The sequence below is a fragment of the Gossypium raimondii genome, chromosome 3, assembly GCF_025698545.1.
Source record: "Gossypium raimondii isolate GPD5lz chromosome 3, ASM2569854v1, whole genome shotgun sequence".
NCBI classification, from domain to species: Eukaryota; Viridiplantae; Streptophyta; class Magnoliopsida; order Malvales; family Malvaceae; genus Gossypium; species Gossypium raimondii.
In genome coordinates, this window is record NC_068567.1 from 30,884,043 (window position 1) to 30,956,131 (window position 72,089).

Consider the following 72,089-nt stretch of genomic DNA (forward strand, 5'->3'; position numbering starts at 1 on the left):
ATGAACCTATGAAAAGGTATGAAACGATAATGATGTATGAATGTATATCTATGTTTATGGAAAGTATGAATTCAATGGCATGATGTTCATGTGAATTTACCTTACCATGTGATAATTCAATTGAATTATGTGTTAATGCACTAACAATTGTTGTTAATGATTCTTAGGCTTGTGCTCAGCTATTGGTTGGATTGTATCATGTTTAATTTTAAAGTCATGCATTGAAATGGTAAGTTATGTTCATGTTATACGAACTTACTATGCATTATATGCTTACGCAGTTTTCTTTCCTATGTTTTATAGATTATCAAAAGCTCGATCAGTTTGGAAGATTGTCGGAGACCTATCACACTATCCAGTGATTATATCGGTAGTTTTAATGTTTTGGCCAAGGTTATAATGACATGTATAGGTGGACTTATTTTTAATGGCTAGTTGATATTTATGGCATGTAAATGTTGCTTTGAATTTGTGGTACTTTTTGTACTTCTGATACCTTGTAGTTGAGTGTTAACGTGGTCAAGTTGATGCATGATTTTATGACCAAAATGGTAAGTGATGGTATGTTTTCAATGTGGTCAATTATGGTATGTTTTGATATGGAATTGAGCTAGATGTGTATAGATGAGTTATGGCCAATTATGCATAAGTTTAGGTATACTTGCTTGATTGTGATTGAGGTGACTATATGGCATATTGGTTAGATGGATTAATGACATATTGATTTGGCCTTATTATGCATGTTTTGGTATGCTTTAGTGCTTTGATTATATGTGTATATTACTTGCAGGTACATGTTTGAAATGGGTGAAGGAAATGGCTTGATGTTGGCCAATTTCTTGCCCACACAGCCTAAGACACGTCTATGTGTCTCAGCCACGTGTGACACACGGCCATGTAAGGATGTGAGGCCATTACGAGTGTTACACAGCTTGGCACACGAATGTGTGGCTTGGCTATGTGACCAAGTCATAGAGTTACATGGGCATGGACATGGGCTGGGACACGACCGTGTGTTACTATTTCAATTGTTACACGGCCTGGCCACACGGGCGTGTGACCCCTGTAGTTTAAAATTTATAACTTTTTCCACAATGTTTCAAATGTTTCCAACATAGTCCTGATTTGTTTCTAAAGTATTTCTAAGGCCTTGAGGGTTCGATTAAGGGAAAATATGCATGTCTATGATTGGATTATGCTATGTTTATATCTATGTTTTGAAAGGTATGTTTTCATGTTACGATTCTACGGTAATGCTTCGTAACCTTATTTCAACGATAGATACGGGTTAGGGGGTTACATTAAGTGGTAAGTGCATCATATTATAGGCATGAGAGAGCTTTGTTTTGATTCCAAGCAACCCTATTCACCTCCTGCAATTATCCAAAAGAAAAAACAGAGAGAAAGAACAAAGAAAATGGTAGAGCAAAAGAATATGATATCTTAGTGAAGGAAAACAAGTACACTTATCTATAATATGCATAACATGCTACCTCATTCTCTTTCAGAAAGAAAAACTCTTTCAGAACTCATCTCCCATGTATAAATATGGCTCAACTTACTTACTGGTATTTAACTAGTGTCATACGTTTCAGAACTTGCATTCTTAATGGCCTACAGTTTTTGAGAGAAATATTATTAAATACCTTATGATCAGAGTTATCCAACTTGAATATTTAGTTGATTTATAACCATGTTACTTAAAATATAACCAGCATAATATTCTAAACGAATCAAGCGTACTATACTTTTGGTGAATACTCTTTCTATACTTACTCTTAATCTTTTCACACAAACTTCTCCTTGATTCAAGGTAGAATATCATAAAATCAAATTCTTACTAATATCATAAAATCAAATTCTTACTTACTCTTATGGCACCCACACATATCTGTAAAAATAATCATTTGGGCGGACAGCACTACACTAGACAGACTTTTTACAACTATACGTCAAAATTTTGGACCCACCAGATCCAAAGTGTTATAGTTTCCACTTCCTTTATAAGGTTTCCCAATATTTGCTCTCGTGGTGATAAATATTTAAAGTTGGAGATTAAGTAGAAATGTCTTGAAGGAAATTGAAATCTACCTAACTTAGATCTAGTGACTAGCAGCCACTTGTGTATGAAGTACTAGGTTAGACCTTAACTCGGGCAGGGCCTTAGTTAAGTTTTTTGTGGTGTCTTCTTGATATTTTCTAAAATCTCCCTCACTGGATTAGACCATACAACTCAACCTTGTGGCGTTGCTCCTAAGCCCTAAGTTGCTCCTTTAGAGAGGATTCTCTCTCCTTCAGTGATCTAATCTCCCTTTCCAAGTGAGTACACGTAGTTTGTGTATCTTTGTACTTAGCCTCTCAGGCAAAAGCACAGGAGTCTAGTTGCTTGATCTTGTTTTGATAAATTTGATTGGTTCCACGTACTTGGGCTAAAATCTATTTGCCAGTTTTCACTGCCTCCTCTAAACTCGAAACCTTAGCACTATGAAGGTCACTAGTTTCTTGGAAGAGCCAACTCCAAAGTCCATACTTCCACTAGTTCTAGCAGACGCCCTCTTCTCAGTTGTTTGTACTGCTTCTAGGCAACTTGAAAATCCACTAGTTGGCAGTGTGCACAAACATTTTCTTGAGGAAGGGACCAACAAGTGGGAAAGCCAAATCCATTCTCTTGTTTGCAAATGACTCTTATGAATTTATCCTTCCTTAAATGTAGGTTCAAAATATTTATCTGAATTATAGGCTCGCAACCTGGTCTTACACTGAAATGAGCATTTCCAGCAGAAGTCCCTTGCCTTTTTATCTTCAATTGGTAAAACTTTTGGAATGCGCCCAGCAGTGGAGGCTCATTATGCATGTAACAATCTATGAAGTAAGCCATTAAGGTCCACCATGACAAGGCTAATAGTTGTCCAAATGCGATGCCATATTCATTCAACACTACACAAAAGAAAGGATGAAGTGGTCGATGAAAGTCAGCCTCCAATAATATTAAGGGAAAGACGAAGCATAGGGTACTATCGCTTAAGCAACACCTCTGTGGCCGTCTGAAATCGTAAGCAAAGTTTGAGTAAAGAATACCCCGAGTTCCTGAGTGGTACTATATTCGTACATAGGAGTCTTCACATGCAGTGGAGTATCACCGAGACCTTAGGGACCAAATGAGTCTGGACTTTTGGGGTTAACGTTTTAGTTAACTTGGCCTCGGCCCCTCCCTTTGGTAGTTTTTCTAACTACTTTGAGTGAATGAAATAAAAAAAATAGCAAAGATTACATTTGAGCAAGATGAGAACTGAAGACGATGAGAGCAGAAAGTTTAAGCAAAAAATAAATTAGAGTTCTGATTGATTCAGCAAAGTGTTTTGAAAGGGGTGTTGAGTTTCAGTTTTATAAAGAAATAAATGTGTGCAAGAAGTTTAATTCATGGTAACAGTTCAGGTTCCCTAATATAAATTTGACATCTGTCAAAGCGTAAGTTATATAATGCTTGAAATTACGAGAGTGGCCGCCAAGTTCTGAGTTCGCTAGTTTAAGAAGGCTGATGGCATTCTTCCAATAGGGGAATCTCCAAAGTGTATGTCTCTGAAAAGAAGTTACTATGGGTATAAGAATCAATCCGCTAATTACTGTTATGCGCCTGGGGGGAACATATAGTTATACGCCGTTGTAGTGGAATTCTTCCAAGTTGGGAAAATTTCGAGGACAAAATTTTGTTAAGGGGGAAATTGCCACACCCCAAATCTGACAAAGCTGAGAATAAGGCATAAAATTGTAAATTTATCTACTTGTAGTGTAATCTACCAATTTTCATTCCTCGATCAGATTAGAGTCTGGCGTAATGTATACGTCGTAAAAGTGATTAAGAAGTTTGTCTCAATATATTCTAATGTTTAAGAAAATATCATGATAAGCAAAGAGTAAGCATGGTGAGAGTTTTCGCCAAAAGTATGATACGCATAGATCTTTTCACCCGATAACTCCTATAACATCCCAAAGTAGGGCCCAGAAGTTTCAAGGGTATTTTAGGAATTTTAGCTCTAAAGTGCTCAAAATTACGTAGCATGGTAAACCATAATCATATTCGACTATGGCATCTTAGCAGTTGAATCAATTTTCAAAAATAAGTTTTAAAAGTCTTTTAATTTAGGTTTAGGGACTGATTTGAAAAATGGGCAAAATTGGGAATTTTTAAGAGGCAATTATCCCAGATTTTAAATTTTCAACCTATTTCTTACCCCAATAGTAGATTCACCTTAATTTGTTCCTCTCCTCTCTCTTACTGTCGTCCCTTGTTCTCCCAATATTAAACCGCTCGACTTTGATTTTCAAACTATAAGCTTTTGATTTCTCTCAACACCCAAGCCTTAAACATCCATAGAATCTCTTTAAAACACCCAAAACTCCATTGATTTCACCATTGTCAAGCTTTTGGGTTTTCTCGAGTTTACGGAAAAAGTTTGATTTTTCATCAATCAAAGGCAATGTTTTGATTCCTTATGAGTTTTTCATGATATCTAGTCCTTAAAACAGAACTATTAGCCCTCTAATTGCATGTTTCAGATAAAAGCTTAATATTAGGTCGTTAATGGTGTATTTTGGGATTTTTGAGTTAAAAAGTGATTTTAAAGTGTCTTTCAATTAGATTTAATCTGATTAAGAGGTTTCTAAACTTTCTTTGAAGTTTCATTAAAGAATTCTTCAGTTTTAAATGGATTTTCAAAAAGTAGCCATAAACATGTAAAAAAAAGTTAACATTAGGAGTTGAGTATTTTATTATAGTTTAAAGGTTGGGAAATAGTCGTAGGTGAATTATAAGATGAACGAAATTGGTTTTAGGTGAAAAGACTGAGTATAGACCAAGATATTTGAATTTAAAGTTTGTCATGTTAATGGTTTTGAGTTACATGAGAGCTTAGCTTAAGCTTGTGTTTTGGTTGGTTTAAGTGTGCCTTTGGTTTTTATTTGATTGTGTTTATTGTATGATTGTTGTGTGTGAAGCCTCGGACTCATTAGAACCTACTAAAGTTAAGGAAGAGTTAGTTGAGCTTTCGGCTTTTCAGCCAAAGCATAAAGTGCTGAATGTTTGGAATTATTTCTCGTATACACGAGTCATATGTTATTTGGGAATTTAGTAGTAGCCTAAACCCCTACTCTAAATTTCGAGTGTAAGCTTTTTTACATCTATATTAATTTTGTAATTTATATTCTTATATGACTATGAGATTGTGCATAGTAATGAAATGCTCAAACATGTGATATATGGATATGGTAATTGTTGTGAAAAGTGCAAATAGTTACATGATAAATATATGTTATATGACAGTGTAGTGTTTTACAAAAAAAATACAATTATGCAGTGATAGTGTATGAATAACTGGTAAGTGATATGTGCTTGTTTTCGGATATTTTGGCCTTATGATCTTGGAACTGTTGGATATAGTTGACATGCCATAGGGCTATGAGTACTCACACATACGTATAGTGATTTTGAGCGTAGAGGCCCTGGGACATGTTTAGAGGGATAAGAGAATGTAAGCTAAGCTCCATTCAACGGGACATGTGAGGGGAAAGAAAGAGAGTGTTAAACATATGCTTCACTTTTGGGACATGTTTGACTCTATGTGTAATTTGGTGTGATTAGAGATACATGTATCCGATGTGTGATGGTAGAGCTCACTATATGTTTCATAACTCAAGTGTCAATCTATCATATTATATGTGACTGTGTGAATCATGTTTTATGCTTAAATGAATATGTGATATGAGATATGTGCTTGAATGAGTATACAAATGCTATGTAAATGGACTACTAGATAATGCATGAATATGACAATAGACATAAAAATAAAGTGCTCGTGCTATATGGTTGTTGTGGATACATGATGACATGTTTGCGTTGTAGTTATTCTAATAATTCACTGTTAAGCTCGCCCACTCTTTTCAACATATGCAAAGTAGTGACATTATGGTGTGGCGGTGCGATTTTTCTGAGGGAGTGATCCAAGGAAGGCTCGTTAGTATCGTGTAGATGTTATTTATTCATTTACATTCTAGGGAAAAAGGCAATGCGGTGTTTGGACTATTTGTCAATTTTGCTTTTGTTTTTTTTAGTGGTTTATGAGTTTATATATTTGCTTAGGTTTATAAATATTGATGACGGCATGATGATACTTGCTCGGACACGCTATTGGTATTTTGAACTATTGATTAAGTCGTTTGGATGGTTATTTGTCTTAGTAGTTGACGCATGATGGTTAGAAACATATTTGGAATGGATATATACATTTGTATGTTGTATTTTTATGTTCAGAGGCAGAGGTATCGATATTCGGGTTTTTAAAAATGATACCTCTATGCTTTAAAACGTGCAGGAAGTCAGAATAGAGATTTGGTATCGATACCCTGGCTCGAGTATCAATACTCGAGGTAGATTTATCGATACTTTAAGAAAGGTATTGATAATTTTCGACGTTTTGAATTTTGGTGAGAAACAGAATGAAAGTTTGGTATCAATTTTCCATGTGGTATCGATACCATGTTAGGAAAATATCGATACCCTAAGGTCAGTATTAATACCTACGTGATTAACTTGGAAATGTGGCTATGAGAACCCAACACATGTCTTACTCATGTTAAGAGATCGAATGTAATATGTTTAACATGTTTTAATGATGACTAATACATGTATGTCTTAAAACCTGTGCGAATGTCGTGAATGACATGTGTCGGCTTAAAAATAATAAACATTGTAGTGTAAAAGTAGTGAGACGATGGTGTGGCATCTTTATATTCGGGCCCGGCGATCGGGCTGAGTATAGGGTGTTACAAGTCTCACCAAGTTTACTCTTCGCTTATCCTGATCTTTTCTTAAACATTAGAATATCCTGAGACAACATCCTTGTTCACTTTTATGTCGTATACATTACGCTAGAATCTAATCCACCTGAGGACTGAAAATTGGCAGATTACACTACACCAAACAGATAGCTTCACAATTCTACGCCTAATTCTCAAATCCATCAAACTTAGGGAATGACATCAAATCTCAAGATTTGTTTGTCAAGTCTTGAGACCTCAAGATTTCTAACGGTTATTATTTAGCCAAGTCTTTATATTTGTCCTCCAAGTATCGAGACTTAACCCTGCATAGTTCATTAAATGTTAGAGATTAATTATTCTAATGGCTAAAATCTCCAACAGCTCCAAGCGTTCAAAAATTAATTATAAGGTATAAATTCAAATCAAGAATACTTGAAGACTTAAGAGTACAATATCCAAACATAAAAATCAAAAGAAAAATCTTTAAATCTTTATTCTTTAATTTCACTTCTAAATATTCTTTAGTAATTTAGTGTCAAATATTTTATCATTAGCAAATCTTTATATTTAGAGCTCATACTTATAAATATCCACCTTCATTGATGTTATCATTGTTCTATATTCATCTTATCACCAAGTACTTTAACAAATTATATAACACTTTTAACCCCCATATTTGACAAGGTCCAAAAAGTTGTACTTCATGTGCTCTTCTCACCGAGAGCATGAATTCTAAGAAAAAATTATATCCCACAAATCTTAATGCGAGATAACCTTGCAAAAAATTACATATTCTAAGAATTAAGTTTGAAATAAAATATTTTAATAAAAATTCCATGCTCAAACGGCATTTCTTTCATAATCTTGATATTAGGGGTGAGCATTCGATCGAATTGAATTGAATCAAAAAATTTCGAGTTAATCGAGTTTTCGAATCTCATTTTATCATCCTAACTTTATTTGAAATTTTATCGAATCGAATCAAGTGAGATAGAAATCGAATCAAATTATTTGTTCGAGTTAAGTTTAAAAATAAAATAAAATTATTGTTGTTTATTTTTATGTAATTTTTCAAAAATAATTTTCTTTAAAGTTTTTAAACATAATCATACAACAAAAATTGAAGTAAATAAGTGAATAAATAAAAGTAACACAACATCAACCCAAATAAACAACATGATTCCAAATAAATAAATAAAATAATACAAAAGATTATAATAAAAAACATAAGTAAAAGTCCAAGTAAATAGCATGAGTCAAAATAAACAACATTATAATAAAAAAACAAAACATAAGAAAAGTCCAAAATACAATAGAAACCTACACCAAAAGAACACAACAAAAGTCAAAAGAAGTAAGAGAGACAGAAATAAGGTATTCAAATGCCCAAACATCAAAAGAACAATGAGATTAATGAAAAATTGTCTATAGTCACAATCATCAAATGCAAGTTTAACAAATAGTTCCATCCTAAACATAAGAAAATCCTAATATGAAATCGATGCTTCAACCTAGTTCACAAGTCGGAAGAACACAGATCCATAAAGTTAGACCACAAATACAATTTTGAAAGTTCATGCTACAATATGTAGGACAACTAAGGATTATTAGATACCGTTAAGTTGACCAGTTGAACTATATTGTGAGAAAAACAAGGAATAGGGATTTAACCGTGTAACATTTTGTCCTTTCAAGATGTTAGGAAGCCATCGACTTGAATCATAGAAAAAGATGGCTCTTTCACATTCCATATACCTAGCCTCCCTTTACAAGATCTGAATCCAAATCCTCCAAGTTGAAGTCCCAAGTTCTAAAAATTATAGTGTTCCTTTATTTACTTGAAATAAGGTTCACCTACATGTTGGAGACACAAGGTGAGGGTGTTTTTATCTTTGAATCTTGTACCTTTCATCCTGTTATTTCCACCTAATTTCATCTTTCTAAGTTTGTTGAATCCTTTATGAAACATATCAACAAAGATGCATGCTAAGGTTACATTAAAGGTAGCTATTTTATGAATTATGAAGTTACAATTAATATGCTTCTTCCATTAGGATTTAAATACCGGTGGGAGTGTAATAGTATTGAATTTAAAACAGTTAAACATTCCATCAAGAAATTCTATGTTAAACAGTTACAACTAATATGTAAGCCTTTTAAGTAATTAGTTAAAGGCAAATGTGTATCTTGTATCACGTAAAAAGAACACAATACAATTATGAAGACCAAAAAGCAAAAAAAGAGAAAAGGAATAAATCAAATTTGGATACAATTAAACAAATATGCAAGGACAGACAGTGAGACACATAAACATATTGCTTACTTGTACAAGTGAAGGCTTATATCGCAGCTTCAGCTTTGGGAAAGGCATGCCCGTTAAACGCAGGAGATGTCCGAACTAGTATATCTCAAAATCTGCATCTTCTTTTAACCATTCAACATATGCAAAAGAATGTTTTGAGGGCCCACTATACTGCAAAATGAAGGGTACAGAAGAAATTATTAGTGGCAAAACATGAACTACTCCTCCAAGGAATCGATAGGCATTATGCATCGCAAACCAAGCTATGCAACTTTCTAGCACCGCCATCAATATCAATCATTTACTTGCATTCAAGAAATACTCGCCTTGTTTTTCCAAACAACATACGACTTGAGTACTTTAAAAGGAAAGGAGGAATGGGAGGGAAAGAAGAGAACAAAAAAGACCAAACTACACTATCTTCTACAATTAATCAATATGCTGGAAGGAACTAAGCACCAAGAGAGTGCTGAATGAAGATAGGAAAAATATGCTTGTAGCATTTGCAACCTAATATTTCATTTTCGTTAGCAAAAAAAAGGGATAAAAAACACCCTTTTGTTTAGTCGAGCCAGAAAAATCAAATGAGCAGAAAAACAATGTCGATTCATCACCAAATTATGGAGTGGTAGAATATGACAGTAATGACAATGCTCAAATCGCCTTGAATAATGGAATGTAACTATTTGTTCAATTATTAATTAATAAAAACGCAAGGGCGTGACAAAGTACACATGCGTTAATCCCTTGTTCGTTTATATAGATTCGCCATGTATGTCCAAACCACGAAAATAAAATTGAAAAATAAATAAATGAAACGCTCGGTAGAGCGGAAGAAAGGAGTTTGCTTATCGACGATTTGAGTTTGGATTTGGTCCTCAAAGCTTGGATTTGATTTGGTTTATGTACCGAAAACTATATCTGAGTTTCGAAAGAAGTTTCAAGATCAAAATGGGTTTCAAAGGTTATCCAAGATTACGGATTATCTTCAAAGATTGGAAGATGAGATGAAGAAAATTGATGGATCAGTGTAAGGAGGAAGAAATACAGTGTAAAGAAATACAGTGTGAGGAAAGGAATAAAAGTTAACATAACTTTGAAATTCAAAGGTAGAAGACGTGGAACGGTAGAAGCACTGCTCTAACCTCTGATTCTGGAATTGGGTGGAGCCGTGTGGAGGACCGGAGGTGGATCGGTGGAGGTGGATTGGGAAAAAAAGGGAAGAGGAAGAGGGCACGGGCTGCTTAGGGAATTTAGAAGTTACTTTTGTTTTAGATGTAGTGTATTTTAAAAATAAAATATATATTTTTTAAAAATAAAAAAATATGGTTTATATTCGAATTATTCGAATTCGAAAATTTAACTAGACTCGAACTCGAAATTCGAAAGAAAAAATTGAATTGATTTCATTAACTCAATTCTTTTAACTTGAAATTCGAATTTTTTTTTAATTTTTTCGAATCGAATCGAATTTTGCTAACCCCTACTTGAGATGATTAAATTGTGACCGTAAATATTCGATTGTATCAGGAAATCAAAATTTGCAAAATTAAATTCATAATTTAGAATATTTATGGATAATATAATTTTATTGTATATTATATTATTTTAAGAAAAAAGATAAAAAATAAAATAAAAGTAATGTGACTAAGCATATATGAGAAACACGCAGCAAGCATGTTAAATAAATTCATTTGATAATTGAGAGATCCAACATCAAAGTAACAAACTAAAAAATCGACTATAACAAAGATAAAATCCAAACATGAAGGGCACATGACACCACCACCTCAATTCTCACCAACAATACGTGATAACGATGCATATTATTTCTGAGTGTTGTTGAATGGCAGTAAAATCAAAGCCGAATCATTGGACACCCTTCTCTTCTCTCTGTATACATAATTCCTTATTTGTCAAGGTTTCTCACATTAATTAATTCACTGTACCACAGTTAGAAGCAGATAAATGATGCTGTCTTCCTACTACCATCTGCATAAGCTAACTTGCATTCATTCTCCAACAATCAATCACTGCAAAATCTCTAATCCATCTTGCCCCCACCCTGCTGCAGCCACCTCCAGCGAACTCAACCTCAAGGTTGAGCAATCCTTCTATTTTACCCGAAAACCAAAAATCAGAAACATACACCCATCAAGGTCGAGGTCATTACAGCTACACTTTGTTCCCATCTAATACCCTTCAAAATTCTCGCTCAATCTCAAAATTTTCAGCACTTAGCTCCTTGAGCTCTCAACTTTCCCAACTTTCCAAGTATCCAAAGGCTAAACCTCAGCACCAGCTCATTATCGATTTACATTGCACTCGCTTAGATATTGATCTTCATGGTTCAGAAACTTCTTCCAGTATTCCTTGTATTTTGGAATTCCCAGATCAAGCCAAGGTTTCATATTTCCATTATAGTGCAAAACTGCAGCTTTCTTGATGCCTTCTATATCAAGTCCATAGTCATGACCAAGGCCCGATAAAACCCACACCCTGTCAAGGGCATATATTTGGTCCTGAAAAGTAAGCAAAGTCGCAAGCAAAGCCGATCCCTCTTTCATGCTGACCTGCTGTTCATGAACAAAATGAAGTCAATACCAGCAGAAATTATTAACATTTTAAGCTCCAACCATTTCAAAACAAACTGTTCATTAACTGATAAATACCTCATTTCTACATTCTAGTGGAGTGAAAAACTGTTGTCAAAGATGCTGCACTAAAATATACAAACATTATATTTTAAACGGGTTTAAGTTGGAGGTTGATTACAGACCATGTAATGTAATTAGTGTCATTTTTATTCAGCGTTTTGCACATTAATCAAACTGATAAGAGATATTATCCAACTTAAGAATTGACGCACCTCTTTCACCAACTTCCAGTAAGTTTCAGAGATGTCTAGGTCTCTCCACCTGGCGAGATCAATTACATTCAATCCTGACATCCAAGAACAGGAATGTTTTTGGAAGCTGTGGTCACCCAAATAACTTTGCAGTTGATCCATTTTTACCGAGCAAATTTCTATAGCACCAGTCACTTTCCCTCCCATGTTGAGGCTCCATAGTGCTGACAAGTCTTGCTGAACAACAACATCATCATCCAAAACCACAACTTTCTCCAAGTTTTTGAATATCTCAGGAAGAAGATAATGAGAATGAGAAAAAATGGATACATATTGTGTTCTATTATGTATTGCTGGTGCACTATCATTGCTAGGAAAGGAAACTCGAAACTCCACAGGTAATGTCAGGTGAGATAGAGTTGCTTTACCATAGGAATCTGAATCTTCAATGTTCAACACCTGAACAACAGCATCCCTAAAAGTATTCCGGAGGAACCAATGTTTCATTGCATAGTAATTCTGCCAATCAGTCAGCACATGAAAAACCTGGTTTACAGTGTCCTGAAATATGCAGGATAACCAGTCAGTGTCACTAGTTGAATATAGGTATAAAACAATGAAATGAGGTCAAAGAATAACTAAAACATACTCTTGCATGCACAACAGTTGAGTTTATTACAACTGAAGAAGCGATAACATTATTGGAGAATATAACATAATGTTGCAATGTGGGATCAGAATATTTCTCAGAGAGCTCCTTATCAAACAAATGGTCTCTGAAATATTCCACAGTTAGTCTCATAGACAGGCAGTGCAGGCTCTTGGGCATTGTCTGGACAGCAAGTTGGTAGAGAAAGGCACTCTGCTTCATGTGAAAGTTAGCTTCATCCTCAGTCAAGTCAAATATTTGTCTCAATTTCTTGTCAACGTTATTACAATCCAAAGAGACTGATTTGGCTCTTGCTATCACAGCTTCCATCCTTCGTGATTTCTTCTGAATCCTGATGCAAACCAGTAACAAACACTTTCATGCTTATGAAAGAAAAATGAATATTGTCGCTGGCTATAAGAAAAGAGGAATACTGTGACACTATTCATCTGACCATTGCCAAAATGACAGAATTATATATATATGTATCAAAAAAATTGCTTGACCAAAGCAGATAGCACTACCCACCAAGTTGTTGAACCCACCCTGTGATATCTTTAGGATCTAGAATAAGTTAAATTACACTGACAGAGAGTTCAACTTAGTACTGTTTGTCAGAGCAGCTTGACTTAGATAAGGTTATATCAAGTGATCAGGAACACTTAGAGAGCTATTTAAAAACCATACAGGCAAATGACATTGTTCTACCAGATGCAGCACAAAAACACTTCAGGTGAAAGATAAACATCTAATACAGCATGGAGGGAAAATACATGAACAGATTAGAGTGCAAAAGGAAAAATCATCCATATCATATCTGTTTCAATTTGTATGTTCAGTTTTACTTATTTTAGGATGTTTTAAATACTGTCCACTTTCCCTAACTCGAATAAGTTTTTCCAATGTTTCCTTCACAGAAATGTAAACTTATGGTGGTCCCTCTAGCTTTTATGACATGTGAAGGATAAATTTTGAAAAATAATGGCCAAAATACCCCATTACTAAAGGAGTGTGCCATAGTGGACATTCAATTTGAAACAGAGGGAGTACAAATTCTATACATAAACTAGCATTTCTAGTTCCTAAACAAATCAGTATCCTCATTTCTAGTTCCATAACTTACTCTGGAGGAAGATCAGCATCTGTAGTACTTTCACTAAGGACACGCTCCACTTCTTGAATATTTTGTTTCAATTCACCAGACAACTTGCTCTGTGCTGGGATTTTTGCAATACTAGGAAAATATGCCCTGGCAACGAAAAGCTGATCCTTCAATTTCTTCACCATGGAATCTTGCATTTCTTCCCTATTTTCTTCACGCCAAATGCAATAGCTCCCATATTTCAAATCACAAAACCCCTCACTTTCATCAACATCAGATTTCATTTTTGCTTTACCATTAATTCTACTAATCTGTGAGAGAAAGAAAATTATCTTGAGATGATATATTATAGACACTACAAAGCTATATTAAATAGCTAGAACAAACTTTTCAGCAATATGCATACATTTTTACTGGTAAACGGTTGCATCACAACTTGAGGTGGAATTGGAATGCCTGTAGACATTTGAAAGAAAAGGGGAAAAAAAGGTGGGTTCAAACCTAAATCTAATTAAAGGGCATGGAACATTTATCTGGGACACAGTTTAAAAATATGAGTTCAACCATACCTTTCTTCTGCTCAGTTCTAGGTGTAGCATTGATACTGCTGGTTTCATTTTTAGCTTCATTTACAAACCCTTTAAGAACATCCTTTAAAAGAAGAAGAAAAATAGGTCAAATGCAAACATGTATAAGACCTAGGCTACTAGCATCTTTCAATTTCTCCAAAATATGAGGGAGAGAGAGAGAGAGAGAGAGAGAGAGAGGCAGGAAAGAAAAGAATAAAAAGAAGGGGAAGAGAAGGTTGGTGTTTTAACCCTCAAAAGCTAGCATACTAGAAGCAATGTACAGAACCTACCCTGAGGCCTAAGCTATAGTTCAAGCATAAGCAAGGCCGATCTAAAATCGTAGAAGTACATCTCCATCTTTAGTCATTCCTTTCATGGTTGTCAATACTATTGGTACTGACCAGTATGCCTAGTTTTTCCCCAAACCAGCATAGGTAATTTTTCGCTTCATTCTAGGTTCTAGCTTAGATTCCAGTTTATAACAGAGCACAGCATCTCTACCAGCAAGTGTCAGGCATTTTTTGTAGAACAGATTATCTTGCTTGGTAACTGCGTAGCTTAATGAGCTAGCACAAGAACCACCCCTATATGCATAAGACCTGATGTTTCAAACTTTTGAGTGGAGTAATTATAGACATGGCTATTTTAAATATTCTATTTTAAATATAAAAAATAAAAAAAACAGCAATTTTTCCGATTTTGCCAGGGTCAAAACTAACATGTTAAAACAGCTTAGAATATGAGTAAAGGCAGCCGTCCAACCCAATATCTGTTCATTCTCATGTCTAATAGACATGCAAATGTGAATGTCAACTTTTTGGCAACATAAGTATATTTAATCTCCAAAGATGTCTGCTTTAAGGAATTTTCTGACATAGCCAGAAGATAAGTAGACAAGCTCAGATTGCTATCCAAGGACCATTTATATGATAGGATCTATATATCTTTTTTACTTCATATATTTTGGATAGAAACACGTATTAAAATTCTTTCTTTAGGCAATAACAGTTATCAAAACATAAAATAGAGCCAATACTTAGTTTTAAATACGAAAGGCTCTTCATATAATTTTGATCCCGTGAAATTTCTATTCCTTGAGACTTTGAAAAAAGTAAGATTGATCATAAGAGATGAAGTTGCAACATATTAATACATAATACAAGCTCTCGAAATATTAGAGAATTTTCTCTGAAACAGTTGATGGCAGTATACCATTTTTCACCCTCATTAACTCCTTTTCTTATTTTATTTTCCTAAATAGAAAACCAAACATATTTTTATCCTATTTTGAAATATGACTGAGTGGTTTAACTTCTTACACAGTTAAAGATTAGTTCATTTTATATTTTGGAACACTACCAAAATACCAATCAAGAGGTAAAAGAGAGTTCTTATCCTACCAAGTCACGTCTGTCTCTAATCACCTAAACAATAAATTTCCTTTATTTTCCAGTCTTGCTTGTCTTAATATTATTCAAATGTTACTCTTCGTTATGAGACATATCTCATTGACCAGAGTGTAAAAATACTTATGTCAATTCTTGAGCATATCATCTACAAGCTCAGCGAAGAAAGAAGTTTGTCTGAGGATAGATGAACTTTAAAACTAGGTGAGTTTAGTTGTACACTGCATTGGTTGTCTTATTTCTCAGTAATCGGTGAGACTTATTTTTGAGTGCTTCAGCCAAACAAAGCATACAAAAATTTCCCGCAAATAACTCTATATCCAATGTAAAACCCAAAAAGAAACCAAAAGCGTATCAGAATCTGACTCCCAGATAAGATGACTAGACGTGTGAAATGGATCCATTCAATTCTATTAAAAGACCCCACGTTACACTTTAGAAGTTATCTCGCATAACTGACATGAGGATATAGCTGGCCGATCATCCATTTGTAATTGTTGCAAATGATTAAGCATTATCAACACAAATTATAAATTCAGGGCAAGTAGAGAGAAGGCAAAAGAAAAAAGAAAAACACATCATATTCCCGGGAGGGGGGAGATAGAGGAGCACCATAAAAACCAACCTTTGGTAGAGTAGGCCCTAATTTTCTCACGAGATTATCTATATGGCTTGAGCGATCCCCCTGTCAGAAAGTTTAAAGCATGAATTGTTTTTGACGTTTCCTTCTTCTTCTTCTTTTTTTTAATAAAGCATTGTTGCATTTGAGAATCAAGAAAGTGATTTAAGCAGCATAATGATGTAAACCATGAAACATTTCGCAACCAAAATTAATGAGACCAGAAATGGAAGGTTTTTGTTCATTAGAGATCATAATCTGAAAGATCATATAGCCAAGAATGTAATAGAAAAGAAAGTGCATGAAGACAAACGGAGTGATTGTGAATGGCAGTAAATGGAATGGACAAGATAAAATGCTTACCGAAGGTGAAGGGCGTTGAAGAGGAATATGTCCTGCAAAAGAAACCAAATAAAATGAGAAGTGGTAAATGTGCACGGATGAATAATTTTGTTTCGGTAAAAGAGCATATATGAGTGGGTAGCATCAGAGATCTGGTTCATTTGCTAATAAACAAACAAGCGAGCGTTAGAGTAGAAACGTAGAGTAAGAAAAGGAGCCAAAAAAATAAACAATAAGAAAAGCCTGAGCGAATTCCAGATCTAAGACTCTGATTCCGATCGGATAAAATGAGGGCAAGCGCTGCAGATGCCCTAACCAAAAACAGATCTAATTGTAAGTTGATAAAGGCACCTGCAGAGTGAAAGCCACTGTGTAGGCCAAGCAAAAATCCAAGGGGAACAAGCATTGAGAGGACCACAAGAAAGAGGACAGCAATGGCCAGACCTCTCCATCGGCGCTTCGCGGGAGCAACTCCACCACCACCACCACTCCCACCTTTCATTCCCCCCCCCCCTACTCCGCCCTCTTTTCCCTCACGTTTAACACTATCACTTTGATCACACTAAAAATTCAGAGCAAATGCGTGTAAATAATGCAGGAAAATGGAAGCTCTTTTCTTCTATTCTTTTGTTTAGTCTTGTTTCCTCCCTCTCTCTCTCTCTCTCTCTCTCTCTCTCTCTCTCTCTCAAGTCTCAGCAGCCAGCCAGCCAGCCGCGAATTGAAACCGCCTTCTTCTTGTTTTCCCGTATCTCTGGCACTACGGTTGCACACCTCACCTCAACTCACCTCAACTCACCTCACCTTACCTCATCTCATTATTTTCTCGGAGAGAATTCACAAAAAAGTACTGCATGTACAAAAACTTTTTTTTTTCGAAAAAATAAATTCACCTTTTAATTAGAATTATTGATTAGGTCATATTCTGCCATGTGTTCTATGCTTTAATCAAATTTAGAATTATTCCTGGTTATTGTAAAATAAAGTTTGTGTTATTTTGGTTATTAATATAATTGTGTAAATTAATCATTATCGTTATGTAATGATTAGACTTTTGTCGATGTCGAAAAATATAGTGTCGGGATCTCATTCCCACAAATTGAGTCTATAAAGATAAAATAAGAATATTTACAGAGTTAGCATGACTGAAAAAATCACTAATTAAAGTTTAGGGACTAAATTGTAAAAGTTCAATAGTTACTAAGTTTTAATTTAAAAAATACTTGAGGACTTAGCTTGTGACTGCCTATAAATGTATTATCATTTATAGTAAAAAATAGCACACCAAAAATATATAGAATTGAATCGGCAATGTCCGCAAGTATACAGGTCAAATTGTACTATAGTATAGGTGTACAACAGAACACAGGAAGTTTTCCGAGCATCGTACCTGATACAAACTCGCCCAAGGGATCAGCCGACTTCAATCGAGTTCCAATCAAGCTTCCTAGCGAACTGATCACTCGAGCTCGATCTAAGCATTTTCAAGGAATAATTTCGGCTTTAGCTGTACGAATTTGGGAGAAAGCTACAAAGGGGCTGGACAACTCATCAAGAAGCATCTTCAAATTATTGGAAGCTAAATTCGAATCAGCTAGCTAACTTAGCTAGCTAGACTTAGACATCTTAATTACTTTAGCTCATTTAGTTATGTTTAGTTTACTACAGCTTGATTAGATCTATTAAATCTGTCTTAGTCCATTACGTATTTAATTGTGTGTTTAATTTGCTTTTAATTTGTCTTAGCAGGATTTTAAGGTATACAGCTGGACAAATTCATGCACAATGCCAATTCAATGAAGCTCATTCAATGTGGCACATGAACCTGAATATGCATGAACGTTGGGAGCTGATCATTAGCTGAACATACATGTATCTTCTAGGTTCATCGAAGCTAGTTAATGTGGAAGCATGTATTCGTCTATGCATGTATGGAGAGCACTATTCCTTCAGCTGAACATACATGTATCAAGCTAATACATTGTAGCTAATTAATGAAGGATTCATGCACCCGATTGTGCATGTACCTTGGGCTGCTTGGTGCATTTCTTCAACCAAATTATTCATGAACTCTTGCCAAAGATTATGAGTTGGTCAACTACCTTTTCAAGTGTTCATTCGATTCTTGTTGTTCACACCTACAGAACTGAATGTTCACACTTCAAGACCATTCGGCTGCCCACAAGTTCATTCATCAACAAACTTCCATTCGGTGCACCTACAAACATCAACTCTATTCACCGAATCAAGCTACATTCAACTTATCTATCAAGCCATGAATCAAGACCGATCAGCACTTCCATTTCACCAAGTACGTTGTTTTCAGCTGGACATTTAACTTAGCATAATTATTTGCCTTTATTATTTGTCTTTTCGGCTTGGACATAATTCAGCCTATAAATAGTTTCTTTTGTAAACTTTGGATACAACTTTTGACATATGAAATATAACTTTGTGAGTTATTCATTCTCGATTTTCTTTGGGATTCAACTTGACTTATCTAGCTAAGCTAGTGGAGTCAACCTTGTTTCTTTCTTGAACTTATCACTCTTCCGAGTATGGAGTTCAATATTATATCGTTGGTTCCTATCTTGCTAGATAGTGGGTCACGGTCCTAACTAGCTACTCATATTTTTTCACCTTAAAACTTATAAGATTCGGGTCCTTAATTGCTATTAAGGGTTCTTTCTTGTTTTAAGTTCTTTTATCCACCTTTTCCATCAAATTATCTTTATTTTATCCGCTGCCTATTTAAACTATCTTCTTAAATTTACCCTTTTGTTAAACTAAAACGAGAACTACTTAATTTTTGATCGAGCAACAAACGACTCAATTACATCTCATAAGTGAGTTCGTATCTGTACCCAAGGGAGGATGGAATAAATCTGTAAAAATCTCTTTATAATAATAAGTTTAAATAGTAATAATTAAATCATATATTACAATAAATCATAAAAGGGATTAATAAGAGAAATTAAATAACTAAAATAAATAAAGAAGAAAATAAACAAATGACTTAAATCGATAAAACCAATAAGGAAGATTAACTCATTTCAAGGTTTGTAATTAACTTCATATTAAGGTTTTCGGGTGAATTAGTTACCGATTAACTAATTATTACCTACCGACATCTAACTAATTAATCGATTGGTTGATACTCACTTATCTTCCGAACTCACTTTCTCAACCAGGATAACTACGATTTACTCGGTTAGACTTATCTCCCGATCTCATCTAGCCTATGATTACTTCCTAGGGATTTCAAGCCTATGGTTTAGAAACGTGTAATCTGTATTAACTAATCCTCTCAAGAAACCCTAATCTTTTGTTAACCACATCCTTATCCACTTGTTAATTTTCCCTAAGAGATTTAGTCACTCATATTATTATTCATAATTTTGATCTCAATTAAATAAAACATGTAAAGAACATGATTAAATTGAAAGAGAAAAGAGATTAGAATAATCCTAGAATCGATGTCGAGTAGATCACGAAGTAACGAATCCCTCGATTGGAATAATCAACTATCGTCGTTCACAAAGAAGAAATAAACTAAAATACATTAGTAATCTAAAAGAACTCTTGGATCAAAATCAATTCCAAGAGGAAAAACAAAGATTTTAGAAAAGTCGAAACAGAACTAAATCTAATCATACTCCTAAACTATTAGGGTTTTTGAATGCGTCTAAAAGGACTTAGTTACATCAAACCACTAAGGCCTTATTTATTAGGTCTTCGGCACATCCTAGGTTTTTGTATAAAGTTGATTGTGCAGACGAAAATATGTTGGAAAATCATGTTTGGAAAACACAATGAAAAATAAATTTAGGGAAAAACTAAAATTAAAAAAAATCCAAAACAAGAACTTGGTTGTGATATTTAAAGTAATAAACACTTAATCAAAATTGTACATTTTCGATTCATCTAGGATGAATGCTTTGACCGAGTGGTCATCTCTATTATCCTCAAGCTCACGTCTGCCGAGTGTCGGCTCGCTTCGAATCAGAAAACTTTTCACAAAATTACCAGTAGGGTAATTTCACAATTTCTCTAAACTTTTGGGTCAATTTGTAAATAAAAAATATCTTTAGAATTTTTTTGAAATAATCTCTTGAGAAAATTTTCTCTCTACACATTTCTCTTAATTTCAAGTGTGTGTAAAATAATGATCCAATTAAATTTAATATTAAGCCTTATTAAATTAATAGAATATTTATCTACAAGATAATCATTAAATTTAATTTAATATTACGACAATCACTTTAATATTAAATTAATAAAATACAATTAAGATAAATATCAAATTAAATTTAATATTAAATCTATTAAAATAATATTATTTTTAGAATACTTAATCTAAAATCAATTTTTTTGGTAGAGTCCTAATAGGAGTGTAACTCTTCCATTGCTCAACCACCAAAGACCCAAATCCCTCGTCCATTTGTCGACCACCTAAATGTCGTCGTCGCAGCTGTCGGCACCCCAAGCTGATTTGGTTGTTGTTGGTTTGGTCCGGGCTAGTGACGGCTCAACCGATCCGGTCTAGCCATCAATTAGACCGCAACCCGATTTCACATACAAAGCTTGGTTCGACTAGTTTTTAAGTCTTAGTCTCGATTTTGGGCCGAGCCTAATTTACTATCTCAGGTCCAATTTTCAAGTTCAATTACCCATTGAGCTAATTGTTTGGCTTGAAGATTAATTTCCAAAAATATCATATTAATTTTAATTAATTTGATTAATTTGATTTTACTTTATCAAAATTAATTTTTCCAAAAATCACTTAGATTTTTCAAATTAATTTTTTAAGAAAATTATTTAATCAAATTCTCTAGTTGAACAATTTTTATGACCGCCCAATTTAATTTCACACTGAACAAATCAACTCAATTAAATTATTTCCAAAGTCGTAGAATTTTCTTCTAATTCAAATGCAGTCCGATCGAGATTTTGTTGAGCTAGCAGAGGGACCAATCAAACATATACAATTAGGTTCTAGTAACTGCAATTATGTCTAGAAGCATCATTGTAACAGCCCGTTTTCAGTGAAATTGGAACAGTGGTTTCGGGACCACAAATTCGAGTCCTAAAGAAAATTTATTTTAATATTATTTTATGGTCTACCGTATGATAGGAATATCGTATAAAAAATTCGTTAAGAATTTTTTTACCAATTACATGTTTAAGTGATGAAAGGACCAAATTGCATAAAAATACAAAAGTTAAGTTCTAGTACCTATAGGTACCAAATAGCTATGGAATTCAAAATTGGAGGTTCTTATATGGAAAATAGACCATTAAGAGAAGTTAGTAGATAAGTATGATGATTCATCAATGGAAAATTAAATAAAGAAAATGACTAAATTGGAAAGATGAAATAATAAAAGATGATATTTCAATTAAATAAGAAATATCATCATTTTATATCATCTTTCCCAAATAAAAAAACATGGAAACCCTAGCTAGAAGAGCTTGAAGATAACAAGCTTATTTGACTCAATTAGGTAAGTATTCTTGTCCCGTTTTTAATAATTTTCATGTTTTCGAGATCGTAATAGCTTAATCTAGATATCTCGGGGATTAATTTGCAAATTTATCAAAGTACTAGGGTTTTTCCAGTGATGAATATAGTTGAATTATGAAGTTTTATGGTAGAAAATAAAAAGTTGTTGATAGATAAACAACTTTTGTAAAGGGAATTTTAATGAAATCATGATTTAGGGTGAAAAGATGTAAAATTTTGGAAAAATTCAATTTTGTGAAATACATAGGTTGTTATTATTACATGTAAACATCGGCTAGGCTTGGAATAAGGATTAAATTGCATGAATTTTATTTTCTGAGCCTATGGATGAAATTGTAATTAATCAAAAGTATAGGGGCAAAATAGTAATTTTTCCTAAGATGTGAATTGGATTAAATTGAATATGAATTGTATTAAATTGATATTAAATTCATTAATATAGATCCAGATAGACCAAATACGGAGTTAGATCGAGGAAAAGAAAAAGTGTCGGATTAGTAGATTTTGCGTACACGAACAATTGTCGAGGTAAGTTCGTGTAATTAAATTGTACATTTATATGTTTTAAATTGAATGTTATGTATTTGAAATGTATAAGTGTCATGTATATGAAAGTAATCACATATCCGACAATGTTCGACAAATATTAAGTCCCGTTTGAATAAATGAAATTCGATGGATATAGGGTTTCTGAATTGGTTGCGGTCCTTCATGTGTTGCGAACACACCACAGCTCGAAAGAGTGTCCCATTATTAGCTCTCATGAGCTTCCCGTTATATGGTTCTTGCGAGCTTCCCATTAATAGCTCTTTGGAGCATCCCGATTGGTTGTGATCCTGCATGTGTTGTGGACACACCGTAGCGCTTATGAGTGTCCCGATATATGGCTCTTCGAAGCTTCCTGGTTAAAGGCTCTTTCATGAGCTTTCTGATTAATGGCTCTCCAGAGCTTCCTGATATTGGCTCACTTGAACTTCCCATTTATGGCTCGAAAGAGCTTCCCGTTTATATGCTCACATGAGAATTCCCGAATATGAATTGACAGATTATAGTTGTGTGTACTTTATGTGTGCTACCCGCATATCCATCGCTATGTCAAATGGTTCAACAGGCAAAGTTCTGATATAAGTTAAGATGAATTATAAATGAATTACTACCTGTATATACCTAAAAACACATGGAAATTTGATATTTGATGAGCTCATCCTTGATTCTTGATATTCACATGAAATACATGACTAACATGCTTGATGAGGTTATGTGTGTTTAGGCTAATTGCCAAATTACTTTGGATGAATTTTGCATGCTTACCTTAAATGTAAATGAGTGGTAAGTTATTTTTTCGTTATACGAACTTACTATACATTAAATGCTTACTCTATTTTATTTCCTATGTTTTATAGTAATTCGGAAGCTCGTTGGGTTCGAAGCTTGGCAGAGATATCTCACACTATCCTTCGGCTCATTTCGGTATATGTAACAAACTAAATTTTGGTTATAATGACATGTATAGGTTGAATTAGGCCATTGATGACATGTTTGTGTGTTGGTTGTAACTAGCCATTGGAATGGCTTGTGAAAGATATCTTTTGGTAAGTGTAAAAGAGTCTATATTTGGTTGATGTGTGTTTGAAATGAATGAATGATGGAAATCATATGGATATATTGATGAATGGTTGAAATGACATATTTAATACAAAGATGTATTATAAGTATTAGGTTAATTTGATAAAAATAAAGACTTGGTCATATGTATTGATATGTCATGCATGATACTTGATATTGGATTGATTTGGATGTATTGTACTGGCTTGTGAATGTATTAAAGTGTGAATATAGGTGGAAGACAAATTGGGTGAGAAATAAGGCTTGAAAATGGCCTATTTCGTCCACACGGGCAGAGACACGGGCGTGTGTCTCAGCCGTATGTGACACACAACCTAGCACATTGGCGTGTGACTTGGCCATGTGTCCCCTGCATCTTTAAATTTTGCAAAACAGAATGCTCGAAATGTTCACATGGCCTAGCACACGAGCGTGTGGCTTGGTCGTGTGACCTTTGCACCTTATTTATTACAAGTCAACATGTTCACATGACTTAGCACAAGGGCGTGTGGCTTGGCCGTGTGACCCAAGTCAGAGAGCACCCTAAATTGGACACGGGTTGGGACATGGCCGTGTGCCTACTTCGAATACCCACATGGCCTGAGACACGGGCGTGTCTTTTGACTGTGAGAGCCACACGGCTTGGCCACACGGGCATGTGTCCCCTACACCAAGGTAAAATTTTGAAGTTTTGCGAAAAATTCTCTGAATACCCGATTTAGTCCCGACTTGTTTCTAATGCATGTTTTGGGCCTCGAGGGCTCATATAAAGGACTTATGAATAATTTCTGACATGAATGTTAAATAATATGAAATGTCTGTGTTTGATCTGTATATTCTGGTAATGCTTTATAACCTTGTTTCGGCGACAGATATGGGTTAAGGGTGTTACAATTGTTCCGATAATTCATAAATACTTAATCATTGAGTCAGTCCACAAGAAGTACCATGATTGAAAACTCCTTATCGTATACTCTTTACGAAAGCAATTCATCCAACTACTTTATCCAATGACCTCGTCATGTGTGTGTTACTCTCATATGATATCATTGATTCTTTTTAGTTAAATTCGTTCACTCAATACAATCCTATTTTATCTCATTGCCACCATTGTGTCTTCTTAATGATTAATATGATCACTGTCAACAAATGACTGTGATAAATTGCCCATTCGAGAACAAGCAACTTGTAGTCACGTTCCATATTTATCAATCCACACAATGTCAATGAGAGGATATCACTGACTCTTTAATTGAGCTATGAATTCCACTATTGCTAATAAAGCCATGCTATACACAAGTCATGTACCCAAAATATCAGTTATCAGTGTAACAGTCTGATTTCAGTGGTGTCAAAAATAGTGATTTTAGGAACATAAATCTGACGAGTAAGTCCGTAATAATTAGTATTTAAATCATATGATTTAATTATAATTTTATACTGAATATTGATTTGAAGAATTTTAGCTAATCGAATAAAAAGTTAAGTATAAGTGGTTGTCTCGAAAGTCAAGTGGTTTCAAAAAATGAGGTATTGGAACCTTGTTTCTGTAAACCGAGCTCGTAAATATTTTTATTAAATATTTATGGAGTTATTGTTTTAGTATGTGAAGGTTTGGTTAAAAAATTTTAATGTTTGGATAGTTAAATAATTAAAAAGAACTAAATTGTAAAAGATGTAAAACCTATTTGCTATTAAATTTTAATGATTAAATGACTTAATTAACATGATTGGAAGGATTTAAATGTCAATTTAGCCATATTTGTTTAATGGATCGGTTAGGACTTGTTTTTAAGTTGTATTTTATGTTAATTTTATAATTAATAAAATATTATAATAAGATTAAAGTAATAAAGTATGTCATCTTCTTCAATTATTTCTTCCACAAGTCGAAACCATAATAAACTAAAAGAAACCATAGCTTTTCTTCAAGCTTGACGTTTGGCCATTGCATGTAAGTCTTCGGGTTATCGGTTTTTCGTAAATTTTATATTTTTGATATTGTTGTAGCTTAATCTAGTTAATCCAGGGACTATTTTGTGAAACTGTTAAAAGTTTTAGATTATGTCATTGATGAGTTTGAGGTGTTTTTGAAGTTTGATGTTAGATTACTAAGTTTGGTAGTGAAATAGGTCAATTTTGTAAAGTGATTTTAGTTAATTTTAGTGAAATGACTGAAATGTTAAAATATTAAAATTGACATGAAATTATTGTGAATTTTGAATAATTATGGGCTGTATTGGTTTAAAATAAAATTCAGTTAGCATGAAAATGGGTGAAATTGTGATAATTTGAAAGTTTGAGATTTAGGGACTAAATTGAAAGAAATGTAAAATTTTAGGAAAATTTGTAAATATGAAAATTTAAGGGCATATACATAGAAATAAGTTTGATGATATATTTGAGTTTGATATATTAAATTTAATCATTATATAGATCAAGAATTGAATCGTATAGTCTTTAACTGGGAACGAAGATAATTGTAGATTTGTCCCTACTAGTCAACCGAAAGCAAAATCTAGGTAAGTTCATAGTATAAAAATATGCATGTGTATTTATTTATAGCTTGTATTAGTATATATGTGGTTAATTGTATTTAATGTGAAATTTTGTTATTGAGTTGTAAATATTGAAATATTGCAAGTAAGTACAAGTGAGAAATAAACATTTAATAGTTGATGAATATTATGAATAAGTGATATGGAAATGAATATATTGGAAATTACAGAAAGTGCTTGGAAATTATGGAAGTGCCTTTGATTGATTAATTTATTAATGTTATGAATTTAATTATAATGCCCAGTTGAACGTAGTAAACAGTTAGGATACGAATGGCATGCCAATAGGGTTAGTATGCGCGCTTGTACAAGATTGCACTTCGATGCCTCTGTTAGCATCTTGATACTCTCTAGTGTGATTTGGGAAACCCAAGTATCCGAGTCAAATTGCTATAGTTCAACGGGCCATGAAATTATATGAATGTGGAATAAGTTAATTGTTAAATTGAGTCTATACTTATTGACATATGGTATGGACATGTTTGATTTGCCATTGGTATGTGGTTTGGTATTTGGAAGCATTATTGTTGATTGAATAACATATGCATGTTGGTGATATCTTAGGTGAATTGCTTAATGTATATGCATAAAATTGTGGTGTCAATGAGGGCACATTGGTTAGACACATAAGTTGTATGATTTTGGTATGTTTTAGGTTGTTATATGTGATTTTGAATACATGATTGTGGTTGGAAATGGTATGGCTTAGTGTCTAAGTAATGGTCGTTGTTTTGGCTTGAAAATGAAGTCATTTTGTAGCACACGACCATGTGCCACACACAGCCTTCTCACATAGCCACGTGCCTTATTAATTTTAGGTGCAGGATTGTTCACATGGCCTCAGAGAGTTACACGGCTTGGTGACACGACCATGTGACCTTATTTCGAATATATACACGGTTTGGTATATGACCAGCGACACAACCATGTGACCCTAAGAGACACAGGCATAGTTTGTTACACGTTTTGGTCACACGACCATGTCCTTGAGCCACATGGCCTGGGCTTTGTCACACGGCCTGGCCATAAAGCCATGTGATCTCTGTTTTCAAAATTTTTCATGTTTTCTATTTTGATTCATATTGATCCCTAGTTGTTTCCAAAGTCATTTTTAGGTTTCGTATGCTCGATATAAGACTTGTAAATGTATGTATATTATTCATGATGTTAGATTTTGATTTTGATTTTGTAATTTATTAAATGAATGGTTTCAAAGATGTTAATTGTTCTGGTATGTACCGTAATACTCCATAACCCTAATTTAGCGACGGGGATGAGTTAGGGGTGTTACAATTGGCTCAATCATCTTTAAAGCATAAGACTCCACTTATATCAAAGCACATGAGTTACATACGCATTTCTAGTGACTAACTCAAGATTTAGGTAAATCATACCATGAACGTCACAACTGAATTAATTCACAAATGGATTCATAATTAATTCATCTTGGGTCTAATCCAATGTATCATTCTGCCAATGAATACATCTGTCTCTACTTGTGGGGTCAACTACTCCGATAGCCAATACTAGTCATCTCCCCAATAGAAATTGTAGATGACATAATAATCCTTCTAAGTATTTGAATAAAATGCTCACTTTGATTCTTTTACGGGATTACTGACTTGTTTAGATTATCTACTAAAGTAAGTTGTTTTTCTCGTAATGTAAACGTTCTTACAATGCCACTCATCACCAGTTTGAACTTAGACAATCAATGAACTAATAATTGCTTGTCACAATTTCGTTATGCATGAAAAATATGAAAGATAGAAATACAAAAGACATAATAGAGAAATGTGAAAATTATTTATTCATCATTTAAATACATAGAAAACACATACATGTTTACTACAATATGGTCACATTTCCCAACAATTGCCCACTTGCCTTGGTTAAGTAAATGTGTCATGTTTCGCATTCCCATATCCTCGACATGTTTGATAAAACTCTTAGTTACAAGAGTATTAGTAAATGGATCCGCAAGGTTATCTTCAGAAGCTACTTTCACCACATCTATAATTCCTTCAGTTATTGCCTCTCGTATTAAGTGCTACTTCTGATCAATGTGTTTCATTCTCTTGTGACTTCTCATTTCCTTCGTATTAGCTATTGCAGCACTATTATCACAATACAGTGTTATAGCTTTTTCCATACTAGGAATGATTTCAAGATATTTAAGAACTTTCAAAGCCATATTGCTTTTTTCGTTGCCTCAAAAGTAGCCACATACACAGCCTCCAAAGTAGAGTTAGCAGTGCAAGTTTGTTTTACACTTCTCCATAGTATGGCTTCACGACTTAGGGCGAAAACATTTCCCAATGTTTTTAGCCACAATGCATTCATTGTGTCTTTGACCACCATCGCTCCATCTCATTATCATGGACTCCTTTTTGGAAAAAATACATTTATGTCCTATGTTTGTTTCCAGCTCACAAGAATTCAATAAATAAAAAATAATTCTACGTGGAGATGATAGTCCATGGTTTATTTCTTAAGAACCATAACCTTGGCAAAAACTAATAATTATATAACAAATATATAATATTGCATTCATTCACATACATTTCCCTAAACATGCAAATAATTACAAGAATGACACATCTTATCAAATATTAATCAAACAAGATGAAGAGAGAAATTCGGTCTCAGTTTACACCATAAACATAACACAACCTGGCGCTGATAGCAATTGTTGGAAAAATCCTAGATTGAAAATAGTTTTCTTACACAACAGAAAATTAAAATTTTGAAAACTGACCCGGTTTATGAAATTTATAGCAATAAACCTTAACCAAATTTGTACTTGTGTTTTCATCTTAGTGGACGTTCTTTGTTCTTGACTTTCAACCAAACGATCTTCTCTGCTATTCTCGTACCACAAACTTCTTCGAGTGTGGGCTCAAACCAATTGAATCGAAGCACAACACTAGAAAAAGTTTCTCTCCTTTTAGGGTGAAAACAAAAATTCTCTCTTCTTAATAAAAACCAGTAGAATTGTTATTTTGGAAAAATATATGTAATAGTTATGAATAAATTTTCTCTATTTTTCATTAGAATAACAATCTCTCAAAGCTATGTTAATAGCTCTACCGGTGCCATCTATTTATAGGAAGAGAAGGTAGAACCCTTGTTGAGTTGTAGTGGTTTATTTCAAATAGAAAAACAATATCCTACTTAGAGTTGGACTAGGGTTGATGGCACACCCTAGTATTCCTACTAGGGTTGCCGCCCCCTTCATGTCCATGAGAGGTTTTTGAGTCTCTCTCATATCGGGTCCAATTACGAGTACTTCCTATGTAACATATCGATTTTAGGCCTAGTTGAAATAGTGGTTTCGAGACCACAAATCCGATGAGGAAAAATTTATTTTTCCTATATTTTTATGGCCTACAATTTCACGAAATGGTTTCGTGAAAATTTCGTTCAAAAATTTCGACGTTTGGGCACTCAATTTAGTCAAAAGGACTAAATTGTAAACAGTGCATAAGTTGAGTTCTACATGTTAGAGGTGCCCAATTGTTATGAAATTTTAAATTGGAGGTCATTATATGGTAATTAGACCATTGGTTAAGTTATGGACAAAAATAGACATGAGATAAGTGAAATAGAAAATTTTTAAGTTAGGGGCATTTTGTAATTTGGTAATTAAAATGAATTAAAAGGGAAAAAGATGGTAAATTGTGCTCATCTTCTTCATTTGGCCGAAATTAGCAAAGGGGGAAGCCATACTTAGGGTTTTCAAGCTTCCAAGCTCCATAGTAAGTGATTCTAAGCCCCGTTTTTAATGTTCTTTACGTTTTTGAAGCCCCGGTAACTTGATTTAGCTTATTCTAGCAATAATTTAACCTAGGGTTCATATTTGGAAAAATACCAATAGGTGAAGTATGTTTATTTTGATGTTTTATGGTAGAATATGAAGCTAGGAATTATGTTAGACAACTTTTGCTAAGCGATTTTAAGTGAAAACGAGTAAAATAATATAATCGGTAAAAATACCTAATGTTCATAAGTAAGCGTTAGAATGAGAATTTGATGTTACCATAGAAGGGAAAAATGTTCAGCATGTTATAAAACATAAGAATAAGAGATGAAGTTTAATTTCCGAGATTTGGGGCAAAAGTGTAAATATGCAAAAGTTTAAGGGCAAAATTGTAATTTTTCCAAAATTGAGTCAAGGACTTTTTGATGAATGTGAGTATTAAATAAGCTAAATTTTCTATTATAGATCAAGAAGAATGAAATTCAGAGCTAGACCGGGGAAAGAAAAATATTGAGGACTAAAGTGTTAGATTTGATCACATTTTTGTACCGAGGTAAGTTTACGGTAAATAAATACAATATTTCAATAATTATTATTAATGCTGCTATTTTCCAGCAATTATCTATTTATTTTATGAAATTATTTAATGTTGACTCAAGTATGAGACGATAGAGAATTAGTATTAAAAAGTCCCTTTGAAACATTAGGAATGTATCGGATACAAATGTCATGACATTTGGGTAAAGAGATCCCATGTAAGACCATGTCTGGGACTTGGCATTGGCATCATTGAGGTTATGAGAGGTCCCATGTAAGACGATGTCTTGAACATGGCGTTGGCACCGAGATGAGAGGTCTCCCATAAGACCATGTCTGGGACATGGCATGGGCACTAATATGAGAAACCCCATGTAAGACCATATCTAGGATATGGCATTGGTAGTACAGGAAACATCCCATGTAAGACCATGTCTGGGACATGGCTTTGGCATGTTATTATCAGATATGAGACCCAAGTATCCTTATTATTCCAATGTGGCTCAACGGGCTAGAAAACAGATTATGTTCTATAGAAGTTCAAGTAAAAGTATAATTAGCAACTTCAGGTGAGTTACAAGAGTTAAGAATATGTTATGATATCAGTGAGAACCAATATTTCAGCAAGAGAAGATTAAGTTGTAATCTTAAGTTATCTAAATAGGTAAGTAAATAAAAAAGTAAATGAGAGTAAGTAAAGAGGAAACTTTAGAACATGATACTTGCATATCATTATTTGTGTTAAATGTTGTTATTTATTTACTTGTAAACTTACTAAGATTTATGCTTACTTCTTTTATTTCTTTTTCTTTCATATAATATTATCAAGCATAGTCGGGATCTTGAAGATGTCGGAGAGCGTTCACACTATCAACCACCACAAACTCGGTATTTTAAGACGATAAATGTTTCAAGCTATGGCATGTATAGGGACTTAGTCATTTCGATTGTATATTCTTAAATTATGACCAAAAGATGATATGTAAATATTTGATGATGAATAGTTATTAAAATGGCTAAGTATGAAGGTGTTTGTTGTTATAAAAGTCTAGGTGATAAATTATGCATAGAAATCATGAAAAAGTAAAAATTGGTAGTGAATCAGTTTTGAGATAGCAGTAGTGACGTGATTTTGAAAAATCACCAAGGATAGTAGAAAATTAATTAGAGGGTGGATGAGATATAGAATTAAAGCTTATTGAGTATATTTTCATAGAAAAATAACAGTGTAGAAAAAGGAATTATGTATTCTGAGATATTTGCGTTTTAGTTAGACAAGGTCAAAGTGGTTTTTGGAATCCCCTATTCTGACTTTGGAAAATCAATAAAAATTGTAAAAAAATAGTTATGAGTTGTAATTTATATGTCTAGATTCCTTATTGAGATATTTTTTTGTAGAAACAAGTGCGAACACCATATGAAGTCTGTACAATGAGATAATTAAATTTTAGTGATGAGAGGACAGGATAGTCGATCAGTGAAATAGGGGAGATTTTAACTAATAAACTGTACTAATTTTCTGAACCAAAAAATTCTAAACATTTTATGGTAAGATAATATATGAGTCTAGTTTCAGGGAAAATTTACAGATCTAAATTTTTAGTTTCGTAGCTCGAGTTATAATTAATTTAGTAACTGCTACGCAGGTGGACAGCTTTGTTGTGAATAGTGAAATTAATTTCAAAAGTAAAATTTTATGCCCCGAGCTTTAAAGTTAAGTCAAGTAACGCCTCATGCTCGACTCCATCATCGGTCTTGGGTAAGGGGTGTTACATCCTTGGTCTTTTTGACCCAATACTCTGTAATGTAATCCAATCTGACTCAACTATTCTATTTCCCAAAATATACTTTTATATTTATATATATAAAAAATTTCTCATCCCTATTTTCCCCCTAACAAATTTTTTGATATTTTTATATTTGGTAAAATTTTAACGATTTTGCTTCTGGTAAAATTTTAAGAAAATATGTTCAATATTTCACAACTCAAAATGTTTTTGGGAAATGTGTCCATATTGTAGTAAACATGTAACTATTTTATATTTATTTGAATGATGAATATATAAATAAAGTTAATTTCGCATTTCACTATTATGTCTTTTGTATTTATGTCTTTTATATTTTGCATACATAAAGAAATTATGAAAAGAAAATATTAGCTCATTGATTGTCTAAAGTTCAAACTGAAGATAAGTGGCATTGTAAAGAACGTTTACATTGCGAGAAAGACAACTTACTTCAGTAGATAATCTAAATGATTCCGTAATCCCGTAAAAGAATCAAAGTGAAAATTTGATTCAAATACTAAAAATGATTTGTATCACCCCTAACCCTTATCCTTCTCCAGAATAGGGTTATAGAGCATTACCGGAGTTTACAAATTAATTTTCAAACATTTCATTTCATCAAGCATTCATATTTATAACCAATCAAAATCAAAACATTTATGAGCTAACATTAACCAATTTAACTTATACAAGTCATTATAACCAGAATCAAATCATCCAAAATTACCAATAGAACCAATGGATAATGTGATATATCTCCAACAAGCTCACAACCCAATCGAGCTTCCAATAATCATTTCAAAACATGTAATATACCTATTGCCAATAATAATTCAATTCTAGTAATAAAACACACATATATATAATATTCATTACCAAATAGCATTCACTTCTATTAAAATTATACAAAATATAGTTCATACGAACTTACCAGGCTAAATTGCAGAAATAGCAAAATTCAGGGACATTTTGGAAAAATTCTATTTTCTCGAATTTCCACCCAATCTTGATCTAAATTAATATTTCATTCAATTTACTAAATTAAATAATAAAAATTCATTTCATGCAATTTGCTCACTTTTGACATTTTTACAAATTTACCCTTAAAGTTTCACATTTGTTCAATTTAGTCCCTGAACCTAAAACATGTAAATTGGTCATTTTTAATGAAAACTCATGTTAGATATATTTTTCTCCTCCTCCTCCTCTCCATTCCACATCCTTAGTGTATATAACATGCTTATATGTAACATTATCTATAATTTCACCATTTATTTATATATTCATTCAAAGTTGTCCACTTGAGTCATAGTCACTAAATTATTTATATCTTGAGCTACAGAACTCCAAATTGAGATATGTTAGTTTTCCCTAAAACTAGACTCACATATATTCTTACCATAAAATTTTCAGAATTTTTGGTTTAGCCAATAGGTACAGTTTATTCTTTAAAATCACCTTTGTTCTACTGTCTAACAGTTCCGACCCTTCTTCACTAAAACTTAATTATCTCCTTGTAAAAAATTTGGTTAATATTATAGTTTATTTATATTGAAAATATACTCTTTAAGGATTTTAAACATATAAATTATAACCCATAATTATTTTTGTACAATTTTTTTATGATTTTCCAAAGTTAGAACAGGGGAACCCAAAATCATTATGACCTTGTCTCACAAAATCTATTATATCTCATGCTTTAAAATTCCATTACTTACACCGTTTCTTTTATGAGAAACTAGACTCAGTAATATTTAATTCCATATTTTGTTCATCCTCTAATTTCATTTTTAAAATTTATGGTGATTTTTCAAAGTTAACCTACTGCTGCTTTGTCCAAAACTGCTTTTAGTGCAAAATGTTAATTACTAAGTTTATAACTTCCTTATTCCCTTTCTTTATAATATTTCCCATCACTTTCACTTATTTCTCTTCACTAATATATCAAGAAAATAATACTTTATATACGAAAACTCTACTATAACATCTTTTCCATGCTATTTCAATAATATCAAACTTAAAATATATTGAAATCTCAATGTTCTTACCTTGTCCAATTGATTTCAATCTTTAACTTAATTTTCTCTCTTCTCCAGCTTCAATTTCTTGAATCCAACTTGATATTCTAGCTCCCCATAGTTTCCTTGTTATCTTTCTCTCTTGATGGATATGGAAATTCTTTTGATTTCTAGGTGAAAATGATAAGTTTTTGGAGGAAGGACCAAATTGTAAAGAAAGCAAAACTTTCCTTCTTTCTCTCTTCTCCTCACGTTGGATGCATGGAAGATGATGGGTTGGTTGCTTTTCATCTTTCTTTCCACATATATATATATACTAAATAAATTAATAATAAAATAATAAAATATCATTTAAAAATCAAATTAAAATATTAATAAACTAATAATTAATTAATTAATTAATTAATCTAAAATATCACCAACATCATCATTGCCTTCTAGATTTCTCTCTCTTCTAATTGACCATTTTCTTTCAAAATTTCATCCTTGAGTCATCACTTAATTTGGTAAAATTACGATTTAGTCCCTCAAAAATTTTCACCTTTTCAATTTGGTCCTAATTCATCCATTTTCCTTGGTTTCTAGATTATTCTACCCTTAAAATATTTTCACTATTGGTCCTTCAACTTTTTCATATTTACACTTTAACCCTTTAAATTTTGAGTATTTACTCTTAGGCCACAAAACTTTTCTCACTTTTGCGATTTACTCTTTTCTTGAATTAATATGTCATAATATACTTCTCAATGTTGACATAACTCAAAATTACCCTTTTTATCACTTTATTTCCTTATTTTACTATATCAGGAATATTATCTTACTTTCTTACTGTAGTAATTTTTTTAGGTATTACAGGATTATTATGTCGTCTACAATTCTAGTTAGGGAGATGGCTAGTCTTGGCTATCAGAGCAGTTGACTCCATGAGTAGAGATATAGATTTATTCATTGGTAGAATGATACATTGGATTGGATCCATGATAAATTAATTCCGAATCCATTGTAAATTAATTCACTTGTGACGTTCATGGTGTAATTTACCTAAATCCTGAGTTAGTCACTAAGAATGCGTATGCAACTCTTGTTTTTTTTTTATATAAGTGGAGGTTTACGCTTTAAAGATGATCGAGCCCATAGTCGGTATGTTGGGTACATGGGTTGTGTATGGCATGGTTTCACTAGCAACAGTAAAATTCATAGCTCAATTAAAGAGTTAATGATTATCTTCTCATTGGCATTGTGTGGATTGATAAATATGGAACATGGCCACAGGAGAACAAGAAATTTATCACAGTCATTTGTTGACAGTGATCATATTAATCATTAAGAAGATACAATGTTGACAAGGAGATAAAATAGGATTGTATTGAGTGAATAGATTTAACTCAAAGGAATCAAGGATATCATATGAGGATAACACACACATGACGAGGTCATTGGACAAAGCAATTGGATGAATTACTTTCGTAAAGAGTATACAATAATGAGATTTCAATTAAAGTACTTCTTGTAGACTGACTCCATGATTAAGTAATTGCGAATTACCGGAACGACACTTCTAGACATAATTGCAATCACTAGAGCCTAATTGTATATATGCGATTGGTCCCTCTGCTAGCTCAATAAAAGCTCAATTGGACTACATTTGAATCAGAAGAAAATTCTACGACTTTGAGAATAATTTAATTAAGTTGATTTATTCAATTTGGAATTAAATTAGGTGGTTGTGAGAATTGTTCAACTAGAGAATTTGATTAAGAATTTTCTTGAAAAATTAATTTGAAAAATCTAACTGATTTTTGGAAAAAATTATTTTTGATAAAGTAAAATTAAATTAATTAGATTAACTAAAATTAATATGATATTTTTGGAAGTTAATTTTCAAGTCAGACAATTGGCCTAATGGGTAATTGAACTTGAAAATTAGACCTAAGATTGTAAATTAAGCTCAGAAGCCCAAAATCGAGACCAAGGCCCAAGAATTGGTCGAACCAAGCCCGGTATGTGAAACTGGGCCGATGGTCTAACCGGTGGCTAGATCAGACCTGTTAGGTAGTAATTGACCCAAACTGAACCGGCTTGGGGTGTCGTAAGAGTGTCGCACCTGCATCACCGGACACAGTAGTGCCGGCAGATGCAACGACGGTGTCCCGATCGCCGACGGCGGTTGGTCATTAGTAGTTGTGTAGTGGTAGAGTTACATTCCTACTGAAATTCTACAAGAGAATTTGATTTCAGATTAACTATTCCAAAATAATATTATTTTAATAATTTAATATTAAATTTAATTTAATACTTATCTTAATAGTAGTTTATTAATTTAATATTAAATTGAATTTAATGTTTATCTTATAGATAAAAATTTTATTATTTTAATAAGATTTAATATTAAATTTAATCTAATATTTATATTGATAAATACTATATTAATTTAATATTAAAGTGATTAAGTTTAATCATAGTTGAACTCTCTAAACTCTCCTATATAAAGAGAGCTTTCGATCATTATTTTTACACACTTGAATTCAAGAGAAAGTTGTAGAGAGAAATTTCTCTAAAAAGATTATTCTAGAAAATTTCTAGAGATATTTTTTTGATTTACAACTTGACCCAAAAGTTTAGAGAAATTGTAAAATTACCCTATTGGTAATTTTTGTGAATTTTTTTTATTCGAAGCGAGCCACACTTGGAAGACGTAAGCTTGAGGATAGCGGAGAAGACTGCTCGGTCAAAGCGCTCATCCTAGAAGAATCGAAAAGGTACAATTTTGATTAATTGTTCATTACTTTAGATATCAACACCAAGATCTTCTTTTGGAAAAATTTTTAAAACTCTGGTTTTTCCCAAAATTTATTTTCTATTGCGTTTTCCAAACCCGTTTTTTCCAACAATGTTCACTATGACTGAATGATTTATTTTCACAACTCAACTTATTCTTCCAAAATTTTTTAAGTAATCCATATAGGATTGCAAATGGATAATTTCTATTTTCATTTCCATTTCCATTTTTGGAAACCTACATTCATTTCCAAATGAATCTATTTCTCCATTTCGGAGAAAACCATAATCATTCCTGAATGTTTTTCATTTCTCTTTTCCTATTCATTTTGTTCATATCTATTCAAGCATGCAATTCATTTCCGTTCATATCGTGATTGAGCTCTCCCCAATGACATACCATTACAAAAACAACTAGTCATTGCTCGTCCAATAAACTTGTCATAAGTGTATTACCCTCATAGGATATCATTATTCTCTTTGAGATAATATCTGTTCTCCCAATATGATTCGATTTTATCTCATGGTAATCATTACAACTTCCTTCATGAAAAGTCAATTACTATCAAATAGTGATCGAGTCATCCATCACAAAGACGAATGATCCATGATCCATGATTACTTTTCATCAACCATATAATGTCAATGAGAGGATATCATTTACCCATGTTTTGGGCTATGAATTCCATTCTTGTGAATGACGCTACAGACTTCAGAAGTCGTACACCCAATGCACCAACTTTCGACCCCTTATCTATTTGAGCTCAAGCTTTGACTTACATCAAAGTGTACGAGTCACGCATACATAACCAGCCAGTAACATCCCAAAATAGGGCCTAAGAGTTTGGGGCCTGGTGAGCTGGGGTTGCCAATAGGTCTAGAAAGCTAGGGTCGCCAATGGACTTAGTGAACTAAGATCGCCAATGGGCCTGGCGAGCTGCGGTCGTTGTTTTGGGTCGAAAGTCAAAAGTAGAGTAGCCAAAGGGTAATTATACCAAAATTAGGAAGTCAACTTATTTCCCTATTCACAACACCATTCATGCGTGTAACTCTTTCCTACTTCTACTATGACTAGGGCACCCTAAGAACATCAAAACACTTAATGCCTATAAATTAAACTCTTTACATTGAAATTTCATTTTCTTTTAAAATGGAAAAAACTCTCTCAAATTCTTTCATTGATTATCTCGTTGTCAAGTTTATAAGAAAATAAGAACCCAAAACTTAGCTCTTAGGTTTATTTCTCTATTGTGGTTAAGTTTAGAAGTAATTAAGAAGGGTTTGCAACAAAAGAAACTAGGTTCGCCAAAAGATTAGGATGTGTGAATCTAGGTTCTCTTGTGTTTATATATGAGTTTTAATGTGCTTTGTCTATTAGTAACTGTGTATATTTGTGAAATTGTGAACCTAATAGAACCATCTACAAGCAAAGATAAAGAAAAAGTAAAGCTTGTTTAAAAGCTTTCAGCAAATTGGTGAGTGTTCAGGGATCGCAACATGTATGTGTGAACAATAATGTTAATTAGGAGCTTTAGATTTTATCCTAAATTTCGAGAGTAATCTTTGTCTATAACTCTATTTTGTGATTATGTTTAAATATGTGTTTTTATGAACTGTGATATGTGAGCTCTATATTGCGAGCTAATTGTGAACAATGTTTATGAGCTACTCATGACTTTTAAGCTTTATGTTTAAGTAAATGTTTTGCCATTATAATATTTTAAAATTGTTGGATATAATGGAATGCCATAGGATTGTAAGTACTCACCTTTATGTTTTGTGATTTGGGTGAGAGGCCCTGGGACAGGTTCGAAGAGATATGGGAATGTCAAGTTAAGCTCCATTCAATTGGATATATTGGTGCATTTGGAGAGTGCTTAGCTTTATGCTACACTTATGAGACATGTTAAGACTCTTTGAGTCAAAGTGAGGAGCTGTAGGAGATTCACTTATCCAAAAGAAAAGTACATGTGAATAAGATTGTGTTTTCAAAAATATTATGTTTTACTGTTTTAAGCTAACTAATAGTGAGTAATTGCAAACTACACTTCGCATAAGTATGGTGAACCCAGTTCGCAGTTTAGTGACCTTGCCAAAGCTTTTGTTTAACTTATATTTTGGGCACTTTGTGTTTTTCTTTCTTGTATATTCTTTAAGTTCGCAAGAGCTCACACACACCTTTCTAAACAATGTACATAGTTAGATTGCACGGTATGTAATGGCGAGGCGACGATCTAGACGTTTCGCAATTTAGTGACCTTGCCAAAGCTTTTGTTTAACTTATATTTTGGGCACTTTGTGTTTTTCTTTCTTGTATATTCTTTAAGTTCGCAAGAGCTCACACACACCTTTCTAAACAATGCACATAGTTAGATTGCACGGTATGTAATGGCGAGGCGAGCGATCTAGACGAAGAATAAACACTTGAAAGGTAGCACAAATGAACTCTAGACATAAAGGCAATGTAGGATTCATCTTAGGCTTATAAATATATTTCTATCAGTTGATTTCACCGGTTGCTCTAGGGCTTAGTTTTTCTTAATGTAACATCCCTAACCTATCTCCGTTACTTGATTAGGATTATGGAGCATTACTGTACCAAGCAGAATAATTAACTTCAAATGTATCAATAATGTCATTTAATATTAATTACATAAAACTTATTACAAACATAGAAAACATACACAGTTGAACTTAAATTGAGCCTTCGTGGCCCTAAGAACAGTGCAGGATCAATATGGGACTATTTAAAACAATGCAGAAAATTTGGGAAAAAATTAAAAAGTTTGAAACAGGGTTCACACGGCCATGTGACATAGCCCAGACCGTATGATATTCGAACAATGGGACACACGACCGTGTCCCAGCCTGTGTCTTAAATAGTGTAACTCACTAACTTGGGTCACACGACCTTGTCGTAGGTCGTGTGCCAGACCGTGTAACTCACTAACTTGATACACACGGCGTTTGTTTCTCAATTCTTTAACTTCTCGAGCTACAATTCTAATTGGTTCCTCACTGTATGACATATTTGGCTAAATTTCTACATCAACAGGTGAAATCACGTTCAAGGGATGGATCGATACTGCTATAACATCGATAGATGAAACACGTTGTGAAATTTCTCTAGTTCAGACAGTAAAGCTAAACGGTAAGCTACTAGCCCAATTCTATCGATGATCTCATACAACTCGATGAATCATGGACTAAGTTTCCCTTTTCAGCCAAAATGAAGAATTTTTCTCCAAGGCAATACTTTTAAGAACACTTGATACGAGTCACAAAGGCCCAACTCAAGCTCAAGAACATGATGGGCTCAAATTACCACAAGGCCCAATAACGAGGTCAAAGGCCAGACAAATGCGTATGAAACTACATGGAACCATTCAAGACTTCATTAGCAAAGCCTTAGATGCGTACACAAAGGAAAAAGAAAATCAAGATTCAATTTCTTGTTTTCAAGAAAATCAAGAAACCGAATCTTGGTCCAATTTTGCTGTTTTGAGCGATTCAAGAATCAAGAAAATCAAGATTTCAAATCTTAGAAATCTTGGTCCAAGAAACTGAATCTTGCAGCTAAGGCGCATTGGATCTCAGTTATGAGCATCAACGAACCAATTTCGGGAGAGAACGGATTACAAGCCCAAGTTCTTGAAGATACGACCCAATAAGATGTTCCAAGCCCAACCAAGAAGTTTAAATTAGACTTAGTTGAAAATCAGGCCAAATTGTCAAAGTGGCCCAATTTGTAAAATTTTAATTCTTTAAATACTTAGTTTTAATTTTTAAACTTTATGAATAAATTTCTATGTAAGAATTTAGTCCAAGAGGTCCATTTAAAGGCCTTGGACGAAATTCCCTTGAAATGCAACAATTAGGGTTTTTTTTTAGTTTTCCTAGTAGGGATAGGAAAGTAGTTAGGAGGCCTATATATATGGCTTGGCTGGCCACCCTTATGGATGATATATTGAATTCAGATTTTTTTTGTGGAGTGAAAACTCTCTTTGAGTTTCTCCAAGAATTCTCTCTTGAGTTTTCTTTAGAAGTATTTTTAACAATATTTTTGATTATGGGTGTCATCTTCAACCTTCTTCTTGCCGTGTTTTTACATTGGAGGGAAGATTAGAGCCGTTTGAAGGGAGTTGTGAAATCTTTCTTGATTTCAAGGCTTCTTAGGACTTTATCCATCTTTTTTGCTATTTGTTCTTTTCTAATTATTTTTGTTTGTGTCGAATTGTTAATTAACTTGGTTTAATTGTTCTTGTTGCGTTTCCAGTCATTCCAAGCTTCAAGGATCTATTTTGTAACATTCTTTGGCATCAAGAAACGTTCTTTCTTCATCATTTCTTGCCACCCAAGTATCATTCTATTTCAATTTGGTTTTCTTGGTCTTTTAAGTTTAATTTTCTATTTTCTGTTTTCGTTTCAGATCTAAGTGTCGATAGTTATCGTAAGACTTTTCCCGTGACTTGGCAACTCGACCTTGGTCCACGCGCAACCTCCTATCAACACTTTGTCACAAATTTGAAATTCAATGTATTTTCTCTTTAAATCGACATATGATTTCTGACGATCAGAAGTAGCTTTTAAATTTTCTCGTATTACTCTAAACTTTTCTTCAGTTTCCCAAATCAAATCAACACCAAAAAGCTTTTTCTCGCTTAATTCAGTCCAGTATAATGGAGTTCTACATTTTCAACCATACAGGGCTTCATACGATGCCATTTTAATACTCGCCTAATAACTATTATTATATGGAAACTCAACCAACGAAAGAAATTTCTCCTAGCTACCTTTAAACTCTAAAACGCAATAACAGAGCATGTCCTCGAGTGTCTGAATCACTCGCTCAAACTGACCATCGGTTTGTGGATGGAATGTTGTACTAAAATGTAGTCGAGTACCAAAAGCTTTATGCAATATAATCCAAAATCTAGAAGTAAATCGTGGATCTTTGTCTGAAATAATAGACATCGGCACACCATGCAGTCTAACAATCTCAGAAACGTATAATTTTGCCAGCTTTTCAAGTGAATAATTCGTACGTACTGGAATGAAATGTGCAGATTTAGTCAAATAATCAACAATAACCCAAATAAGATCTTTCTTCCGCGGAGACAAGGGTGACCCTGATACGAAATCCATAATAACCCGTTCCCATTTCCATTCTGGAATTATAACAGGCTATAGCAGTCTAGAAGGTACTTGATGCTCGACTTTGACTTGTTGACAAATTAAACATTTAAATACAAATTCTAAAATCTCACGTTTCATACCGGGCCACTAATACATTTGTTTCAAATCATCGACATTTTGTTACTACTATGGTGTATCGAATAATTACTGCTGTGAGCTTTCTGTAAAATCTTCTGTATAATATCAGAATTTCTCAAAACGCAAATTATATTTTGGAAATATAAACTACCATCAGAACTAATATGAAATTCTGAATCAGATGTCTTTTCAATCTATTATCGTTTAGCAATCAAATCGGAATCACTTTTTGGAGCTTCACAAATCTGTTGTAGAATGTCTGTTTAGCTTTTAACTCAGCTAAAATGGAACCATCATCAATCAAAATCAATCGAGTATTCAAAGCTCGCAACGTAAATAAAGACTTTCTACTTAAAGTGTCAGCAACAACATTACCTTTTCCCATATTACTGTTGTTTATGGGTGGCCTCCCTCTCGTAGTCGTGTTACTCGACCGTGTGTTCTGAGCTTTCTCTCTATCAGACCTTTCAGGATGTCTCGAAGAAAATATCATCTATTGCATTGATGACATTCAGGCTTACTATTGTAAACACTCCCCACACTCGTTACTGAGGTAGGCTGGGGTCTCAAACTCAATTGTTGTTTCCCTTTATCTCTTCCCAAAAATTTAGATGGAGCTGACGTACGACTATGAAATTCTTTTGATTTCTTCGATGGAGATGAAAATGATTTTCGTATTGGTCATTTACCTATGTCACGAGCCTCAAAATATGTCTTTCTTTTATCTTTACTAAGATCTTCAACCTTATGCGCTCAATCCACCAATACTATAAATTCTTTCTATTCCAGAATCCCCACCAACAATTTGTCGTCTTCGTTTAAACTATCTTCAAACCGAGTGCACATAACAACTTTTGTTGGTATACATTCGTAAGCATACTTGCTAAGTTGTATGAATTCTCTTTCATATTCTACTACTAATCTACGACCTTGCTTCAACTCTGAAAACTTTTTTCTTTTCTACTAAAGATATCTCTAACTAATGTATTTCTTTTTAAATTCAGTTTGAAAGAAATCTCAATTCACACAATTTTTTGGTACCATCGCTATTAAAGTATTCCACCACTGATACGCTGAGTCTTTAAGCAACGATAGTGCACATTTCAAACTATCAGAAAGAGAGCAGGACAGTTCGTCGAAAACTCTAATAATATTCTCCAACTAGAACTCAGCTTTTTATGGATCATCATCTGCAGTACCACGAAACTCTTTTGCCCCATACTTATTAATTTTGTCAACTTGAGGTCTATTTACACGTACATGTTCTAAACCTTGAGGAATAGAGGGAATGATTGGGGTATAAGAGGAGGTGGAGGTCGTTGAGCCATTGGGTTTGTTTTAAGAAACTTAGAAAACCATTCAGACAACTTATGGAAGGAGGCTTATTTTGCCTCATTTCCCCGACCCTCAAATATGAGCCCACTACAAGTTGCTCCTTGAACGGAGGCTTGCATATTACTTTCGATCTCATCAGAATTAGCTCGATTGGATGACATCTATTATCTATATGAAAACATAATTCAATTAAGTCAAGAGATATCACACTATCATAGGTTATAAAATGGCATGTATTCTATACTCTATACCAGCTACATTCAATCCAACAATTGACTAAACCGTAGCTCTGATTCCACTAAATGTAACACCTCTAACCCTTCTCCTCACCAGATTAGGATTATGGAGCATTATCGTACTAATTAGAACAAGTAGCTTCAAACATATCAATAATTTCATTTAATATTAATTATTTAAAACCCATTACAAACATAACAAACATACACATTTGAACTTAAATGGAGCCTTTGTGGCCCTAAGAAAAGTTCAAGATCAATCTGGGACTAATTTAAAAAAATGCAAAAAATTTGGGAAAAAGTTAAAAATTTTGAAACAGGGTTCACACGGCCATGTGACATAGCCCAAACCATGTGGTATTCAAACAATGGGACACATGACCGTGTCCCAGCGTCTTCAACTGTGTAACTCACTGACTTGGGTCACATGGCAGTGTCGTAGGCCGTGTGCCAAACCATGTAACTCACTGACTTTATACACATAGTCGTGTCTTAGACTGTGTGATACCTACACCTGAAATAAATAGTGACACACGATAGTGTGACAACCTGTGTCCCAGGCCGTGTGCTCCATAATTAACCCGTAAGACAAGCCATTTTAAGACCAAACCTTGCCCAACAAACTACTTCATTTGTGCATACATTATATAAACCTAAACACATTTCAAACACATATAATCATACCAATTCAATCAACCTAGTTCTCCTAACCAATATGCCATTCTAAGGCACCTCATTTATATCATAACGACATCAATCAAAATAAAGCTATAATGCCACATCTCAAACACAAAACATAGGTATAGCTACCTAATGACAACAATTTTCAATCTATTCACCTTTCATAATAAACATACCAAAATCACTATAACCATATGGCTTTTAACATTTACAAGCCAAATATGATATATGAACATATAAAGTCTTATAAGAATTAATGAGAACATAACAAAACTGTACATGACAATAAACGCCATACATGCCATTATAACCATAACTAGGATAACCAAAATCTACCAAGTGATTTTTAAATAGTGTGATAGAACTTCGACAAGCTTCCAACCGATTGAGTTTTCGATAATGTACGAAACAAAGGAAAAATGACTACGTAAGCGACTCATGCTTAGTAGGCTCATAAAAGAGAAACTTAAACTTACCATTTCACCACATTTAAACATTCAAACATGCTTAGTAGTTCATATAAACACTTGATATTCCTATTTAATATAATCCACACCATTAGTATAAGATTTAACCATATAACATCATAAAACAAAAAAAAAACCATGAAGTGAATTGCATCCATTTACCTTGCTCATATGAATATTCAATAGTCTTTTCATCCATGGTACATATTTGTTAGAGTATGCCCAAAGATCAATCATGAGATGGTTGTAATAACATACTTGATTTATCATGTTTATTAATATAAGGCGTTACCATTATTATTTCAGCTTCTTTTACGTGTATAAATAAACTGTTTTATAATACTATTCGAGAATAATATGATTATTCTTAAAGGTCCTTAGTTAAGTATTATTGTTGGATAGGACAAAATAATGAATTAAGACTAACATGTAGTTGATTGACGATAAAGAGTTGTCATTGATATGGAATATCAAAATCGATGCATGAATATGTGTGTTAGAGAACAACATATTGGACTGACCTGTTATGAGTATGTTTCTTGGATTATTATGTAATTGTCACAACATTACTCATAGTGATTAATATGTATATGATCCTCAGACTTCAGATCATCATAATCCCAACATCGTGAGTTGTATATTTTGATACGATCAAACGTATAATCGTGAATCGGTTGTTCTATAAAGGCTGATGTTGGATATACCACGATCTATGTAGAGGGATAAGGTTGATCGATATAGGATAAGTCCCTCCTACATAATGGGAATAATATCTTAGGCCACTTGATTGTGTGACACTAGAAATGCATGGCCATGGTCAAATAAGCTGATATGAGATGTCATACTTATTTGTATATCATAGTCTACTTAAGATATCAAGGAACACGGAATGGACTATGCAAGTGTGACTATTCCATGACTTGTGTCCAATCTAGAGATAAAGGACTTAAGGATTATTGCATGAAAGGTTAATCATAAAAAAACATTATGTCAAATCATGATTTCTTGTGACTTAGGTAGCAATGATGCATTGCTAGTTCCCACTCATTGTTTGTAACATTGGAATCGTTCTAGTATTACTGCTAACATTACAAGAACCTACAGGGTCACACCCTATAGTTGAAATGAACAGAATAAAACATAGTTGGTATTGTGTTTGGTTGTCGCTTGAATTAAATTAATTATAGAATTAATTTAATTGGGTAATCAAATATCAAACACATTATGTACAAGGTTGTTGTACGCATAATGAGAACATGAATTTGGTTAGTATATAAATTCAAATAAATATATAGTTTACCGAAATCATTATTATAATTAATGTAATTATAATTTTCGATTTAAAACATTGTTATATTTATTTAATTTCTAGAAACCCTAAAAAAATAGATATAAAAATCCCATTTTTTCTTTTCTTAGGGTCTAGCAGCCGTCAAAGCAAACGTCTTTTCCAAAAAAAAATAGTTTTGGGGATTCCTTCCGTTCATTATCAACTGGGTGGATTATGTAGAGACCGGAGTCACGATAGATTGTGGCTTGGTTCGATAGTAGATCAGATTACTCGTTGCTGAGGCATTGCTGTCTACTCAGAATAAAGATTCAGTAATTTCAAAACCTTTATTTCACTCTGATTCGTTCCTCACACATGGATCCACTGTTAGGATCGCCAAATGTTTTATTTTTTCGCTGTGTCGTAAGGGTGCAGACATTCCAACAATATTAACTTTCTTATCTTATGAACATAAATATTTATGATATTGCATACAAGCTTTTTCATTTCCTTTTTCTTGCCCATTGAACTGTTTAGAATTACATTGGATACTCAGGAACGCTCACACATAGTGTGCCTTTTTATATAACTGTAACTTTCCTTTTCCATAGTGCTCACACGAGCTGTGGGTCAGAATGTTAGCTACACGATGCTACTCACATGAGCTATAAAGAATCCGTAACAAATGCAGGACCTCAGCAATCGGTAGGGCATTCAAAACCAACACCCAAAACATGAAATCACTAATTACATGTCATTTGTATCCTAAGAATTCTTAAGGTTCAAACGAGATTAATTAACCGTCAACATTCCGAAATGCTATCACATCATTGAGTCAAATTAAATCTAATATATTAAAATCAATAAATTCAATTCAAAACATCAAATGGAAAATTTTAATCTCAATACGAACAAACCTCGATCACTATGGTTGTTACAGCTAAATTGACAGCTAATCCGAGACTTTTGCCTTTCCCTGAATCAAGTCCAATTGATTCTTTTCTTAATCTAAATAATAATTTAACTCAATTATTATAATTCCAACATTCTAACAAGTATTTTTATGCAATTAAACCCTTCTATCATCAAATTATAAATATACCCCCAATACTTTAACTTTCTTACAATCTAGTCCCTAAACTCTTAACTTGCAAATCCACCATTTTTCTAACTAAAGCATGCTAGCCGATATTACTAAGGGTCTTAAACAACCTATATTTACTAAAATTTCACATTAGCCTGAAGGGATTTTATACTTTTAATAAATTAATCCATAACCCTAATTTCACTCAAAATTATTCAACAAAATATGTTCATTTAACAACTAACTTTAATTATCTATCAATTAACTTCACAAATTCATCAATTTCATTCCTAGCATATCACTCAACCTTTAACAGTTTTGCAAATTAACCCTCGGGCTAAGTAGTTTAAGCTAAAATGAGCTCAAAAACATAAAAATTACTAAAAACAGGACTTGAAAACCTACCATGCATGAGCAAAACCACAACTAAAAGTTTCCTCTTTCTTAACAATGGTGTTCGGCCAAGAAAGAAAAGAAAAGTGATGAAGATGATGTTTGATTCATTTTTTATTAACTTTTAAATTAATTTATTTAATTACTAATCGAACATTTAAAATCTATTAAAATCACACAAAAACATCTCAATCACAATCCACTATCTTAATATATGTTTTAATTATCATCTAAGTCCCCTAGATTAAAATTTCATAGCTATTTAACCCTTTTAGCTAATAGAATTCAACTTTTTCATCATTTACAAATTAGTCATTTTTACCTAATTAACCATCTAAACTTTGAAATTTCTTAACAAAAATTTAATACTACCTTAAATTAACCCTATAAACATTAAAAAATAATAAAATAATAACTCACTTTTTGGAGTCGTGGTCTCAAAATCACTGTTTTTGACACCACTGAAAATGGGCTGTTACACTTAATGTTTTCTTTATGTTTATTTGCAAACTAATAAAACTAAATATATATACCTAAATATGAAAGTATATTAATATAGTTGAAATCTGGTTTGATAATTTCTCTATCTACAAGTTGATACTTATGTATTTAAAATCTAACAGAGTGTTCGCCATATGTAAAAGCATGAAATTATCAAAATTGACTAACTTATGCAGAGTTCGCCGAAGTTGTTGTGAAGTGATAGGGGTGCCAAACTATGCTAAGTGTGAACCCCAATGATTGGTGAACTGCTACCTACGAACCCTTAATAATTATTAACACACGGAATAGGAGAGACCTTACGAAACGTGTTCGCATGGGGGTAGTTCGCAAAGACTTAGAGTGTGAACCCCAATGTTAGATAATTGAGTTGTTGTGTTCCGTGGGGTATATTGTTTTTCAAAACATAGAGTTCACATTTTCTTAAATCCTTTCATCAAATATTTATGTATTCAATGAAATAGTAGTTCAGTTCTTGCAAGCAGTGTAGGTTCGCATGATTCTGCTGTTGTGTACCATGAAGCAATCAAAGTGAGTTTGTGAGTTTGTGTTTTCTTAAATCTAAATATGTTTTATGTTTTAGCTTATGGTGTGTTGGAGGCTAGGTTGGGTTTAAAAGGAGAGTCACTTGATGGCTAATGTGGCGTTCTGTAGCTCAAGTCCGATGATTGGACTGGGTATAAGGTGTTACATTTTGTTGGTATCAAAGCTAGCTAGGTTTGTTGGTTAATTTGTTAGGTTCACCAGAAATGTAAATTATTTTAAGTAATAAGTATGATTGTTTGATGTTGGGGTAGGATTGGAAAAAAATACATTGCCTTGATTCAACTATTTTTTTTTGTAAGATTATACTTCGAATCATTTTCCATTACTTACCTACCTAGTGATTGTGCTCACAGATATGCCTGGCGAGCTGTGCTTGCAGATTTGTTTTGGTGAACTATGTTCACAGATGTGTTTTGATGAACTATGTTCACAGATGTGTTTTTGTGAACTACGTTCACAAATGTGTTTGTTAAGCTTAGGATGCATAATAGTACATGCTTATTTTTCTTGCTTTAACTTGTGTCTTATGTACGTTTAGAGTTAGTAAAAAGCCTCCCAAAAGAGTAAATGTGAGTGTGAATCGTGTTAATGGAGCTGCGGACCCTCCAAAGGGTGATAAGCATCACTTGTATGACCTTGCAAAGTAAATAATCTAGATGAGAGTGTCAAACTGTTGGTACAAGCCATAACCGGGGCTTTCCAACATGTTGTTGGTAAAAATGCTTCTCCAGTCAATCGATGATTACAATTAGAGCGTCTGCAAGCTCTAGGTGGTAAGGAATTCAGTGGTTTCAGGGGAGCAAATCTTACTAAGGTATAATATTGGCTTAAGGATCTTGAAAATATCCTTGAGCAAATAGCTTGTACTGAGGAAGAAAAGTTTGGACTTACTGTTTCTTTACTTACTCGCGAAGCCTATCACTGGTTTAACACTGTGAAGTGGGAAACTACTGCGAACCGATTGACTTGGGACTTCTTCCTAGAAACATTTAAGAAGAAGTTCAAGGGCGAGCAATACATGGAAGCTCACAAGCATGGATTTATTGACCTAGTGCAAGGTGAAATGTCTATAGCTGAGTACGAGGCACAATTTGCATGCCTAAGCCAGTACACAACTAAGATGGTCTCTCTGGAAAGGGATCGTTGCAAAAGATTTTGCTTTGTATTGCATCACGACATCCAACTCTATTCGGTAGCACATGACAGGAAAAACTTCGATGAGTTGGTGGAAAAAGCTAAGACTATCGAGGAAGTTAAAACAGTGGCTCCGCGAACTGTAACGGGGTCAGGGAAAAAATGTCTGGACAATTTAGATGAACGTCCAAGATGAATCGTGAATTGCATAACTTAGCTAGAAATGACAGACACAATTACCAATTAGACCATTCTCAACACTTAGGATGAAAAATATTTTCGCACAAACTGTTAAGTTGGCCACTCTGTGAACACTACGAACGCAGGCATCCTGGTGAATATCATAAGTTGACAAAAGGATGCTTCAAGTGTAGGTCCAAAGAACACATGTTAAGGGACTGCCCAGAATGACTAGAGCGATCGCAAACTCAGAACTCAACCCCCACACCAATGTGAGTAGGTGTTTGTGATCAAGGTCAAGGTAGAAGTACTTGCACAAGACAAGCTGGACAATTAACCCTAGCGCAAACTATTGCCACTGAAGCTGAGATAAGAGGGCTCGCATGAGTATATACTATGAAGGAACAACATGATAAAGGTACGACAGACATCATCATAGGTACCTTCACACTATGAACTATTTCATTGTTTTCTTTGATTAACTCTAGTTCTACACACTCATACATTTTGCGCGAACTGGCCTGTGAGTTGGGTATTCAAGTAGGAAACATTGATAAGGGTATAATTGTCACTAGTTCATTTGGTGAAAGTGCACTAGTTAATAGAGTGTTTCGTAGGTGTCTCTTAATGGTCCAAGGACATGTCACCTTCGCTAATTAGATGGAATTGCCCTTTTATGGTTTCAACAAAATTCTGGGAATAGATTGGCTAGCTAAACATAAAGCCAGGATAGATTTTGAGCTGAAAAGAGTGACTTTGTGAAGTGGTGAAAAGGTGAAAATTGTGGTGGTTGGAGAGCGAACCTAATTTTGTCCAACATGGTTTTAACAATTAGAGTAGAAAAGATGATAGGGAAGGGTTGTGAAGCCTACCTCATTAATGTGATGGGTTCGCAGGACAAAGAAATAAGGGTTTACAAGATTTGAACTGTAAAGGATTTTCTTAATGTGTTTCTAGATGAGCTAGTTTGCCCCCAGATTGTAAGGTTGAGTTTGACATTGAATTATATCCTGGTAGTTCGCTAGTGCTTGTTACACCCTATACCATGGCGCCAAAAGAGCTCAAAGAGCTGAAGATACAACTACAAGAGTTGCTTGATAGAGGTTTCATTTCACCAAGTGTATCTCCTTGAGGATCACCAGTTCTATTTGTGAAGAGGAAGGATGGTAGCTTGAGGATGTGAATCGACTATAGACAATTAAAGAAATTGACTGTTACAAACAAGTAGCCACTACCACGAATTGATGACCTGTTTGACCAACTGCGAGGTGCCATAGTGTTCTCAAAAGTATATTTTTGATTAGGGTATTATCAGCTTAAGGTGAAGGAGTCAAATGTTTTGAAGACAACATTTAGAACAATGTATGAGCATTATGAATTTTTGGTCATGCCCTTTGGATTAAAAAATTACACGTGTTGCATTCATGGACTTAATGAATCGAGTGTTTTATGAGTATTTGGATTAGTGTATGGTAGTCTTCATAGATGATATTTTGGTGTACTCATGAATCAAGAAAGAGCATGATGCTCACTTGAAATCTGTGCTACATATCTTGTGAGAGAAGAAATTGTTCGCAAAGCTTAGCAAGTGTGAATTTTGGCTTAATGAGGGAGCATTATTTGGTCTTGTGGTTTCAATAGAAGGAGTTTAGTTAGACCCCAAGAAGATCGAGGTAATTTTATATTGGAGATCGTTGAAAATCGTTACTGAAGAGTGAAGCTTTCTGGGTTTAGCAGGATATTATCGCAGGTTCGTTGAAAGGTTCGCCACCATAGAGACACCCTTAACAAAGTTGTTGTAAAAGGATGTGGAGTTCACATGGAAAAATGAAAGACAAAAAAACTTCAAAAAACCTAAAGCGATACTCACTAAAGCACTTGTACTAATTCACCCAAAATCTGGGAAGGACTTTGTAGTTTATAGTGATGCTTTGCACATGGGACTTGGTTGCCTGCTAATGCAGGAAAGCAACAAGGTGGCTTATGCCTCGAGACAAGCCTCAAGAGCAAAACTATCCAACTCATGATCTAGATTTAGCAGCAGTAGTTTTTACACTAAAAATTTGGTGACACTACTTGTATGGCGATCGATTTACCATCTATACAAACCATAAGAGCCTTAAGTATCTTCTCACGCAGAAAAAGCTAAACTTATGACAGAGAAGGTGGATGAATTACTGAAGGACTATGATTGTATGATAGAATATCACTCCAGAAAGGTACATGTGGTTGTGGATGCCTTAAGTAGGAATTTAATGAATAAATTGCGAGCTCTATTCGCACGTTTGAGTGTGACAAGTGATGAAGGACTGTTCACTAATAGCAAGCAAAACCAACCCTCTCACAACAAACCAACCACGTAATACTGCTTAGTATTAGTTAAACATTAAAAAAAGCAACATTTGCTTCCATTTTGCTTTGCATGCAAAACCATTTGAGGAAAACAATACAAAGTATATTAATCGTAATAAATGAATTTATTTTATTAACCAATCTATTCAAAACTTACAAGTGTATATCGACGAAAATACTACACTTTGGGTACCAAATCCTCACCGTCTCCTCGAGTCTCACAAGTTTGTCACGGTGCTTATAGGACAAGGATGGGGCAGCTACCATGTACTGGCCAAACCATTGTCCCATCACATGACCCATCATCTCCATTAAGGCCTCTTTAGCCTCTATTCCCAAAACTCCCATTTTTGTTTCTAGATTTTATTGACATTCTTCCTTCTTTCTTTTTTCACTACAAAACACAAATTTAGTTAGAAATACTATGAGGAATCCAACCAGATTTATGTAACATGTATTGCGAGGTTTCTAACTGACAGTAGTTTCTGAGAATCAGCTAAATCAAAGCTTTGATACCATTCAAACAGTAACACCCCACACGCCTGATCTAATTACCGGATCCGAGAATGGAGCGCCACAAGTCAAACTGTTGAAAACACTAAACTTTCTTGTTTTAATTACTTCAATTTTGCGGGTACTAGTTTGCCAAAGCGGTGTATCGTTAATTTGAAAATATATATACTTAAAGGCAAAATTTAAAATGGTACCATGCCACCTTAAAGATTAAAGGTACAAGTAAATAGCCTTTGACGGTAGTAAAAAAATATCTATAAGTTCCTACGATATACTTTTTCAAATTATTGCTCAAGTTATAACTTAAAACTCAACTCTATTTAATCTGATAACACCACAAACCACATTTAATAATAAACCAACAAGGGTACGAATAAATATTCAAAGTACAAAATATCGATTTCAAAATACAGTTTGTTGACTTTTAATGGCGGCATCTAACAATTTTCCTAATACCCCCAACAAATACATGTTACCCACGTAAAAACAAGAAGGCTCACAAATGGCTACTATTTTGGCTGATTCCTAGCTAGCAGACACTTACTTTAAGAACTTGAAAATAAGAAGAAATAGCTGGGTAAGTTCATGAGAACTTAGTGACCTCCCAGGAAATGCTTCCCTCGACAATTATCATTATACATTAAGAGGTTAAACTCAAATTAACACACTAGCATGTCGTATTTGGCGGATACAACTTGCTGATCCGAAGTACCAGCTGGTGGATACTATCACGATCAGACTCAGCCTATCGGTGGACTCTGACTGTTTGGAATCTCACATGTGACAAACATGACACAACTGCTACACATGTACGCCACTTGCGCGAACTACCATTTTAATTGTCAGGCTTACTATTTACATTTCATGCAACGTACATTTCTTATTTTACACTCATGCACTCTTTTTGCCGCATACACCCTTCCTTGTGCTAGTTTCTGATCCTAGTTCCAAAGAATTTCCTCTATCTTCATATTGCTCATCAGAACTATTTACCAATCACCACCTCTGTATACCCTAGCAATCCTCCTTGCTTTTGAACACATACATGTTCCCCTGCAAGGTTGAGTTTTCACCAGTCACGGTTTGCACTAGAGTGCTATACCAAAGGCAAAACATATTATCCAGTGTCTTCTTTTCATCATCATATGCAACATCCTTCCACTGCCTCCTTACACCAATCTGAATATAGAGCTTGTGCACCAAGGAAAGAGTATTTACATCGTGAATATATCAAAATTTTGGGTCATTTATACCATTGCATGTACTAACTCTTTAAACACATTTCCTTAGACACGAACACCAAAGTCAAAAGACAAGCCACTTACCTAGATGTATAGTGATAATGGTTAAATGAAATAACGTAGATTAGAAACTCAACGTATGAAGGAACTCACCAAATTTCTTTACTCATAGCTCTTGTAAGGTTCACAAACAGCACTTTCGTTAATCGACAGAAAACTCTTCTCTCCACTACCAGGCTATCCTATTTATAGCTAACTCACATCCAAATCCCACTCAAGAATAACTCTAATCATTATTCATTCTCATACGCTTCCGCTAATCAATTACATCCTACGAGGCTCCCCAAGTGTCCTAATTACTGACACGTTACCTCTACTAGGATGATAAATGACTTAAACATGACCCACTAACTATTACACTTACATTAGCAGCGACACAAAAACACGGCTGGCGGACTTATTAGCAGGAAATCCACCTAATAAAGTTCTTGCCACAACCAAGAACTCACCATCCCGCAAAGTGGAACTCCGCAGTATTGGTAAAGTTTTACGAAGTACTCCGACATGAAGTTACCAACCTTATCTTGTCTAAGTCTCATGACTTAGTCAGTCTTCGCCAGCGCAGTCTCCAAAACTGAACTAGCTTGCCAAATGAGGGTGTGACACATCATATGTCATAAGACATACATCCCTCTAGAACACACCAAGGTCTCCGTAGAGACAAAACTCGATAACCCATAAAAAATGTTGGATTCCGATTTATACAGTGATTTCTCTGTACATTAGTGTCATGTCATACCATATCACGTGCAGTGTGCAAATAACCAAATTTGTATGCCAATTGTATCCTATCATTTCATACGTTCATCTGGGCACCTTAGATTATTTCTTTACAGTTCAGTCTATTTCTCACCTTTTTGTACTAATTTGCATACAATTCAAATCACATTTGAATTATAAAAATTCAAAATTCAAATGCACACATCAGATTTACATATGTAATTATACCATATCAACTTACCTGCAAAAACTGCTAACGAGTTGAAGTGTAAGGACTAATTAGTAATTTTCCATTTTTCTCGATTATCTACAAGTTGATTCAAATCTTGATATATATGATAATTCATTTCAATTTTTCGATTTAAAATGTCTTACCATAGTTTATTTCATGCATATGACGGTCCAATTTCATTATATAGAAATTCCTAGAGTTTTGCATTTTATTCAATTTAGTTTTTAAAATTGAAACAATCATAACTTTCACATTTAAGCCCCATTTTAAAAATCGATTTCAATCTAATCCTTTATTGCCCTCTAGCACCTATATTTCTAGAAATTTCAATCTAATTTTGAAATAATTACACTTTAGTCCCTGTACTCAAAACTAATAAATTTCACTTTACAAATTAGTCCTTTAACACATCTAAGCTTACAATCAAGCAATCTATCACCAAAAGTTTCAAAAACCATCAATGGCATCATTTCAAAACATTAACAGTTTTACAAAATAGTACTCGAGTTAGCTAAATCGAGTTACAATGATCTCAAAAACATAAAATTTATGAAAAACAGGTTCGGTTTGGACTTATATGAAAGGGCCGAAAGTGAAGCATTCAACAATGGCTATTCTCCTCTTCTTTTCTTGTTTTTGTATGGTAAAAAGAAAAATAATGACGATAGCTTCTTTTCTTTTATTTGTTTTATTATTATATCATATTAACATTATTTAATTAAAATTTAACATATAATTTACTCAATTAAAAAACACATGAATTTCCACCACCAATTAAAATGGCTTCATTTCCGTTTAAATCCTAAAAATTACTATTTAAACATTTTACTAATTAAAAATAATAGCAATTAACTTTTACAATTTTATGATTTAGTCCTTGTACTTTAATTACTAATTGTTCAATAAAATTATCGACTAAAATTAATATCACACTATAATAGAACATTAAATATTAATAATTAATAGTTATAGACTTGAGAATCGAAAAACGGGATTTCAAAACTGTCGTTTCTAATACCACTAAAAGCAAACTATACATGAATAGGTTAAATGAAATATGAATTGGATTGATATCATATTTGATGATTCAAATGTAAATTGTGATATATGAATATCAATAGCTTGTGAAAGAACACGAGAGCCGGTTAAATGAGCCTAAGGGTCAATATGGAAAGATAGCAAATGAATTAATTTGATTTGGAAATGAAATACAATTTTCGATTGAATATGTTAAATGGAATAGAAATGTGAACATTAATGACATTGGTATGATATGTTCAAATAGCTTGTTAATTGTGGTAATGTATAATTGATTCTTTTGGCATGAATGGTACACCTTGTAGCATATAATTGATATGTGGACTAAGAATAAGTATGAATTGTATATGTATTACTTGATGTTAGAATTTGATGTTGAATATATAAACAAATTATATAAACTTGTTTTATATTGTTTGAATCATGGAAATACCATTGAGTATTATCGCTCAACGTATGATTTATTTTCCTGTGCGTAGGTATAGGTTCATTTCGAGGTCTTAAGAAGTGATTCTAGCATCCAGGAAGCGATCTCTAACTCAATAATGTTTGTATGGTTTCTTTTTGTTTATTATATGGCATGTACCTATGTTGAGTCGGTTTTTGGTATAATAAGTGATCATGTGAACTTTTGAAGTTGGAATTGGTATTTTGGGAATGTCGTATGTTTAAATATATGAAATTGAGAATGTCACAATATTTTATTAAGCATAACTTATGGTATGCTAATAAGTTATATAGTAATGTATCTAAATACCTATATATATGTCAATTAGCTTCATGAAGTGCCTTAATGAAATGATTGTGAAATTGAAGGAATTGGTTGTGATGGATGAAAACTTATAAGGTGAATGGTATGTTGACTATGTTGGAATTCATTGGATATGGTGTTTTTGTTTGAGATTATATTGCAAATGAATTTGAGGTTTTATACATGAGTAAACAGGTACTAAAACTTGACCATTTGCAATTAGTATGTCATGTCATGATGTCAAACATTTGTTGTTGTGACGAGACCAAGTTGCCATGCTACGGCACAACGCTAAGTATTAAATATTGCGACAAGGCCTACTCAGTATGTTGCGTCGCGACGAGGAACCCCCTGACATCATGACATCAACCTGATGTTTTAGAATCTTCAAAATTTGGTCCCAATTCGATCTTGAGTTAGCTTTAGAGCTTTCATAAGCTCGTAGCTTTAGAGCTTTCATAAGCTCGTATAAGACCCACTAACAACTATATATCATATTATATAATTTTATTGGTTGAAATAAATCATTTAAAAAGTATCAATCGAATATAGTATGATTGTAGTTTCTCTAGTAATGAATGTGGCACCTCGTAACTCGAACTCAGTAAACAGGTTGGGTAACGGGGTGTTACAGTACCTACACATACGCACGAGAAAAACAAATCGTACGCTGAGCAATAATTCTCAGTGGTATTTCCATGACTTAAGTCCATATAACATAAATTACAGTCATTTGCATACAATCAATCTGAAATCTAATGCTAACCAATATATACACAACTAATTCCGAATTTTATTCAATGAATTAGCATATATGTTCATATATAAGTATGTCACCGAAGTACCAAATGCATCATTTGAACTATCTAACATTACTTTAAATAACTAAGTTAATTAAACTTATCACACCAACATATCAAGTTATTAATGTTTACAAATCTATTCAATATTTGATCATAACACATCTCCTTTCCAAACTGAATTCATTCGTTCATCATTCATCTATATCGACCCTCAAGCCCGTTTAACCGGTTCGCATGATCTTTCACATGCAATTGATAATCAATTATCGCATATATGTACCTGTAGTATAATTCAATAACATTTAATCCTTTCCAAGCATTATATAACAAATTCATAATTTATATCCGTATTAACAGGAGTTGAATTTTAAGACAAATACACGGATTAGTCAACCTGCAACTCAATTTGGCACAACAGTGCATCATCAAATAAATTAAAGGAAATATGCTTGCACACATAGTGCATCATCAGGCAAGTCGAAGAAATTATACTGGCACACGACGTGCATCATCAGATGAACTGAAGCAATTATACTGGCACATGTAGTGCATCATCTGTAACAGCTCATTTTCAGTGAAATCGACACAGTGGTTTCGGGATCACAAATCTGAAGTAAAAAAAATTATTTTATTATTATATGGTCTATATCATGATATAAATACCGTATAAAAAATTTGTTAAGAAATTTTATTGTTTACATATTTAATTTGATAAAAAGTACTAAATCGCGTAAAGTGCAAAAGTTGTGTTCTAATAGCTAAATGTGTTAAATGGATATAGAAATTTAAAGTGGAGGTCCTTATATGGTAATTAGACCATAAATGAGTTAGTAGAAGATGTTGGCTTGGCATTTGTGTAATTTTTAAAGTTATTAAAGGTTAAATTAGTAAAAAAGGTAATTAATTAAAATAAGTAAAACCAAAACAAGTTATCATCTTTTAGCTTCTTCTTCAACTGTTTCTAAGTTGGAGAAACCATAGCTATGTTTGGCCAAGCTTTCAAGCTCAATTGGTGAGTATTTTTAAATCTGTTTTTCATTATTTCTATGTTTTAGAAATTTTTGTAGCTTAATTTAGCTAGCCCGGAGATTAATTTGTAAAATTGTTAAACTGTTAGGGTTTTACCATTGATGAGCATGCTTGAGTTTTGAAGTTTGATGATAGAAAATGAATGGTTGTTGTTAGATAAACAACTTTTGTAAAGGAATTTTTAGTAAAATTGTCAAATAGGGATTAAATTGAAAAATAAGATAAATTCATGGTAAATTTCTAAATTTGTGAAATATGTGGCCCGCTATAAGCATGTGTAATAATCGGCTAGGCTTGGGTAAGGGTTAAATTGCTTGAATTTCATTTTTCGAGCCTAGGCACTAAATTGTAAAGAAATTAAAAGTATAGGGGCAAAATGGTAATTTTCCAAAATATGTGTTGGACTAAGTTGAATGTGAAATATATTGAATTGGATTAAATTTATCCGTATAGATCGAGTCAGACCTCGTACGGAGTTAGATCGAGGCAAAGAGAAAATCTCAGATTAATCACCTCCAAATCTACGTATACTCGTCGAGGTAAGTTTGTGTAATTAATTTGAGTATTTATATGTTGTATTTGAATTATATGCATGTGATTTGTATAATTTCCATGTATAAATATCAATCGCATATCCGACAACGTACGACAATTACCGAGTCTCGTTTGACCCTTAAGAATTCGTAGGATACAAATGACATGTCATTAGGGTTACCGATTTGGTTGAGGTCCTGCATGTGTTGCGGACACACCACAGCTCGTACGGGCTTACCGATTTGCAGGTCGTAAGAGCTTACTAATTCTCAGCTCGTATGAGCTTACCAATTTACAGCTCGTGAGAGTTTACCAATTCTCAACTCGTATGAGCTTACTGATTTACAGCTCGTACGAGCATACCAATTCATATCTCATATGAGCATACATGTACAGGAATTGACGGATTATAGTTTAGCACACTATGTGTGAGCTATCCCGAGTATCCAACGATATTCTAAATTTTTCAACGGGCAATGTTCTGATACGATATGTTATGAGTTCGATACGAACTATTACAGGTATAAGTATGAATTACATGGAAAATGACATTACATGGCATATAGGTATATGAAATGGATGATACATGTATAAGGAATTTGATTAATTGTTGAGCTCATCCATGACTTGGTTTATATATGTGTTTACATGACTAACATGATTAATGTATATGTGCTAAGGCATTTGGCCAATATATGTTGGTATATGCTTTGATTACTTACATTATTTGTGAATAAATGGTAAGTTAAATTCTATGTTATACGAACTTACTAAGCTTAAATACCTACTTTGTGTATTTTTTGTGTTTTATAGTGAATCAGAAGCTCGTTCGGGTTGGAAGCTTGTCGAAGCTATATCACACTATCCATCGGCTCTTTTGGTACTTACGGTTGGTTTAATTTTGGCTATAATGGCATGTATAGGTTATTTTGGCTAATATTGGCCTATATATTTTGTTAAGATTATATACATTTGATTTGGCTTGTGTTTTGGTATATTTTGGTATGTATATATATGGACTTAATTTGGTTGATGTGTGGTTTGATTGATGGTTGAATGATGGAAGGTAAAATGATAGTTATATGTGCATTTTGTATAAGTGTTTTGTGAGTTGTTGAAATGGTTGTGAATTGGTACCTTGTTGTGTAAAACATATATGTCTAATTATGTAAGGAATTGAAGGGCATGTTCAACATCAATTGGTATGTTTTGGTAAAGTGATCTACATGATATGTATTGATGCAAATATGCATATAAGTTAGTTGAACATTTGTGTGATAGCCCGAAATAGGGCCTAATCGGAATAGTGGTTTCGTAACCACAAATCCGAAGTGAAATAGTTTAATTTTATTAATTACCGATTGAATGAAATATTGTGTGGATAGGAAATTTTAATGATTTAGTGCCTAATTGAATTTTTAGGACTAAATTGAGAAAAATGCAAAGTGTGTCTAATTAGTGATTAAATGACTTAATTGAATTATTGCATGAAATTGGAAGTGTTTATGTGGCAATTAGACCATAAATTAGTGTTATGGACACAAAAGGGTAATTCTAGAAAAATATCTAAGTAATGGGTCAAGGGCATTTTTGTCCAAATTGAATTAAAGACAAAATAAAGAGAAAATAAGTGTCCATCTTCTTCAAAATTGAATAGTTGCTGCCGAAACTTTCATGTTCTATAGCCTAGGATTCTTGATTTTTCTAAGCTCAATTGTAAGTGATTTCTTGCCCCGTTTTTAATTATTTTCGTATTTGTATGCTTATTGAAGCTTGAATTTCATGTTTCTACCATTTATTTTAAATGAAATTAAAGTTTAAAAATTGACCCATTCATGATATAATTGTAAATTGATTAGTGATGTTAGATAATGAATGTTTGAAGTGTTAATTACAAGTTTTACTAGATGAATTTCGATGAAAATGTTAAAAAAGGACTAAATTGTGAAAGATGGTAAAGTGTGCATAAAGTTGTGATTTTGTGAAATTGAGGGCTGTCAATAGCATGAAATATGATTTAGTGAATTTTGAAATTTAAGAATTTAGTGAATTTTATTTTTACGAGCTTTGGGACAAAAGTGGAATTTTTAAAAAGTTATGGGAAAAAATGTAAGTTTGCCAAAATATTGTGTATGAATTGTATTTGAATGGAATATTGATAAAATGCATTAAATTGTGTTAATATAGATCAAGAAAGAAGAAATAGTGGAAGTGATCGGGGAAAAGAGAAGGTTATCGACTAAATTACAAAAAATAGTCGTTTTGCATCCGAGGTAAGTAATGTGTAAATAATAGCAATATATTTTTATAAATTGTGAATTTTATTTGATATGTGAATCAATATTGAATGTGGAAGGAAAGTTCTTCATGAATTATTCAAGTGATAAAGTGTTGAAAATAAAGTGTTAAGTGTAAATTCCCGGTTGAACTTAGGAATAGAAGTAGATACAAGTGACATGTCACTAGAGATCAATGTTACAGTGTTACAGTGAGTCCCGAGTGTTGGGTGATCTAGCATGTGTTGCAGACACCTGACAGCTTGTGTGAGTAGGCTCATGGACATTTCCAGTGTTATTGATCAGTGGTAGCTTCGGCTACATTCAGTGGTAGCTTCAACTACATTTCAGTGGTAGCTTTGGCTACATATCAGTGGTAGCTTCGGCTACATATCAGTGTGGCACTTATGTGCTAAATCTTTACGTATCTGTGTATATTCCGAGTGTTCAACGGGATTAATAATGAGTTAAAGTGAATATGAAATAAAGTGTGTATCCAGGTACGTTTAAAAGAATGAGCATATGTGATAAATGTTAAGTGTATAACTGCGTGTGCAAGTGAAATGGGTAAGATTATGCATGTGTAAGTGATTGAAATTGGTAAGAAATTTTTGATTAGTTATATGAGAGAAATGTCAATTATTAAATGAGTACTTATTGTTTACATGTAACTTACTAAGCTATTAGTAGCTTACACCTTTCTTCCTTTCCTTTGTTTTATAGTGTTTTGAGCTTGCTCGAATTGGGGATCGTCGGAGCTCGTATCACACTATCATAACCATCTCAGTATTATGTGTTTTCAAAATGTTTAAAACTATGGCATGTATAGTGTCTTAATCATTTTGAGTATGTTCATATGATATGGTTAAGATTAGCTATTGAAATGGTTAGTAAATATTATGTTTTGGTGTTATGTATGTTTAAATGGTAGCTAATACGAAGAAGCAGTTTCTTTGACAGCAGCAGTGATGTGAATGTGAAAAATCACCATAAATAATAGAAATGAAATTAGAGAGTGAATGATATATATAATTAAATCTTATCAAGTCTATTTTTACATGAAAGAAACGTTGTAGGCAAAGGAATTTTATATTTTGAGATATTTGAATTTTAGTGAGACAGGGTCAGAATGGTTTTTGAAGTCCCCTGTTCTGACTTTATAAAATCATTATAAATTGTACAGAAATAATTATAGGTCATAATTTATATTTCTAGATTCCTTAGTGAGTCTATTTTCAAAAAAAAAATAAATGATAACATTATATGAATTCTGTACAATGAGATAATTGATTTTTAGTGCCAAGAGGTCAGAACTGTCGAGCTGTGAAACAGTGGAGACTTTAATGAATAAACTGTACTAATTGGCTAAACCAAAAATTATAAAAATTATATGGTAAGAAGATATATGAGTCTAGTTTTAGGGAAAATTTACATATTTAAATTTTGAGTTTTGTAACTCGAGATATAATTAAATTAGTGACAGTCGCGCAGGTGGATAGTTTTGTTGTGAACAGTGAATTTAATTTTAAAAGCATATTTTTATGCTCCGAATTGGTAAGTTAAGTTGGATGACTTCTCGTACTCGATTCTGGCGATGGTCTCGGGTAAGGGGTGTTACAATTTGGTTATATTGGATACATGGTTAAACATGTTTATATTTGTCATTTGAGGTGCCTAATGGCATATTGGTTGTAAGTGATCATACCTTTTGTATAAGGCTTGATTATGCTTGTGTTGGATGCCTTAATATGGCTTGTTTATATGCACAAAGTTGAATGTAGGTTGATGCCAATTTGGGTGAGAAAAATGGCTTGTAAAATAGCTTATTTTCATCCACACAAGCAGAGACACGGCCGTGTGTCCCCTGTAGCTTTCAAAAGGGTTGCAAGTCAGGCTATTACACGGCTTAGCACACAGGCATGTGGCTTGGCTGTGTGACCAAGTCAGAGAGTTACACGAGCACGGGCACGGGCGGGGACATGACCGCGTATCCCCATTTCGAATGCCCACACGGCCTAATACACATTCGTGTCTCTTGGTCGTGTGAGTCACATGGCCTAGCCATACGGTCGTGTGACCCCTGCAGTTTTGAAAATTTTTAATGTTTTCGGAATAATTTTCTGAGTTTTCGATTTGGTCCCGACTTGTTTCCAATGCGTATTTAGGGCCTCGAGGGCTTGTATAAGGGACAATATGTATGTTTTGAATTAGTTTTGATATGGATATGGATATGTTATGACATGATTGAAATTTCTGTCTGTTTGCTTTGAAATCTCCAGTAATGCTCCGTAACCCTGTTCTGGTGACAGGTTCAGGTTAGGGGTGTTACATCATCGGATAAACGAAAGCAATCATACCAGCACATAAATGCATCATTAGATAAATCGAAGTAATCATACTAGCACATAAGTTCATCATCGGATAAACCAAAGCGAACAAACTAGCACGTAAGTGCATCATCGGCTAAACCAAAGTATAAACCCTTACAGTTAATAAGGTAACCAATTTCCAATCTCATCACATAGTTCAATTCATGTTCCATCATTCTCAATTCATCATCGATTCACCATTCCAATACAACATATAACATGTCTTAACTCAATTTCCTACCAGGTACCACATATCAACTAAATCATGTTAATTTCTATTTTATTCAATTTAGTCCTCTATCTCGATATATCTTATCAATCACCACAATTTAAGTCATACAAGCATTATATACTCACCTTATTACTAATTCAACCAATTTAACATGAATATGCAATAATTAGATTGATCTTAGGTCATAGAGATACAAATCGAAAGCTCGTCACTCATCGTCGGCTCTCGTCTTTCCTTTCCCTCTTGACGGTTGACCACCGCCAAACATGCAAACGTTTGACTGATAAAGAATGATAAAGAATGAGGTGGATGAATGCAGAAGCAAATCATAAAGTTTGTCAACGTCGCAGATTTGACTTAGGGCTCGAGACGTTCGGAAAGAAACTTAGATTTTTGACACAACCTAAAACGAAATCAAATCCAAGTTAGATAAAACAACTAAAATAAATAACTAAGATAATTAAATAGAATAATAAATCAAAGGTTAGAATAATAAAGAAGAAAATAAAGAAGATAGATGGAAAAGATAGAATGTGGCGTTTAGAAGTCCTAAGAAGCCTTGGAAACACGAAGAATCCACAAACCCCTTCAAGTAACTCTAATTTCCCCTCCAAGAAAGAAAATTTGGCAAGAAAAAGTTTGAAGATTATCCCCACAATCTGAAAAGATTGTTAAAACTCTTCTAAAAGAAACTCAAGAGAAATTCTTGAAAAGAAAACTCAAAGAGAATTTATTAACTCAAAAGAGAAGTTGAATAATAATGAATTGTCTAAATTGTGTACAATGCAAAGGCCTATATATAGGCTAGCTAAATAAATCTAAATAAAACTCTTAAGTATACTAGAACTCTAATTTAATCTAAACAAGAAGTAGTTTTAAACTAAATTTTCTTGTTGACATAAAACTCTTAAATAACTTCAAATACTTAATAAGTATAAAAAATTTAGAATAAAATAATAATAAAATAATAAGAGTTGATAAATACAATATTGGGCTCATATATAATAAAAATTAAGCCTAAAATCCAAACCCAATATGATTTAAACTCAAATTAAAAGCCCAAAACTCGTAATTCCCTTCATAATCCCGTTCAGAAATTTTGATTGCACAGTCGTCACTAAAATGGTCATAACTTGAGCTCCCAAACTCAAAATAAAGTGATTCAAAATGTGTTTTGAAGCTAAGAGATATATCTTCAAACTCCATCTGACGTCTCAACCCAAAAATGCTAGGATTCGATCCAAAAAGTCATTGCAAATCTACTGATTTCTCAAGCTTTAAAATTGGCAGCTTCAGTGAATGGAATTTAATAAATTTCACCCCATCCGTGCATGTATCATTCCCCCTTTCCTCGAAAATATTTTTCCTTTAATCTTGTATTTGATCGAACCCTGATTCAATTTGCTTAGCCTTTGACATTGTTGTTGGGTCTTGAGGTAGTGTGAGCCCATCACATTCATGGATAAAAAATTGGGCTTTGAGACTTGCATCATATACCAACTTTAGCCACATTACAGAACCAACTGGAACTTTAAATTCATCAACTTCAGAATCCTATATACATGCCACAAAATCTAAAATAAGAAATCAAAAACTATCGAAATAGGAGTTTGATAATGTGAGCCTTGAAGTTGATCCGTCCAACTAGTTCCGCAAAATGTTAACTATAAAAAAACAAAAAAACAAACCAAGTAAGCTTAAATAGCTTAATAAGTTCATAGCTAAATTCAAATCAACTTACCTCAATTAAACATTTGAAAACTAAAACACTTAGACTACTCAAACCTGACAACCATTCAGAAAAATACATAAAATTAGTGCTGAAAATAATTCATCATATACTTCATGCTCCTCAATAGTTCAATCAAAATAATTCATGTATGTATATGTTTAGATTTCATTACATCTATATCATAATGAAACATTGTTGCATGATTATTCTTTGATACAAAACCTTTTGATAAATAAACACTGGAAATGTCCAATCATTTTAACTTTACTCAAAAATTTTCATAACCCAATGCACTACAGTAACATGACTTGGATACTCAGGTAACCATATCACACCAGAGGCACCGAAGTGCAAACAGAGGCACTAAAGTGCAAACCCGTACATGCACGCGTTCAAACCCTATTGGCATGTCAATCGTATCCTAATCGTTTACTACGTTCAAATGGGCATTTTAACAGAGTTTACCACATTTAATAATTCAAAGGCACTCTAGAAATACATTTATACACATATTGCCAAAAAACTAAGTTCATTTCAAAATCATAAAATCATATTTCCCAAATGTTCAAAATTATCAAATATTCACTTTCTCACATGTACTTAATTGCAATAATTTATAATTTCAATTTATTATCAAAACTAACCTCAAATACATTTGAATTGAATTGTAATAGAAAAATTTTAAAATACATATATTTATTTATCTATACTATGAACTTACCTTGTATATTCGGCTATCGAGAAAATTTTAAAATACTTCCATTTTCTCTAGTTATCCTCCATGCAGATCAATTCTTTATCTATATAATGAAATTTACTTAATCAATTTCAAATGTACTACCAAATTCATTTCTATACACATGACCTTTAAATTTAATTTTTACAAATTTTCCTTGAACTTTTACACTTTGTTCAATTTCGTCCTTGAAATCAAAACAATTAAAAACTTTACAATTAACCCCAATATACCCAAACTGAATTCAATGTCATCCCAAATCAGCTTTCAAAAACTTGAAATTGTTCTAAATTTACATGATAAATTTTACTTATTTTTCTATTAGTCCCTAAACTCAAAACTAATAAAAATTCTTTTACATAACAGTCCTAAACAACAACCAAGTTCACAAATTCATCATTTAATCACAAGAACACCTAGAACTCATTAACGGCAAGTTTCAAAATCTTTAATAGTTTTATGAAATAGTCTTTCAGTTAACTAGATTAAGCTACAACGATCTCAAAAACATAAAAATTACTAAAAACGGGTCAAAAATACATACTATGCTAAGCTAAAAGGACGACAAAAAGCTTGAGTACTCTTCAATGATGTTTCGATTTTACAAGATGAAGAAGAAAGTTGAAAAATCAAATGGCTTTTGTTTTATTTTTACTTTTATTATTATTAACATATAATTAACATATATAAAATTAGTTATAAATGTAACACCCCTAACCCGAATTCGTTGTTGGAATAGGGTTATAGAGCATTACCGAAGTTTTCATTTCAAAACTATAAAAGAAATTTAAACATGTAATTCACAACATCAATCATAGCAAAACCAATCAAAGGCATACATATTGTCCCTTACACGAGCCCATGAGGCCCTAAAAACACATTAGAAACAAGTCGGGACTAAATCGAAAACATATAAAATTTTTAGGAAAAGGAAGAAAATTTTCAAACTACAGATGTCACACAGTCGTGTAGCAAGGCCGTGTGGGCATTCGAAGTAGGGACACTCGGCTGTGTCCCAGCCCGTGTTTGTGCCCGTGTAACTCTCTGACTTGGGTCACATGGCCAAGCCACACGCTCGTGTGCCAGGTGGTGTACCTTTCGAAATGGCCTCACACTCTCGTGTGTCAGGCCGTGTGCTAGGCCGTGTAACTACCTGACATGTAACCCTTTGTAAGCTACAGGGGGCACACGCCCATGTCTCTAGCCATGTGGACGAAAAATAGGCCATTTCCAAGTCAAATTTTCTCACCCAAACATGCACATACCTATAACCAATTTTCCACATATAAGCAAGCAACCCAAAGTGCACCAAACCATGCAACATCAAGCCATCCAAATATGGTACATGTGCATACAACCAATATGCTCAAAAGACATCCCAATCACAACAATTAAACATGTATCACCATATGCATGGTTTAGCCAAAAGTTAAATCAACTTATAACTAAGTTTATACTAAAACTTACAACTTTATTTACCTATCAAATTCACACCAAAAGTACCAAATTTACCATTTAACATTTAGCATCATAAGCCATATATGTCAACTACATTTTCCAAACTAAAATGACCATAATTGACTACATGCCAAAATCACATTCAAACATACTAATTTGGTTCTTCAAAACACAACTTCAAATGACCATTTCAACTCCAACCATCAAGGCCATCTAAATGACACAAATCTAACCATATCCAAATTGTTCCAACAATCAACATGTACACAAACTACATTTCAATAATGTACATCTATTCAAAACCTTTCCAAAGCATACGATATCTTGACTACGTTGAGGTCAATTCATCATATATCACTTTGGCCATTCAAACATGCTTTATCACATTATCAAATTAACACATATCATCAAGGCACCAAATGTACCAAGGCTACATCACCGAAAATGACATATACATGCCAAAATCATCCACTAACATTCAACTAATCATCAACCAATAAGTCCAACTATACATGCCATTATAACCTTAACCAAGACATCAAAATCTACCGATATAATCGTTGAATAGTGTGATAGATCTCCGATGAGCTTCCAACCCGATCGAGCTTCTGATAATCTGAAAAGTAAAGGAAAAACAACTACGTAAGCAATGAATGCTAAGTAAGCTCCTATAAACTTAGGTCATATCAATCTATTTCAAATATGAAATTTATACATATCAAGATTAATCCTATACCAATACCGCAAGATTCATGAAACCAAATTCAGCAACTCACAAGTGAATTAGTCCACAACATCACATATACATATCATCCCTAGCATAGTAGGATTTTATAAAACTTTAAACCCTTTCAATTTTTCTTACTTTCATTACCTTTCCACACCCATTTCATATGCATAACATACAAGACATATGCATATCATTCAACCATATGCACAAGCTAGTGCATTTAAACATAGTTCTTTTGGAATTAATCACATGATAAACCATTTCATAAGAAATTACATAATTTAAACCTTACCAGTCTTTCATAAACATAAGCATATTTCCATTTTAGCACTTACCATTTCAATGCATAACTTATAAGTTTAAGATGGCATAATCCGACCACAATTTGGCCAAAGCCTAAGCATTTACACCAAACATGTTAGTATACAAGATATATTTCATAAGCACATTAACATAAATAGCCATTTAGCCACGACATGTATCTCATGAGTTTATAACTCATCTCAGCCTATATAATTTTCATGTATCATCATATCAAGGATTTCCATGCATGTACATGTTATAATTCATATCATTCTCTTACCGTTTCAAATACGAATAATGCTCATTGAACCATTTAGAATACCGTTGAATACCCAGGATAGCTCATACATAGTGTTTTAACTCATATAACTATAATCCATCAATTCTTGTACGTGTATGCTCACACGAGCTGTGAAAACGGGCCTACTCACAAGAGCTCTGGGTCAAAACATAGCTACACGATGATGTCACACGAGCTGTGGAGTATCCATAACACATGTCGGACCCCAGCCATTGATAAGACGTTCAGTACCAGCACCCGAATCATGTAAACCCTAATGACATGTCATTTGTATCCTACAAATTCTTAAGGTTCAAACAGGGCTCAGTAATCGTCCTATGTCGTTGGGTTTACGTCATTTCATAACACGGTAAATTGCATACTAACATATATATATTGATTTAATCACAATATAATCACATATTAACATTCAATTTAATCAAAATTATATAGAATACATTTCATACGAACTTACCTAGCTAAATTACAGAAATACCAAAGTTCAGGGGCATTTTGGTAATTTTCTATTTTCCTCAATTTTCCACTCGATCTTCATATAAATTAATAATTTCATTAAATTTATCAAATTATACAGTAAATAAATGTATTTCATGCAATTTGGACATTTTTACAAAATTACCCCTAAAGTTTTACTTTTATTCAATTTAGTCACTAAGCCAAAAATATGCAAATTAACCATTTTTACCCAAAATTGAGCCTAGCCAAATACTCATGGTATCCAAAATATCCCCTTCATGCAACAATTTCACATTTAATCCTTTCATTTTTACTATTTTAACAATTTAGTCCCTAATTAGAAAATTCATCAAAAATCACTTAATAAAATACTTTTAAATAACAAATAATATTTAAAATTCATCATTTAACATATAAAATCACAAGGTTCATCAATGGCAACATTCAAAATATTTAACAGTTTCAAAATCGAAGGTACGAGCTAACTGAACCCAGTTGCAATGATCTCAATTATAAACGGGACCAAAATGGCATACCATGCAACTTTAAAGAGATATCTAAAATCTCCATCCCTTCCATGGATTTTCTTCTTTCTCAATTTCGGCCAAACTTCAAAAAGAGGAAGATGATATCTTTTATTTTATTTTATTACCTTTTTAATTTGTTTTATTTTTATTAATAAAACACATATATACATTCATAATAAAACAAAGTCAACCGCCCACTCATATATAATATGGTATATTTAGCATATTAGTCCATATACTTTCATTCATAAAGTCATTTAATCACTCAAATAAAATAACGATCAAATTTTTCATCTTTTACAATTTAGTCCTTTTAATTAATTAACCATCGAAACGTTAAAATTTTTCAATGAAAATTTAATAGCACCTTAATGACACTCGTAAATATTTATAAAAATATTTATAACTCGGTTTACAAAAATAAGGTCCCGATGCCTCATTTTCTAAAATCACTTGACCTTAAGGTCATACCACTTGAACTTAATAAATCACTAAAATAACATAATTGATCAAATCAAAAACCTTTTCAAAGTTATAATTAACTCATAAATATTAAATAATGATATTTACGAACTTACTCGTCGGATTTGGCGGCCCCGAAACCACTATTTGTGGCACCACTGAAAAACGGGCTGTTACAAAAAATACATCACTAATCGTCGACTATATATACATTAAGGTATTATTGACTTATAAGTCCTTCCACTTATGTTAATTAAGTTATTTAATCAATCAAATTCAATAGCGATTAAGTTTTACATCTTTTACAATTTAGTCATTTTTCATTAATTAACTAACCAAACATTAATATTCTCAAATTGAACCTTCACATACGAATATAATAGTTTCGTATATATTTAATAAAAATATCTACAAGCTCGGTTTATAGAAACGAGATCACGATACCTCATTTTCCAAAACCACTTGACTTTAGAGCGAACCACTTAAACTTAATTATTCGTTTAGTTAGCATAAATTACTAAATCCAACATTCAATATAAAACTATATTTGACTCGTATAAATTAAATAATACTAATTACAGACTCATTGGTCAGATTTGTGGTCCCAAAATCACTGTTTCCGACACCACTAAAAACGGATTGTTACAAATTTTCTTGATAAGAAAATCCATCATACTTGTAAGGGAAACTACACCCATTTTCTCTAAACTTTTGTCAAGATTATGTTTTGGCCACTTAATTTTTTTTACTTACGTAATAGCACTTAATGTTATCAAATTGTTACATTTTTTCCACTCAGCCGTTAAAATGATGACGTGACACATTAATTTAAAGGGCTAATAACCAATTTGGTCCTTCAAATATAAATAAAATATTATTTTATTATTTTATTAATAAATATTCTAAAAAAATTAAA

General features: G+C 33.2%; 1 protein-coding gene across 7 annotated transcripts; it reads right to left on the reverse strand.

Moving 5' to 3' along the window:
* Positions 1–10,774: 10,774 nt before the first annotated feature.
* LOC105794041 (probable galacturonosyltransferase 7) lies at positions 10,775–17,519 on the reverse strand. Of its 7 annotated transcripts, none has more exons than XM_012623015.2 (10): positions 17,005–17,519; positions 16,675–16,706; positions 16,318–16,377; positions 14,287–14,368; positions 14,124–14,173; positions 13,739–14,028; positions 12,616–12,967; positions 11,988–12,527; positions 11,791–11,840; positions 11,552–11,691 (listed from the first exon to the last, which is right to left on the reverse strand). In XM_012623015.2, exons 1-9 carry the CDS (start codon positions 17,153–17,155, stop codon positions 11,805–11,807), a joined length of 1,593 nt encoding a protein of 530 aa, XP_012478469.1. In that variant the 5' UTR covers positions 17,156–17,519; the 3' UTR covers positions 11,552–11,691; positions 11,791–11,804. The 7 variants fall into 7 exon arrangements, with proteins under 7 accessions (XP_012478467.1, XP_012478466.1, XP_052484217.1 ...); XM_012623014.2 differs by having other exon boundaries at positions 11,552–11,694; XM_012623017.2 differs by having other exon boundaries at positions 11,588–11,691; positions 11,791–11,835.
* Positions 17,520–72,089: the final 54,570 nt, after the last annotated feature.

Bases quoted from the DNA above. Each gene is read 5' to 3' on its own strand.
- LOC105794041 (XM_052628257.1), bottom strand. From the start codon at position 17,155: ATGAAAGGTGGGAGTGGTGGTGGTGGTGGAGTTGCTCCCGCGAAGCGC. The intron at 16,378-16,969 runs GTTAGGGCATCT...ACTTTCTGACAG, and splicing joins TACAATTAGATCTGTTTTTG to GGGGATCGCTCAAGCCATAT. The intron at 12,528-12,615 runs GTATGTTTTAGT...TGCATATTTCAG, and splicing joins CAACTGTTGTGCATGCAAGA to GACACTGTAAACCAGGTTTT.